Source organism: Vicia villosa, linkage group LG2, assembly GCF_029867415.1.
Source record: "Vicia villosa cultivar HV-30 ecotype Madison, WI linkage group LG2, Vvil1.0, whole genome shotgun sequence".
NCBI classification, from domain to species: Eukaryota; Viridiplantae; Streptophyta; class Magnoliopsida; order Fabales; family Fabaceae; genus Vicia; species Vicia villosa.
Genome location: NC_081181.1, coordinates 230,244,043 through 230,316,131, shown reverse-complemented (window position 1 = coordinate 230,316,131; position 72,089 = coordinate 230,244,043). Strand labels below are relative to the sequence as shown.

Genomic DNA, 72,089 nt, shown 5'->3' with positions numbered 1-72,089 from the left:
GTCCTCTTTCTTTTTTCATATATGATTATTTTGAATCTTATTCCACTACCGTGTACTCCATGACTTTACTGGTACTCCATGACTTTACTGGTAGTGGAGTACTTGTTGTAACTAATAATAATTATTGATTATCAGTGTATTTTAAAATGAAAACAAATGAATATTCAATAATCTCACATAAAGAGTTATATTCATTAACTTAATAAAAAAAAAAGTTAAAAATGATAAAGTGTCACATGGATAAGTGTGACGTTTTCAAGTCTTATGCCACTTGCCACCCCGTTGTTGGTGGCGTCAATGCTCATGTTGCCGGTACTCTCTCTCAATTATGATTGTCCCGTCCCATTTTCTTACATACTTTTGTGGTGTGAGTCTAAACGGGACGAACATGTCTGTTTGTCACTCCTAAATATATGTGTGCGGTTTAATGGTAAAAATTTAGGTCTTGAGAGTGTACTCATCTCAAAATCTTACATTGAAATCCTATTATATGCAAATTGCTTATTTTACCATGTCAGCTTCATTTGCTACTTGTGTGTTTGGAAGGGTATATTGATAAGATAAGAAGTAAGAAGATTGAGTATTAGAAAAACCGTGGGTGTGAATAGCAGCTCCTTCTCGTTGGGCTAATTATGCACCAAATTCATACTAAACCAACTCAAATACGAGCCTCTTTAAGTATTGAGAAGTTCTTTTTCCAACCCCATAACTCTTAAAAATTACTATTATCCGAACTTACCTATTTAAATGGAGAAAACATATATACTTCCTCCGTTCCTTTTTAAATATCGTTCTAGAAGAATTTTTTTGTTCCTATTTAAGTGTCGTTTTATAATTTAATATTATAATTTGTCATTTATACCCTTATTTTCTCAATAACTCCACTTCAAATTTTTCAATCAGTTATTAAAAAAAGAAAGTGTATGATTGAATTTATTAGGAAAAAGAAAAATAAATAAGGATATAATAGAAAAAATAACTCTAATAATCCACTATCTTGGTTGAAGAATTTTTTGCTAAAACGACACTTAAAAAAGAACGGAGAAAGTATATTTTTATCTATATTTATTCATCTAGATATGAAAAATATTTTCTTTTTCCATCTAAATTTATAAATCTAGAGATGTGTGAATTTTATTGCATCTATCGATTCCTACGGTTAGTCTCTTATTTTTAAAATCCTTATTTTGGAAATATGCAAACCCAGGTTAATCATCTAATATAAAATTAATAGCTATTTTAGGCAAAGTAGAGATAGGGGTGGCAAAACGGGCCGTCCGCCCCACCGCCCGCCAAAAAACGAGCGGGGCGAACATGCCCGCCAAGTAAAATGGACATCAAAATCATGCCCGCCCCGCCAAGATGGCGGGTTGGCGGGCGGCGGGCTTACCCGCCTATTTTTATTTATATTTTTTTAATAGATTAATATGCTTTTTTTACCTTTTAATTAAACTTTTCACTTATTTTTTAAAACAATTTTTTTAAAAGTAATTTTTTAACAAATTTACTCTAAAAAATATTACATATATTTATAAATAAATGTATAAAATAAATCATCAAGAATTGCAATTACTAGAATTAACTAAAAAAAGAGTGAGTTTTGGAGGAGGAGCGGGTTTTGGCGAGCGGCGGACTTTGGCGGGACGGGTATGGCGGGCGGCGGGTTTTGGCGGGGCGGATTTTGACGATCGGCGAGCCTAAAATCTCAACCCAACCCGCCAATTTTTGGCGGGTGCGCGGGCGGCCCGGCAGGCCCCGGCCCGTTTTGCCACCCCTAAGTAGAGATATCAAACTTCCTAACAATTTTCTTCCAAATACCAACGGCAAAAAGACACTAACAAAATATGTGAGTGGTTGTCTCTACTTGATCATTACAGAGACCACTCATCAATACTATTTTGGGCTAGCCAAAGGCCCGAATCGAGTGAAATTCAAATGAGTTTTTCTTTGTAGACCCTCCCTATGGGGAGAACCCCCGCTGAAAAATAAAAAATACCCTTATTTTGGAGATGCATCTACGAAGTATTTTTTTTTTAGATTTTTTCAGATTTCGGAGATGCATCTCCGAAAAAACCCCCTAAAAAATGGTCAGAGATTTTTTCGAATATGTATATTCGAATTAATTAAAATTCCAAAAATTAAAAATTTTAGTATATTGATTAATTCAAATATCATAAAATTAATATAATTTATAAGTTATGAATAGTAATAATGATAATTATACGGTTGTATTTCTTTTCTAATTTCAATTAAAAATTTTAAAAAACTCATAAAAATCATTTTTTGATAAATTTAATATTAATAATTACTAAAATTATAACTAATACAATATAATTATAATTATATAAAAAATAAATATATTAATAATTATTCAATAAAAATTTAAAATAAAAGAGATCAAGTTAGAATAAAATTATTTACTACTTTATTCTTATTTTAATATAAATTTCGAATTATATTAGTTTTTCAAATGATTTATTTATGTATCATAAAAAAAATAGTAAATAAGGTGTTAATTTAAATATTTATTAGGCTAATATTATTATTATTATATCTTGATTATAATTGTATATATACTTAATAATATATTTTAATTAATACAATTAATTATACTATTAATTGTATTGATTCACCTTGATTTTAATATTTTTATAATTATTGAATTTTTTCGGATATGCATATCCAAAATATTCTAAGACCAAAAATTAAAATATTTCGTATATGCATCTCCGAAGACACCTCACTCCAAAAAAAAGAAGTTGATTTCGGAAATGCATCTCCGAAAACACCACATTTCGGAAATGTATCTCCGAAAACACATTTTTTTTGGTGTTTTGAAGTGGACTTCCGAAATCATTTTTTTTCCAAATAAAAATGTGACTTCGGAGATGCATCTCCGAAATATAGAGGCATTTTGTTATTTTCGCCGCGGGTGTCCAAGAAGGTTGGGAGGTCCATGAAGAAATTCTCAATCCAAATATCTATTCTAACAATACAAAGTCCAATCAAAATTAACCAACATATATAATTAACACACGTGAGGCTTAAGATACATTTGTCTGATCTCATAATTTCACTTCACTAATCTTAAACTCTGTAACTAACTTGGACATTGGAGTACTAACTTTGCGACTCCATCTCATGTCTCTGTATCGAAGATCAACATTACCGCATAAAGAGTCCATCATCACGAATCAATCACAATTTTGGTTTCAGTACAAAATATATACTATATTACAACCCTTTTGCTAAGGTTTTTATCACGAGATATCTTTCCTTAAACGTGTCTTCAAACTGTGAACGAAGAGATGATAGTTTAAAAGTTTTTAGATAAGTATTTTTTCCTTCAAAAATATTCGGCTCCTTAGAAACTAGTAACAAACCCGTGTATACGCACGAGTTCTGTTCGGTTAAGCGAATTTGGATATATCATTTATTTTAAATAAAAATATTAAAAAAATAATAATTGATTATTTCGTATATAAAAATAATTAGATCAATAATAGATTTTTTTCCGTATACTATTTTTGGATCAAAAATATTTAATCATAAATATCATTTCTCGTACATAAAAATATTTAGGTCAATAATAAATTTTTTTCCGTATACAGATTTCATTTTTGTTTAGGTATCATTTACAAAAATATGAGGATCAATAGTAAATTTCGTATATAAAAATATTTACATCAATAATATATTTTTTCCCGTATATCATTTTTGAATAAAAAATATTTGGATCATAAATAACATTTTTCGTAAATAATAATACAAATATTATTTTTATTTAGGTATCATTTACAAAAATATTTGGATCAATATTAAATTTTTGTATAAAAAAATATTTAGATCAATAATAGATTTTGTTATTTCCAAAAAAAAAATACCATTTCTCGTATATAAAGAAGTGAGAAAGTGATGAAAGAGAAAAAAAATAGAGAATGGAGAGAGATTTGATAAGTTTGATAAAATATAAGAGTTGTATTATTTTAATAATAAAATTAAGAACTTTATGGTACAAAGATAAAAAAACCACATTTTTAATGTGGTGCCAAAAAATCAAATAAGGGTATTTTTGACTTTTCCATAACCATTAATTTTCTTATATTATAGATAATAACAAACCCGTGCATACACACGGGTTCTGTTCGGTTACACGAATTTGAATACATCATTTATTTTAAATAAAAATATTTAAAAAAATTGATTATTTCGTATATAAAAATATTTAGATCAATAATAGATTTTTTCCCGTATACCATTTTTGGATTAAAAATATTTAATCATAAATACCATTTATCGTATATAAAAATATTTAGATCAATGAATTTTTTTCCATATGCAGACTTCATTTTTGTTTAGGTATCATTTACAAAAATATTTGGATCAATAGTAAATTTCGTATATAAAAATATTTAGATCAATAGTAATTTTTTTCCCGTATACCATTTTTGAATAAAAAATATTTGTGTCATACATACCATTTTTCGTAAATAATAGATTTTTTTCCGTATACAAATATTATTTTTGTTTAGGTATCATTTACAAAAATATTTGGATCAATATTAAATTTTCGTATATTAAAATATTTAGATCAATAATATATTTTTTCCCGTATACTATTTTTTGAATAAAAAATATTTGATCATAAATATCATTTCTCGTATATAAAAATATTTATGTCAATAATAGATTTTTTTTCCGTATACAGATTTTATTTTTGTTTACGTATCATTTACAAAAATATTTGGATCAATAGTAAATTTCGTATATAAAAATATTTACATCAATAGTAGATTTTTTTCCGTATACCATTTTTGAATAAAAAATATTTGGATCATAAATAACATTTTCTGTAAATAATAATACAAATATTATTTTTATTTAGGTATCATTTACGAAAATATTTGGATAAATATTAAATTTTCGTATAAAAAATATTTATATCAATAATAGATTTTTTTCCTTATACCATTTTTGGATCAAAATATTTGATCATAAATATCATTCCTCGTATGTAAAAATATTTAGATCAATAATAGATTTTTTCCCGTATACAGACCTTATTTTTGTTTAGGTATTATTTACAAAAATATTTGGATCAATAGTAAATTTCGTATATAAAAATATTTAGATCAATAGTAGATTATTTCCCCGTATACCATTTTGGAATAAAAATATTTGGATCATAAATACCATTTTTCGTAAATAATAATTTTTTTCCATATAAAAATATTATTATTGTTTAGGTGTCATTTACAAAAATATTTGGATAAATATCAAATTTTCGTATATAAAAATATTTAAATTAATAATAGATTTTTTGGCCTATTCCATTTTTGAATAAAAAATATTTGGATCATAAATAATATTTTTCGTATATAAAAATATTTAGATCAATAATAAATTTTTTTCCGTATACAAACTTCATTTTTGTTTAGGTATCATTTACAAAAATATTTGGATCAATAGTAAATTTCGTATATAAAAATACTTACATCAATAGTAGATTTTTTCACGTATATCATTTTTGAATAAAAAATATTTGGATCTAAAATATCACTTTTCTTAAATAATAGATTTTTTCCATATACAAATATTATTTTTATTTAGGTATCATTTACAAAAATATTTGAATCAATATTAAATTTTCGTTTAAAAAAATATTTAGATGAATCATAGATTTTTTGAGTAAATTTTTCTTGTATATCATTTTTGAATAAAAATTATTTCGATCATAAATACCATTTTTCGTATATAAAAAAATATATATTAATAATAATTTTTTTTTGTGGAAGAAAGAAGTGAGAAAGTGATGAAAGAGAAAAAAATAAAGAATGTAGAGAGATTTGATAAGTTTGATAAAATATAAGAGTTGTATTATTTTAATAATAAAATTAAGAATTTTATGGTGCAAAGACCAAAAAAACATAATTTTAATGTGGTGACAAAAAATCAAATAAGGGTATTTTTGACTTTTCCACAACCATTAATTTTCTTATATTAATGGTTGGGAGGTCCATGAAGAAATTCTCAATCCAAATATCTATTCTAACAATACAAAGTCCAATCAAAATTAACCAACATATATAATTAACGTACGTGAGGCTTAAGATACATTTGTCTGATCTCATAATTTCACTTCACTAATCTTAAACTCTGTAACTAACTTGGGCATTGGAATACTAACTTTGCGAGTCCATCTCATGTCTCCGTATCGAAGATCAACATTATCGCATAAAGAGTCCATCATCACGAATCAATCACAATTTTAGTTTCAGTACAAAATATATATTATACTACAACCCTTATGCTAAGGTTTTTATCACGAGATATCTTTCCTTAAACGTGTCTTCAAACTGTGAACGAAGAAGATGATAGTTTAAAGTTTTTAGATAAGTGTTTTTTTTCCTTCAAAAAATATTCGGTTCCTTAGAAATGCAATCATGCACGTCCTTTAATGTTAATTGACCATTTCTCAAATGAGTATACACTAACTTGTCCACATGGTGGCCATTTGGAAGTGGAATAAATTACTTTTTAAAGTTATCTTTGGAAATAGTTCTGATATTAATTGCATAATAATTCAAATACCCATCAAAAAGGATGTTAAGAAAGTCACTAAGAGGTTGCCCCAACCAATTCTCATTCCATTAATCAATATTTTCCCATGTGTCAATAGTTCATGTATATATGAAATGAAAAAGTCAACATAGCATGAATGATATATTTTATGGTTTTTCCTTTAGCCACCTCCCTATGGGGTCACCCCCAGCGAAAAATCCAAATTACCCCTGCTTCGGAAGTTCATTTCCGAAGCACTTTTTTTTTTAAAAAAAATTTCTACAATTCGGAAGTGCATCTCTGAAAACACCTCATTGGGGTGTTTTCGGAGATGAACTTCCGAAAACACCTTTGTTCAGATTTTGGGGGGTTTCGGAAATGAACTTCCGAATTATGCAGAAACTGTTTTTTTTTAATGTTTTTCACAGTCTCGTATTTTTAATTAAAGGAAACCGGGAAATAAAATAAATGACATATAAACAGAAAAAACTAATATGATAAAAAAAGTAATATATATAAGCCGATCCAAATCCAAATAAAAATAGTGTGCTAAAGATACAATCCGAAAACAAAAAATAAATAAACCCGACCACTACTGGATGTGCCTAACCCTCTCACCCTGGGCCCTCCTCTGCCGCCTGTATGCCGCCGCACGGCCCGCATCAGTGACAATCATCTCCATCACGGCGACTGCCTCTGGACCGCCCTGATGAACGACACCTCGATCCAACGCGTCCCGCCCAAGCATCTCTATCCGCTGGCAGATCGGCAGGAGATCAATGGCGTGGTCATCCTCGGCCTGCTGGTTCTCCAGGATCTCCTCGTGTGCTGGCCTAGGAGCGCCGGGAGCGTCGGGTGTCAGTAGAGGATGAGACACCCGGTAGAACCATGTGACGTACCCCTCCACACTGTGCCAGTCCTGGGTGACCCGCATGAGACGGTACTCCTCCGGTACCACATGATACTCCCAATCGTCCCACATGGCAGTGAGCTGCACTCTGGTCACTGTGTCGGGAGCAGCCTCGAAGGGTGACCTGGGTATCATCTGCACGAATCCGAACTGCCGCATGCACCGCTCAGGGAGATACCGGACCATGATGGTAGTCCCGCATGCCAACCAGCCAGAATATAGAGATATGCCGTCAAAGGGGACAATCTGAGTGTAGTCGCTGAACGGCCTCCAGGTGATGTCGTCGTGCATCGTGCGGTCCAGGTACCCACGGTATGGTCCCACCGGATTGTTCCCCCTCTGGAGATTGTATCTGGAGGCCCTGGGCATGGCGTCAACGTACGCAGGATCGATATGGAAACCGTGGATGCGGGAGAAGTAGGAGATGATCCAGCTCTGAAACATAAATAAATACGAAACATAAGTAAATATGAAACACAAATACGAAACATAAATAAATATGAAACAATTAAAATGAAACGTACCGTGAGTAGTGTGCAGGATCCAACCAACTGCCTCGTCCTCCAGTTGGAGGCCTCATTCAGCTTCTGGTAGAGGTATGCCAGAGTAGCTGCCCCCCAGTTCCACTGGTGAACGGTATCCAGGTCCATGAAGTAGCGGAGGTAGGTCACGTCGACGTACCTTGCACTCTTGTCCACAAAGCATGCAGCGCCTACCACATGCATGTACCAGCACCGGAGAGCGCAGCCGCGATGATACTGTGTGAATAGATCGTCACCCGCCTCCTCAGCCTCGGCTGCCGCGTCCAAGTGGTGCTCGAAATAAGCGCTCAGTGTGGTGAACCGGATATGAGGCCCAGATGTCGTGATGCACTCATAGTCAGCAGCTTCGAGCTCCATGCCCAAATAGAGCGCCATCCACTGACTGGCGTCGACCCTCTGGATCCGGGTGTGGGCCAACAGCGGACCCCTGATCGGCAGGTGGAGAAGACACTGCACGTCATGCAAGGTGATCGTCATTTCCCCAACCGGCAAGTGGAAAGAAGACGTGTCCTTGTGCCAGTGCTCCACAAAAGCCCCCTGCATGCCGTGGCTGATGGTGGTGTACCCCGTCATGCAGAGCCCGCTAAGCCCTGAACCTCGCACCGCGTCGTTAAACCACTCAGCTGCTGGTTTAAACAGACTGAAAATCTTCCGGGCGTGGTTCACCATTTTCAAAGGATCTCTCTCCTGTTACAAAAAAAACAAATAAAAGCATATGTTAAATAGACCGTTAAGAAAATATCGAATAAACGTCTAAATTATAAACGGTTAAATTAAAAAAAATACCTCTCCCCCCAGATACGATGAGCGACGTGATCGCGGTAAGATATCAGCACGGAAGTGTCAAAGGGACCTCCCGGGTAGCCGTCCTCCTGCTCATCCTCCTCCTCGGATGGAGGGTCAACATCCGGTACCCCCTCCGGCTCGTGGTATGCCACTGCCACCTCCTCCTCCTCCTCTCGCTGGCGGGAAGAAGATACCCGAGCCAGCCGACTCCTAGATCCAGATGAAGAGGTACCCTCTCCCACGTCCACGGGAACTCGCACACGGCGTCCCCGGCCCTGCCCCCGTCCCTGGGTCGACGCCAGCTGCGCAGCCGCCCGCTCGCGTCTAGCCGGCACAGTCTGGGACTCTCTACCCTGTCTGATGCGTGCTGGTTGGTTGCCTGACATGTTCCTGTAAACAATTGAAATCGATTAATATGCGAGACAAAAGAAAAAACAAAAAAAATTGCACTTCTGATACAGTTCGGAAGTTCATTTCCGAAAACTGGGATGAAGGTGTTTTCGGAAATGAACTTCCGAAACACCCCTGGGCAGAACTTCTCTGCAACCTCCAATGGCAGACCCCAAAATCAAACTTCAAAACTACTTTTATGCCTACTAAACAACCTAATATCAGTACCAACCTATCTTAATGTATATTTTTCAATTTCTAAACACCATAATAGAGTTTATTCAAATGGATCTAAAAATTGAAATAAAATGCTAAACTTACCAATTAGTGTTTGAGATTATTTAGGTTGAGATTGGAAGAAGACTTGTGCAATCTATTTGACTTCACACTTGCTTGTTGCAGAAATTTTGAAAGAGGATGATTTTGGAAGAAGATTAGGGTAAATGAATGGGGGAGGGGGGCTGTTTTGCTTAATCTGCAAAACGCGCAGTATTTCGGAAATGAACTTTTGAAATGCTGTTTTCGGAAATGAACTTCCGAAATAAGACAATTTTTTCAAAACAAAAGGCGCTTTCGAAGATGCATCTCCGAAAACACCTTTTCCTTGCATTTCGGAGATTCATTTCCGAAGTCAGGGGTAGTTTGGGTTTTTCACCAGAGGTGGGCTAGAAAGTTGGGAGGTGGCCAAAGAAATTTCCTATTTTATTTGGCGGATTCCAATCATAATAGATAAAAAAACCCAACTTTCATGATGCTAATTTGGTTATGATTTTATGAGCTATTATCCAAAAATAAAACCCGACCAATTTTGTATGCTACCTTCCTTCTAAGTGATCCTGAGGCTCGAATAGAATTTTGTCAAAGGACTCCGTGTGTTTTTTTTTGAAAATTTTAAGGACCATATTTATGGAGCCTTAACAAAAAAAAATCATGATATCATCAACATAAAACATATGAGTCGGGATTCAGACTTCACTTGTTAGCATCATAAGTTTGATTTTACTACCCTGAAGAGTTGAGAATTGTGCTTCACTAAGGACGTCTTATGCAATGAGGATAAAATAAAGGAGAAAGTGAGCCCCCTTGTTTCACCTCTATTTTGAAATTAAAAAATCCAATAGCTTTTCCACCGACTAGGATAAATAGTTTCGCCAAAAGTAAAGTCTCTCTGATCTAATCCAAGAAAATGTCATTGAACCCAAACACTTCTAAGACTTTCAAGATAAAGCTCAATTCTAGGGTGTCGAAAGCCTTTTTGATATCTATCTTCAAAATCACATTTCCACCCCTATTTTTTTTTATCTTATCACATTGAGAGCATCTAATGCTATTATAACAAAATTCCCATAATGTCTATCTTGTATAAAATCTCTTTGATTTGAAGAAATGACTTTGATAGCTATGATTAATAACCATCTCCCAGAATTTGGTGATGATTTTGAACAAGAAATCTGCAAGCCCAATTTGATGACATGATATAATTAAAGAGTTAAATATACAAAACTCCCCCTGTAATGTTAGTAATTTTTTTTAGATTCTCCATTGTAATCTTAAGATTCCATGTCTTTAGCTCCTCAGTTGATCAAGTGGCATAGAATCTTCAATTTTGCTTACGTGACATGTCAATGTGGATTTTATTTTACTTTTTATTTATTTTTTAAAATCTACGTAGAATTTTTTACTTTATTTTATTTTTTGAAATGTTTATATTTTGATTTTTTTTATTATGAAGAGGGGTAAATTAAAATTCGCTAATATTGCAAGGGGTAAAATACATTTTTTGTTTTGATAATTTTTACTATTTTTTTTCACGTGAAATTTTTATATATAATCTCTCTAAGGTCTTCCTTGTTTGGTGACTTTGTCATAAGAAAATACCTAATGATGATAATCTAAGATTGAGAGACATGAATTGGAGCCCACAATGTAATTCAAGCTGCAATTGTCTCTATTACCGACATTATCTGGTACTCTCGTAATCAAGCCAAATTAAATAAGCATTTTGATCTTTACGAGCAGAACAGGTGGCCAACAACTGTGAGGCTTGAACTTCTGGACGGTTGAGAGAAAAAAGGTGGTTGTACCTGCAAGGCACTCCGATGCCAAAGTAAGTGTTTGGACAACAAGGTACAATAGAAAAATGATAGATTTGGTTTGAAAAAGTGATTACCTTGCCCTCTGGGGTCAGAGGGCTATTTATGGGAGAGTTCTGTAACGGTCAAGTCCACTTTTTTGGGGATCCACGCGTGAATAGCGGCCAGAAGACACGAGAAGCTAGCCGTCGCCGAGCAATTGACTTCAGCGTGCTCGGCCCTAACTTGTTGTATGCTCGGAACGTACCGGGAGCTTGCTGCCGCGTGTTTGGGCCAGGACGCGTTGGACCAATAGAGTGGATTGGGCCAATTTCGAACAATTGGGCTGGTCCGAAACACATTTGTTTCATTGGAAGAAAATTTTAAATTTGATTCATGTTAAGATCTCATTTATAGGAAATATTACTAAAATATTTTCTAACTCCTCCATCAATAACTTCACCATCATCAAGAACTTCAATGTCAAAATTCAGCATCTTAAATGCAACATTAACGACTCTTTCTCTATGCAGTTGGCTTCTTCTATGGATTAGTCATGGACTTCAAAGAAGATTTTTTCTATGGTTTTGCTGAGTTGGTGGACTACAATTCCTTTTTTCTAGCCTTATTCTTTAGAAAACTCTCATTTCTTTCTTTGCCCCATTACTCATTTACAACAAGCTAGGAATGCCAAGCTTTAGATTTGTTAACCATTGAAAGGGTCAGGTTGGGTTCTGTCGTTTCCTTTGTTTTTCTCTTTCTTGAATTATGAGGTTCTTGGCTTAAAAAAATGACAATTAGTTACATTATAACTTAATTACATACTAATAAATAAGAATGACATGACTTAGACTCCTTATTATTATTTTTTATTGCAAAATTATTTATTGAGTATATATTAATATTCATTGTTTATTATTAGACTTCTTGTGTTCCTATTATCTATTAAATGTTATTATACACTATATTAATATTAGAGTTGTGATACTTGTCTGTTAATTATTTTTAAGTTACAATATTCATATGTAAATGAAATAGAACTAAAATAAAAATCGTAAAAAGTTATAATAATTATATAAAGGGAAGCGCTATTATCATGACACTTAAGTTAAATGAAAGCATCCTTTTTAATGTTCAAATTATAAATTATGTTAATTTTTATTGAACATTAGAAAAATTAAATAGATAATTGAGATTATATAAAAAAATTAGTAGAAAACTCACATGGACTAAAAAATTAGTAAAAATTATCAAAACAAAAAAAAGTATTTTACCCCATGCAATGTTAGCGAATTTTAGTTTATCCCCCTCATAATAAAAAAAATTTTCAAAAATGAAAAAGTTCCACGTGGATTTTAATAAATAAATAAAAATTGAAAAAAATCCACGTGGACATGCCACGTAAGTAAAATTTAAGATTCCATGCCAATTTGTCAACTGAGGGGCTAAAAACATGGAATCTTAACATTACAAGAGAGGAATCCAAAGTATTTTTTTATAGGGGGTAAACCGAATCTCAAAAATATTACAGGAGAATTTCGTACCTGATCAGGATGGATCGTCTTGGCCTGCAACTTGATGTACTTCTGGGAAAATGGGGGGAGGGGGTGTACCTGCAGGTACTCCGATGCCAAAGTAAGTTAGAGGGAAAACAGAGCGCTAGTAGAAAGACTAAGAGTGGGAATGAATGAGTATATGACCCTCTTGTGAAAAAGTATATTTATAGCCCCTAAAGTCTCCATACTAGGCCTCTAGTGCAGACCCAAAAGGGAGATTTCCAGTGTCTACGGGCGTAGTGGAGACCGGTACGTGGTTTCTAACTGGTTCAACTGCCCCCAAATACTTGGAATTGGGAGACGCAGTCTTTTTGGGGTAGGATGATTCCGTAGGGTCCGGAGAGACGTTGATGACAAACCCTACGAGGAGGGGTTATCGTCGACACGTGCGAGGAAGGTAGCTGCTAGGGAGACACGAGTGGGCATCCTTGTGTGACACCTACCACCCGGCCGTGCCACTGTCCATGTCTGTCAGGCAGGTGTCTTTCGGGCCTTTCCCTCAGCAGCCTTGGATTGGGCGTTGGACTATGCATTGGACGAAGAGTCGGTCCAGTCCAGAACAAATTGAAAACAAATCAAATATGAAAACAATTTATATATAAAAAAGACATTTTGCATAGAAATGGAATCGAAAATATTGTTGAGAGTGACAAAATGTAACACTCAATCATGGTTGAGAAGGAAATGTCAGTTTGGTTAGGTGACTTTCCTTCTTAAGGAGAAACTTAAGATGTTTAACAGGCATTTTATATTTTAAAAAAAGAGGTATTTTGGAATTCTTATCTTAGGATTGAGTCCTTGGTTGAGGTCATTAAAGATTTTGACGAGAAGCCAAAAGTTAATTCACTCATTTTGGAGGACGTGGTTGTTATGAGTAAGACTTTTTCTGATCTCTGAGGGTTTTTGAGGTGTAAATACTCTCAAATCTTTGAAATTTCTAGATCGAGGTGGGTGAAAGAAGGGGATCTCAATATTGGTTATTTCGACTCAAGTGTTAGGGGGATACTCAATATCGACTTTTCGCATAAGGAGTATATGGCCTTAAAATGTGGCAGAGATTCACACAAATATTGTCGTCTACTTAACTAACAAATTATTGAGATTTTTTGGGATTAACCAACTATGGATGACATTCATCCTTATCCTTGGCCGATCAGGTGTTTTTGAAGTATTCTTTTCTTCTTCATAAGATTAATGTTGCAGTTGGTGAGATGGACAATAATAAGAGTTCGGATCCTGATGGTCTCAACTTCTCTTTTATTAACAAATGTTGTTGTAGAGGATGCTGTGCTGCAAAACTAGACAGAGCCTCAAGATGTTGCTATAGATTATGTTGTGGTGCAAAACCAGCATCCGATTCAAGATGTTGCTGAAGAGGGTGATGTGTCTAGACTAATGTGAGCTCTCAGGGTGAGGAGAAGAAGAATAAGAATAAGAAGAAGGTTGAGGCAAATAATTAATTTTTTCTATTCTGATGATGATGAGGCCGACTATGGTTAGTCTAATTTTATCTCATCGAGAGGGTTTAGATATGATTTATTATGGTTTTTGATTATGTAATGAAGTTTTAATCTTTCTGTTTAACTGTCTTAAGGTTATCAACTTAAAGTATCAGCTGAAACTATCAACTTAAACTACCAGCTTAAACTATCAACTTAAACTATCAGCTTAAACTAAAAATTAGATAAACTAACAAACAAATAATTGTAATTGAAAATCCAACAATTTGCGATGAACTTACTCATAAGAAACCGTCTTTTAGTTGCATTCCTGTCAAGTTCATTACAGCTTCAACTATTACATTTCATAACAAAGTAAATATTAAACATAAAGCAGATAAGAATCAGTGTAAAATTTTCAAATTTCAAACCCTACTTCAACTATTACATTTCATAACAAAGTAAATATTAAACATGAAGGAGATAAGAAAACAAAACAACTTCAATTTTTCAGAATATCTCTCTGACTTCAGTTTGTTCTTCAAATTCTTGTTCTTCTTTTTTGAATCTTCATACATAACCTTCAAATAGCTCACATCTTCCAACTCTGACTTCATATTACTCTCATATTCATTTCCCAATTTTTCTCTCATGCATTCATCCCATATGAACAAATTACATGTTTCACCACTCCTCTAAAATGGACATCTCCAAAAAAGTCTTCCTTTATTATGTCCCTTCTTAGATTGGTACAAAACCATACAACTATCATAACCACATAAAATCCCAGATCTAGATTTTACAATGGAAGAAGACATAGTAAAGCCTTTGGACGAGTTTGCCTTGAAATGCGACATTTGAAATGAAACTGAACAACAACAATGAATATAGGTGTTCTTGTCTTCTTCCCGACGATGTCGACGACGTTGGTGTTAGGGTTTGTTTCTTTTTTCAATGGTAAAATGGATACTTAGTGTTTAACATATATAAAGAAGTGCCAATGTGTAACAACGATTTTATAAAGGAGTTGTAGCAATATACATATTATTTTTTAATTTATACATAAAATTGAATAGGCGCGCATTAATGTAAAATGTATTAACTATTTGAGGAATCTGAGGATCGAACCCACAAAAGCTGGGTTATATCACCACGGTTAGGTAATTAACCATAATTATAATCTTAAAATTTTTAATAAAAAAAATAATTGTTAGCTCATGAGTTTAGAAATGTAACCACAGTTTTGGGGCGAACCGTGATGATTTCGTCGTTGTTATTTTCACGTTTTATAGTAGTGTCTCTTTAATGATCCTAAAGTATTAGGTGTCCGTTGGTGCTTTCGCCTCTTTCGATCTCCCCAACACTGGATCCTATATATAATACAAATATATGTAGCTGCAAGCTGCAATATTATATAAATACTAGTAGAAGACCCGTGCGTCCGCACGGGTAATTCATATCTTAATATGAATAATGTATTACAAACGCAAAAAGAAGAAGTATAAAAATTCGAATGAGGAATGTTAAAAAAATAAAATGAATTTATATATAATAGCTATGTAAAAAAGAACATGGAAATGCAATAGTCATTCATATCTTAAGTAATTTGATAAGGCTAGATTGTTCGTGATATACAATTGTTATTATTAAATCACTAATAACATGAAATATTTAAAAAGAAATATTTTTCAAATCACCAACATGATAAATGTAATATGTCTAATAAATATAAATATTTATAAATATGACTAATAACTATAAATATTTACAATTATCACTGATGATTATAAATATTTATAAGATTTTGTTGTTTAAATAAAAAATATATTGTGGTGATAGTGTCCCGTGAAAAATAGTGAGTTTATGCTAGTTATAAATACTTATAATATTTTGTTGATTAAATTAAAACAGATATTGTGGTGATATTGTCCCGTGAAAACTTCTTAGATAAATAGTTTTCAATTTTAATTTGTATATAATTTATTTAAATACAATTACAAAATATGCAATTATATAATTTAATAACAAATATCACTAATAACTATAAATATTTATAAATATTTACAAATTTTGGTTAGTTAAAATAAATAAATAAAGGTATTGTGGTGATAGTGACCCGTGAGATAAATAAATTTTTAATTACATAAAATCATGATATAAATTTTTAATTCGATATAAATTTATAATATACAAACATTTTTAAGGAATGCTAAAATATACAAAATTAAATAAATAAATATAATAAGTCATCGTTGTTAATTTTTACTATTATTATCAATTATATCATTATCAATATGGTAGAGTTGCCTTCAAAATTCACACTTGAAAAACTTTGTTTTAAAAGTTGGATAACCTTCCATTGAACAAACAACATTAAATGTTCATAAGCAAAAGAGAAATGAAACTATCAAAACTAAGTTAAAAAATATTCCAATAGAATGGTTGAAACATGATATTGTTTTTCTCAAGATTGGATAAAATCATAACAGCGTATCTTTTAGATAGCCGTGCAAGATTACCTGCTTTTTGCCTCTGTGTAGCTGTAATTTTGAAAAGGCAGTTTATGAGAGCATCATAAAAAATTGAAAGCACACAGGTTTCAAAGGCAGGCTAGGACATAATACACTTTATAATTTGCACAAAAATTGAGGAAAGATAAGAAGAGTAAGTGAGTTTTTCAATACCCTGCATAATTAAATGCAGCAGAGACAATTGATCAATTGATGTACATATACAGTGACCGGGTAATAGTTAATTGTTTTTTTTTGAATAAGCCAAATGCATTAAATAAAATAGCACATGAAGAAATGCAGAGTACATATTTACAATAAACCAAGATCAAAAAGCAGAAGATGCTGCATAGTGCATAGCACCAGAGTAGAAACAAATAGAGTAGTATTTGTAGGATTATTGATAGTATAATAGTAATAAGTGTCAGATTAAGACTGTAAAGCAGAAATGAAAAGTTATCCTTGGTACATACAATGGTGCTTAATGATGATAATCTTAAAAGCAGGTATATTGATTCTTTTTATGAAATGTGATATTTATGGTGATGAAATGCAGCAATGGTACATAGATATCAGTTTGAAAAATCTAGAAAGTTGAAAGTAAATGTTTGGACTTTATACTATATAGACTTTTCGTGGAGATATTTAATTCAGCTGAGTGTGGATACGGGGATTGTTATTCTTAACATGAACACTTTTCAAAAAATATGATACTTTTAATGGTTCCATATAAATTCATTAGAATTGTATTTTATAAAAATTATGATTACTATAATGATACTTTTAATGCTTATAATGATACTTTACTATATAAATCATTGCCTACTTAAAAGCAGTATAATACTTCTAATGGTTTCACATTGCACATGGAAAATATATAAGGTTGCAAATGAAAAACTTAGTTAAGGGTGAAACCATACACCATTAGTTGTTACAAATACATATTTGATAATTGTCTGAAGATTAGTTAAATGGAAACTACAACATTGTTCCAAACAGAAGTTGACATAAAAGTATTGTTCAACAAAGACATTACAAAGACAAAATAGATGTTACTAATGTAGATCCCAAAAAAAAAAGTTGTGTCCATAATGTTTTGCATGTTGATCACAAAAAACTCAACATTTCATTTTTAGTACTATGTTCACTTGTTCTTGGTGTTCCTTCCAGTCTTGGTCCTTGCCAATTTGGTTGAGGATAGCTTTGGTGTTAAGAGATCAGGGCCCTCTCGATCTAGAGCAGAATCAGATGGATTCTCCCTCTTTGAAGGGGTGTTGTTAATGTTGGCTTCTGGGCTCCAATTCTGAGCTGCAGTAGTAGTCTGAAACATATGCCGCAATGTATGTTTATTTGAAAGTATAGTAACCGTATAAGGAGGTATCATTAGACTAAACACGGATTCCACAATTACTTACTTTGGAATGAGTAACATTAGGTTGTGTGTTGACAAATTTGTTTTCTTCAAGGCAGAGTACAACCTTTCCCTTATCACATTCACAACCTTTCCCTTATCACATTCTTCCTTACTGGTGATGGTTAGACGAAATCAGTATAAATGTGATTAACAAAATCAGTATCCCTAAAAAGTAAATATTAAAATCAGTCTAAAGGATATCACAACTTCACAACTTTATAAAAATCAAAACTTTATCAAGCTTTATGAAAATCACTAAAGATACCACTTTAAAAACCAGAACTTTTTCCAAATCATTATACAAAATCCAGAAGTTTTTCCCAAAACACTTTAAAAACCGGAACTTTACATGACAACTTTATGAATCATTATAAACTTCTGTATAAATATACTTGTAAAATTGACAACTTTATAAATACTTCAGAATCAATGTCAACTTCAGTATAAATGTTCAATATAAACTTCAGTATAAAAATTACAAGTTCACAACTTTATAAAAATGTAAACTTTATAAAAGAAAAATGTTTACTTTATAAAAACCAGTATAAAAACCAAATCTTTTCATCTTTACAGATGAAAATCAGTATAACCATAATCGATAATCAGCGAAGAACCAGAAGAAATGTCAACTTCAGTTTAAATGTTCAATATAAACTTCAGTATAAAAATTACAAGTCACAACTTTATAAAAATGTAAACTTTATAAAAGACAAATGATTACTTTATAAAAACCAGTATAAAAACCAAATCTTTTCATCTTTACAGATGAAAATCATTATAACCAGAATAGATAATCAATGAAGAACCAGAGGAAAACCCTAAAATCGCGTGAAGAACACCCAAATGGCAATAAACATGAAAAATGGAATGATGAAGAACACAAGAACCACAATAACATTCAAAATGAATGCAAAACATGATGAAGAACAGAGAAGGGAGAAACGCTATATGTTATAAAAATCAAAATGAGAAGAAAACATGAAGAAGAAGAAGATAGAAGGGAGAAACGATTTTGTTTTACCAGTGAAAATCAGAGGAGCTTGAAGAAATTTCGCAGGCTCGGTGTGGAGAGAGAAAGGAGGAAGTAGAATGAATGTAAAAGTGAGAGGGAAATAAAAATGAAAAATTATATTGAAATGTGTATGGTTATGTCTACCGGGTCTTTGGCAATTTCAAACAATATAATTACACAATGGTTAATTTTGTGAATGGAAAGAACCAATAGAAAATATGAGAAAAGTGTGACACTTGGACTAATGGTGAAATATGATTGGAGTAAGTGAACTTTGAATTAGTAAATTACCAAAAAGGGCATATGTTAGTGCAAAATAAAAATCACAAAAGGGTAATTAAAGGTGTTAATAGGTATGTTATATTCTTAGTTAGGTAGTTGATTACTGGCTTGCTATAATAACTTCAATAATTAATATGTTTTCACCCAATAAAAGAAACCTGAATAATTAAAACGAAATTGTTACTTTTGTCCTCCTCCTACATCACTTACTTTATATAAAGGCATCGTCATACAATACTAAGTCACTTCCACACATTAGTCCAATTTCGTGTAAGAAAGCAATGAGACATATTACAAAAAATGGGACAACATAAAGGCAAGCACTTTGAAATAATAATGATCAAGTAATTGATTTACTTCTATTCCTAATCTTTAATATGACATTGTACTATTTTCTTTTCTTGCTTTAATTATTTCTTTTTCTTAGGTTAGATCCAACCATATTCGCATTATGTAGAAAGACAAGAAAAAGTGGGTTTAGTGCATGTCACACAATGCAAATATATAAGGCAAAGTCATGATGTGTTTGCATGGATGATATGGATGTGCACGTAATGTTTCATAATTCAATTCAATAAGCATGACTACGTACGGTTAAAACCACACTCAACCAAGCTCAATTTTTATTATTATGAGAAAGCATAGAAGATGACAAATTAAAGATAATGGACAGGGCATGATGAGAAAAAGTTTGATAATTGTGTGTTTTTTAAGCTAAACATTGACCATAATTCCAACCACCCTTTTTGCGAGACACATTAACGATTTTTAACTTAATGTATCTTTAGAGGTATAGATGTGTGGTTTGATCTGATCGGTCTTCACATATAATTGTGTGGGATGAGATTGAGAGTGTCTTCCAAACTCAATGTATCTTTAGAGGTAAAGACATGTAATGAAATGGCCTGGTCGGTTATCACATATAAATACAATGGATTAGTACATATAAATGAGATGGTTTGGACGTGTCTTTGTAATATTACTATGTGTCTTTATAATATTACAATATGCAGATTGTAACATATTTATTAAACTCTGATTTTTTTTTTTTTAAATTATTTATTTTTCTCCATTTAGATATTATTATCTGAACAAGCATATGTGCGCAAAATAATTTTCTTTTCTAAATAACAACATATTTTTTTAAAAAATTCTTAAATAACTACATTTTCATCATAAATATCAAACTAGTCATTTTTCAAACTAAAAAAATTCATCACACAAAGAAGACGCTACATTGGGTGGCACATGCACAGTAAAAATACAAGGAGGCGTCACACTGCATGACGCATGCTCATCTGTCATGCCACGCAATGTGGCACATGCATTATAGTTTTAGGTGCATGTGTCATGGAGTGTGACTACTCAGTTGTTTTTCTTTTAAAAAATATTTATTTTAACAAAAAAAGGATAAATACAAAGATTAATATTTATTAATAATATATAAAAATTACACAACAATAGGAGATATTTTTATTGACCTAAATGTCCGCCAATTTCATAGTTTGGTTCCTGGATTTGCCTTCGAGATCTCAATTGATTTTTCTGAGGATTTTCCTGAGGTGTTTGGGGTCTCCTAGTATTCGTATGAGGCAAATGTGGTTGGTTTGATGGTCCTGGGTTATCAGTTATCACACATCTCGTCGATCATATCTCCCTAGTCCTAGATACCAAAGAGTTTGGTGCCAATGTTGTCGTAGTTGGGTCGTGTTGATTGGGTTACGTGTGGGCGGGGTGGTTGGTTGAATTGGTTTTATAGGAACGTTGAATCGTTTTGGAAAAAAATCAATGGTTCTTGTGGTGTTTGAAAGACATGTGTTGGTTGAGTGCTTTGGCGATGTGATGTTTGTACATTGGTTGGGTGCTATGGTAAGATGTGGTGGTATCATATGTGTCATCGATGCTATGGTAAGATGTGGTGGTAGCATATGGTTGGTGGCGGTATAGGTCATGCTCTTTGTTTTGTGTTTGGGTGTGGCATGAATTGGTTGCGGGTTTTGGTGGATGTGGTTTCATAAGGTTGTTATGTTTGGGCAGGGTGACAATGTTGTTAGGTTTGTTACTGTTGTGGGGTTGGTTGTTGGGCGTATCATGAAGCTCTTTGGCGAGGGTTGATCAAGTATGTCGGCTGAGACATAAACAAATTGGTTGAAATCGATGTATATCAATTCATATAATGACGAGTTGGTCTAACATTCTCCTGCATGATTGGTTCGTTTATGACCAATTCATGTCGATGCCTCCATTAAAGAAATGCATCCCTAGTAAAATCTGTAAAATATCTAAATCTCCATTGGTCATCAACTCTTAATTAATGTCATTCTACTAAACACGTCAGTGGATCTGGGTTACCTTTCTGCATGCCGAACTGCGCGCAGTTTCACACGGTCACTCTGGTGTATCTCAACTGTAGAGAACCTCACAATTGCTATTTTTGCAGTCCAAACTGCAGCATTCTCGAGATTAAACTCATGGTCGAGACCCATATACGACTTCCTAACAAACTATAGAGGAAAAATAAATGAATATCATGGTAATATTAAACTAAATTAACGAGATGTATAGTTGTAATACCTCGTTGGGTCCAATATGATCCAGAAGATTTCGATATACTACTATAGTGTTTCTAGGAGTTTTGTTGTAGTTCATCTCTGGAATGGACCACCTATACCCAAAATAGTGAAAATAAATTAATTATTGTTGTTTATAGTATAAAGTAAGTAAACTCAATAATGATATAAACTTACTTTGTCGCGTAGGGAAATGTGAATGGCTTCTCGTTGACGGGGGACAGTGTCAGTATTCTCGACCAAACTCATGCTTGGGGCAAAAAATCGCAGGAATAAAACAAATAAATATTATTCAATGCATTTTTACACAAAGAACTATATAGATGGGACACAACAACTGAACCCCATTAACAACCTTACCATTGATAGATGTGTTGTCTTAATTAACTCGACCATTAACAACCTTACCATTGATAGGTAGACCTAATAACATGTACACATCCTCTAGGATGACATTACATTCACCACATGGAAGATGAAACATGTGTGTTTTGGGTCTCCATCTTTCCACCAAGGCGAGAATAAATTTATAATCAACATGGTAATTGAATATGTTGAGTACATGACCAAAATCGACATGTCGTAAATACGGTTCTATATGTTCGTCGCGTGGGACATATGTGTGTACATGACAACGAAATCAATTAACTTCCTATAAAAAAATTAATGAGGAAAATGTAATATAAGAAGAAATAATTAAGGAAACAAAATTTATAAATATATCCTTATTGTAAAGAAAAATAAAAACTTACAAAGGAAGCAATGTTCTTGACAACTCCTCTATGTTGTTCACCCATGGTCAAGAAAGCCATTCTTTTTGAAGGGTCCTTGTGTGATTGTTGATGATAACAAACAAAAAATGTGTACGTTCTGATTGTTGATGATGAAATTGTGATGAGTGTTATAGGTATTTATAGGAGGAAAAAGGATTCACGTGAAGCAATTTCTGCATGCAAGACAACACGCGTGCGCCTAAGACTATGGCGCATTATGGCACATGCTCTTCTTTTTACTCTAATGTGCCATTCAAAGCAGCGTGTCCTTTATGCATGCATGCAATGGTAAGGTGGAAGGCTAGGTAAGATAGGATTCAGAAGACATGCATGCACCATGGCAGCTCACGTGACAAGAAGGGTAATGACACCTTGGTACAATTTATAAAGGAGACGCCATACACGATGGCACATATGTTCATTATGGACCATGCTTTGTGCAGTCTATTTAAGTGAATGTATACGTTTTTAAGATAATTCACACCACTATCTGTCCAAAATACACTCCAATTGAACTAATATCCAATTGAACCAATCTTACACAAAACGGATCATACACAACATTATACAATTAATGCTCATACAAACGGTGAGAGGTTCGACTGTGACTAGTTTGGGTTTAATTTTCGTAATACCGATCTTACTCAGTTTAGAATAAACAGAAGATCAAGTTTTGCACATTTCAAAAAGAGACTAGAGTTAAAATCGCAGCCTGGTCCAATTTACCAAATTATTTATAAGTTTCCATTCATATTTGACAATAACAAAGTCAGATATTTTCAATGAAGGGTCCAGGATGTTGATGATGTTCAAAATATGTTTTGAACTCATGAACATTCCAGGTTTAACGAAATTGAGTTATATGTTTTACTACAACAACCTCAACTGTCTCAGGTCGTTGATTTGTCGCAAGTTTTTGAAGAAACTGATGACGACCACACTGAAGTCGATGTCATCGACGAAGAAAAAGAAGAAGATAAGACACTTATTGATTTTATGGTGAATGACGACTCTGCATACCAAGAGCATGATCAATTACCTACGAGCCATGTGTATGTTCCTCCAGTTCACATGATAAATTTGAACTTGGAAGAAGACGGACCAACCTCAAATATCTTTCACAACCCGTATATGCAGACTGAGTGGGTGTTAAAAGTTGGAGACATATTTCGTACAAAAGAAGAATGCGTGAGAACTATACAAAAGTTTCACATGGAAACCTCACCAGCTTTCAGTATAGATCGCACAAATTCAGGGAGGCACATCATTCTATGTCGTCAAAATACGATGTGCATATTTCAACTATCAGCATCTCATAGGAAGAGAAGTGATTCGTGGGAAATAGGTTCTATTGATCCACCTCACACTTGCATCACCACTAATCCGATGTAAGATCATCAAAAATTTAGCTCTTAATTAATATTCTAGGAAATCTTGCCTCTCATTAGCAATGATCCATCATTGAAGGTGAGTACAATTATTTCTCATATCGTTACACGATTCATTTATACTCCCTCTTACATGAAGGCATGGATCACGTGGACTAAAGATGTTGAACTAGTATATGGTAACTGGGAGGATTCGTACAAAGAACTTCCCAAAATTTTGGTGGCACTCAAATATTATGCTCCGGGAACTGTTGCAATTTTGGGGACTCTCCCAGCATTTACCCCAGACAAAACTTGTCTGAATGGAAATAGAAAATTTCATCTAATGTTATGGGCGCATGAACCATGCATTAAATATTTTGCATTCTGTAAACCTATTATAAAAATTGATGGAAGATGGTTGTACGGAAAATATAAATTGACTTTTAGTTCAACTAATTTTAATTAGATCTGTATTACGTTAGTTTATTTAGGATCTTGTTATATAGGTTAATCCTATTTTTTGGTTATAAAAATACAAGAATTTTTTTTAAATTAATATTAAAAGAAAAAACACTCTATTTTTATTCTACTTAGTTTAGCCTTTCAAATTAATAATAAAAAACACCAAAAATATTGCAAATAATTATTTCTTGTAAATAATGTAAATTATTTTGTCTCTCTTGTAAATAAATTTCCCTTTACATACTTCTAATAAAAAAAACAAAACCTTTAACACATACTTGTACATAATTCATTCAAAAATCAAAAAGATAAAAACATTAATTTAAGACACTAAAATCCACATCAGTCACCAAATTCTTCCTTCTCACCTTGTGCGATAATCAAGTTCTTTTTGCTTTATGCGATCAAATCACTTATGCCCCTGTGCATCTAATTCTAGACCAAGACATTTTTCATAAATTAAAATCAACCAACAAACTTTGAGTCGAACTACGATGACTTTGATTTCTCTCATCCTCTAATGAGAGATACGTAGGCACAAGGTCGAGAAACCAAGGCGTGCTCACTAACAAAAGACTAACTATTTTCTTGTTTAATCATTTTGTAAATAATTCTCCATCAAATAAATAAATAAAAGAAAGCAAGACATAAATAACTAGCTAGGTAAACATCCCTTAGAGAAACGCACTTACCCTAGGCTAAAGAAGGTTCCCCTTGAGTTCTAGAGAAGTGAGGGGTGCTTAACACGTTCCCCTACTTAACTGACTCCCGAACCCTTTATTTGGTTGGAATGGCCGTCTTATCCTATTTGAGGGTTTATCACTATTTCTACCATTCCTTAGGAATGAAGAAAAAGTGGCGGAGACTATGTGTTTTTTTGTCGGCCGCGACATTATGTGTGCAGTCTCAAGTCCCATAATGACAACTTTAATAAATTAGGTGAACAACGCCAACAACGGAAACGAGCGAAGAGACCGGAGAGGAGAATATATATTAGGGTTCTATAGGAGGAAACGATCGTGGTCTTATTGCTGAAAATTCAAGTTCTGAAGAAGAAGAAGAACCTGAAGACAAAGAGATAATTGATCATGGGAATCGATAGTATAACCATGACTATCAAGTGAAGGCTTATATTACATTGTTTTACGAAAGGATGAGAGTGGAAAAGTTTCTAGATTGGTAGATCGATGTTGATATATACTTGGACGCCATGGAAGTCCTTAAGAACAGGCAAGTTAAAATGGTGGCAATTAGGCTAAAGAGTATTGTTGTTGTCTGGGGGGATATGCTTGTTGTTTAGTGGCAAACACAAAAGAAAGGGCCAGTCAGAACTTGGCGAAGAATGAACATATTCTTTATAAGTTGCATATTGAGTGTGTTTAGGAAAAGAGAACTATAATAGAATACACACTTGAGTTATTGCGTTTTTTGGAGCACAATGAACTGGACGAATCAGAGAAGCATAAGGGATCTTTGTAGGATAATATGGGTTTATAGATTGTATGAACCATGGATAAGGCATCCAGTCTAGCTTTGAAGGCACAGTTGACAGATAAATTCCTTTGAAATTTCTCATATTTTGAAGATATATTCACCCTAGAATAACTTTAAATCAGCAGGAGAATTGGAAAATAGTGCACCAACCAAATATTCCAACCTTGGAAATAAGGGGGATAAATTACCAGTCTAGAGGAAGAATAAAATTTATATGTTAACCTCACTAGAGACTATTGTTATCATTGTAATGGAAGAAGTGAGAGATCAAATGTTTGTCCAATAAAGAGAGTTGTTGCTGTTGTGAAAGAAAGGGAATATGAGGAGGAAATAGAAGGATTTGCAATTGAGAACGATGAATATGTAGAGGTTGAGTTTTTAGAGGGAGAATCTGATGAACAGGTAATTTTTTTTTGCGGAGTTTTACTAGAATCCAAAGATGAAGGAAATTCAAGAATTTGTATAAACCTCATAGTTTTATCAAGAACAAAGTGTGTAATTTGATTGTGGATAATGTTAGCACGGGGAATAAGGTGTCGTAGAAATTGGTAAAATATTTGAAGTTATCCACAAAACCTCATGAGAATCCATACAATTTCGGTTGAGTAAGCAAGGGTTCCCAAGTTTGAGTAACACTAGCCTGTAGAGTTTGTATCTCCATGAGAAAGAATTACATAGAAGAAGTACTCTGTGATGTTCTTGATGTGGATCTTTGTCATATTTTACTTGATAAATCTTGGCAGTTTGATAATGATTTCACTCATTGAGGATAGAATAAAATGATTATGTTTACATGGGGCACACATCAAACTACTATGGCTCCTGTTTTGCACTTTGATAAGAATATAGGAGGAAAGAAGTCTAGTTTCTTGGACAAGAAGCTGAGTGAATAGGAGCTTGATGAGGTTGTTAAAGAAACCAAATGTTTGTATCTAGTGGTGATTAAAAGGTTGATAAGTGTTGTAAATGAAAAAAAATTCTAGAATAAATGCTAGGGATCCTAGAGGATTTCAAAGAGTTGATCGCAGATGAACTACCAAACAATTTGCCTCCTATGCAACATATTCAACATCAGATTGACCTAATTATGGGGTTTAGGTTATCAAACCTTCCTCACTATCGTATGATCCCTAAGGGGAATGATATTTTAAGGGCGCAATTAAGGATTTATTAAAGAAAGGATTCATTTGTGAGAGCATGAGTCCATATGCAGTATCAGTCCTTCTAGTCCCTAAGAAAGGAAATTAGTGGCAGCTGTGTGTTGACAACAAAACTATCAATAAGATAACTATCAATATCGTTTCCTAATTCCACGTTTGGATGACATGCTTGATGAGTTGGCAGGGTCTAAGGTGTTTCCGAATATAGATCTACGTAGTTGATACCATCAGATTAGAATAATACTTGGAGATGAATAAAAATAGATTTCAAGAGCAAAGATAGACTGCATTAGTGAAGTGTAATGGTTCCTTTGAGAGATATAAAACTTGTCTTGTAGGTAATAGTGCAAATCAACAATCTGGTATTGATTGTGGTGAAATGTTTAGCCCTGCTGTCAAACCATCCACTACTCACATGGTACTAAGTATTGCATTGATTTCTTATCAACTAGATGTCAAAAATAAAATTTTGCATGTAAATCATGATGAATCGTGTATATGCATCAACATTCTAGATTCCACAATCGACAACACCCTGAGCATGTGTGTATAGTCAAGAAGTCTCTCTATAGTCTCAAACAAGCACCTCATGTCTGGTACCAAAGATTCACTAACTATGTTGCCAAATTAGGTTTCTCTCACTACATTTCTGATCACATCATTATTACCACTTTTTTTTTATCGTCACGATACTGATATTGTTTATATTCTTCTATATGTCGATGACATCATGCTTACCACTTTTTCTGATGCTCTTATGTGAATCCATTATATCTGAACTTAGTTATGAATTTTCCATGAAGGATTTGAGTCCTCTTATTTTCTAGGATTATCTATCACTAAACATGAAAGTGGTCATTTTTATCTCAAAATAAACATGCAAAGAAAATTATAGAATGAGCAGGTAGGCCGTCTCGCAAGTCATCGCCTACACCAGTGGACACCAAGGCAAGTGGCTCTTCTTGGAATCCTTATCATGAACTATCAAAATATCAGTGTCTTTTTTGGTGCATTGTAATAAGATCTGATATTTCTTAAGTAATCAAAAAATTATGCCTATTAATGCATTACCTTAAAATGCAACATATGTCTGCTTTGAAGCGTATCATTTATTATATTCATGACACTCTTGATTTTAGCCTTTACTTATATCCTTACTCAGTCAACAAACTAGTATATTACATTGATGTAGACTGGGATGACTATGCAGAAACCAGTCGATCCACCTCTGACTACTATGTATATCTGGGTGATAATTTGATTTCGTGGCCTGCAAAACTACAACACGGTGTATCCCAGTCCAGTGTGGAAGCCGAGTATCATGGAGTATCTAATGTAATATCCGAATCTTGTTGGATCAAAAACTCTCTTAGAACTATATTGTCGAGTTACAACAACTACTTTAGTGTATTGTGATAATGTGAGTGCAGTTTATCTATCTTGTAACTCAGTTCAATATCAACACACCAAACACATCGAGATGAATATATATTTTAAGCGTGACAAGGTTGCTCGCATCCAAGTACGAGTTTTATGTGTTCCTTCACGTTATCAAATTGTTGACATATTTACCAAAGGACCTCCGGTGTAACTCATTGATGATTTTGTGATAGTCTCAACATTCAGCAACCTCTAGTTTCGACTACGGGAATGTATTAGACTATTATATGCATATATCTATGTTTAGAATAACAATGATTGTAATTGATTACTCATGAGTGTATAGAAAACTATTATGAAAACTTTCATTATATGAATGAAAATGACAAGACCTATTACTTCTATAATATAATTTATTTTGGGTGTAAAAATCCTCACAACTTTATTCTTTCGAAAAAACAACTCATTGAATTGAAGTATTTTAGTATTGTATAGTGTTGAGCCCAAAATGGGTTGAGCACGGATCATCTCCAGGTGAATGCCTTCGGCCAATCATTCAGCCCTTAATTAATGGCTTAAAAGTTTTGAAATAATATAATAAAAGTAAATATATTATTTTCAAAAAAAATAAATGATGTAGATTGTGTCAGTACCAAGAGCATGAGAGAAACGGGTGGAGAGAATCTAGATCCGAATATTTCATTATGGTTTAATTTTAAGTCTTTCGTGATAAGTCTCGAGAATCGTTTCAAAACCACTTGGCTAAAGATGCGCAGTGCCTTAATTCAAAGTCTTAATGATAAGGTATTGAGGAAAGTTTCAAAGCTTAACAAAAGGCACAAACAAATGCTACAAAATGCACTTTTGACCTAGTGCCTCTAGTAACAACAGAACAATATTTTATTGACGAAAACACAACATGATCCTAACTACTTAAAAAGGGATGCTATCATTTTCATGATTAGATAACTTTTACAATAAACATATTATACACAAATACATATGATATGACAAAGACCAATTCTATTTAATTTTAATTTTATTCAATACAATACATATATATATTTTTTAAGTAATGGTGAAGAAATAGAAAATTATTTGAACTCGCATTGATACATTTGATATCTCTACATAACTATTAATTGACGTGCTTGAACGAGACTTAATACATCACATTTTATTCATTCTTTATTTGCACATAAATTTTAGTTACTAATTAAAGAGGAATTGAGATAGCTTCTGGAAATGGTTTAAGAGCATCAGTTGAAATTGTCCCCATCTTGCAATCAAGTGACATAATTTTTGGACCAACAACATTGTTTCCTTTATCAATATTAGTTTTGATGATACGAAGCAGCACATTCTCAAGCTCTTCCCCATCTCTCCATTCATGTACATGTGCCTTTATGTCATTAGAATTTTTGGATACTAAATCACACAATGCAAAGTTGATTCTAGGCATCAAATAATCACTTTCTTTGAGCTTTAGACTAGGACAAAAGTCTCCACTTCCATCTCCTAAGTAGATAATTTTCTTATTTTTTCCTTCATCATCAAGTAAGCTTTGGAACCTCTCTATCACCAACCCCTGCATGTCATTAGAAGAGAGAAGTATGTGTTTAGAAATTAATTTTTAAACATTTTAATATTTTTAACATGCATGCAATTAAATTATATTAAGTAAATATTTATAGATTTATTTTAGAAATTTATATAAAAAAAGTGGTATTGTAATGTAATTTAAATGTATACATAGGGTTAGAAAAACACAGTCACTATATACAATTTTTATTTTAAAAAAGGTTTTAAATGGATGAGCTTTTTAATAATTAATATTGATAAAATTAATTATAATTTTTTCTAGCCCTACCTATCATGAAAAATGGTTTTGCCTTTTTGGTAGTCAAAGAAGTCCTTTGATTATGACATATATCATATATAAAAGAAAAGTATATAGCCTTATATGTAAAGACAAGACAATACTATTCAATTATCATCAAAATCAAATATTAAAATAATAGTAATTATTTATTTTAATATTTGAAAAAAAAACTTTAAAACAGAGTTTGATCTAAGAAAAAATTTTAAACCCAATAATTAGTAAAAAATAATTTGATCCTTAACAATAGTTAAAATAAGACAATTTGATCCCTAAATAAATTTATCTTTTAATAATTGCTAGTTTTATTCTTTTTCTTCTTAAAAATAGAAGTAACTAATTAAATATAGATCTATAAATAACTTATAAAAAAAATATAATAATAAGTAAATAAATTTGGAGGTAGAGTCATTGCCTTGCACATATTTGGTGGACAAAGGTTACATCCATGAGAAGATTTTAAATAATCATGGTAGGGACAAATTATGAGCCTCCCTTCTTCATTAACATAACTTGGGTTTGCAGTGATCTTTGAGAAACAATTCAACACTCCATGATGTTTCAAAATTGTTTCTATAAAGAAAATATTTGCATCACTCACAATCCTCAACTCACACCTGTATACAAATATTTCATCTTAATTAGACATTAGCATCTTCATTAAAGAATACAAAAATATATACTATAAAGTGGGTGAATATTATAATTAATTATATTTATACCCAAGAGAATAAGCAGCTTCAATGGCAGGTACAATGCGAGGATGAATAGGAGTTTTCTTAACAACTTCTATAATTTCTTCAATTGTTTTTCCTTGTGAATGAAGTTCATTCATCATTTTGTTCTATAAAAGTTATACAAGAATTATTTCATTAACTAGGAAAAATATGTTTAATGAGTTATAACATCATTGTGTTAGAAGAAAGAAAATTAAGGAAAGTAAAACAAACCATGAGAGGATTCCAAAGCGTGTTAGGAAGAAGCTGATAGAATTTTTCAGTTAAACCAAAGTGATCAAGAACCCAATTATCACTATCAATCTCAATTATTGTTGAGTCAAAGTCAAAAATCACTATGACACCAGCCATTATAAATGAACAAAAGATAATTTTGAGATAATTATGTATGTCTATGTGAAGGTGATACAAGGGCCAACGAAGGGTATTTATAGGCAAAGAAAGTACAAGCTTTGCACATTAGCAAATTATTTAGGACCTCCTTAAAAAAGTTAGAGCCTTTTTCTTTTTATAAAAGATAGTTAGGATCTTGGGATTCCAACGAATATACCAATGCTAATTGGATCAGTATATTATACTTTTATTTTGTATATGTGATATCCTTTATTAATATTAAAAAAAAAGTACAATATGTCAAAAATAATAATAGTAAAACATCCGCACTGATAAATTTATTTAATATATTAAAAAATATATTTGAATAAATATGTTAAATGAACTCTAATGGCAATAATTTAAATTATAAATAAATAATAATTATATAAATTTAATTGTATTAACTGATCATACAAATAGAAAAAAAATGACTCGTGAGACGGAGAAAGAAAAAAATTGACATTATGAATTAAAGAGTTAATCTCTCAAATAAAAAAAATTATTATTTAAAAAGATATTATACTGATAGTGATAAGTGAGATGAAAAATTAATTGTCTGCATGAGAAATGCTAAAAACACTCTCTTTTCAACGCTCTCTCAAACACCCACTCTCTTATTATTATTAGTTGAAACATGTGTGAGTCCTAACACTTTATGTGGGACCTATTTCCGAAGTGAGAGACTCACACATGTTTCAACCAATAAAAAAGTGAGTGTTTGAGAGAGTGTAGAAAAGAGAGTGTTGTTAGCACTCATCTGTCTACATTTTTATTGAGTATTATTTAATTTGATACAAAATATATTTAGACAAACATGTAAATTTGAAATGAGTTATTTTATTATAAAGTGCATAATAATCATAAACACTCAATTGTAATAGACAATCATATAAAAAGAAAAAGAAAAAAAGGGATCCGTTAGTTCGAGAAAGGAAAATAAGAAAGAAAATGTTAGACATTTGAGATTGAAGATTTAACTCAATTGTTATAGATAATCATGTAAAAAAGAAAAAGAAAAAAAGGGACCGTGAGTTCGAGAAAGGGAAAAAAAGAAAATTTTGACATTTGAAATTGAAGATTTTGCTTCTAAAATAAATGCAATTGTTCATTAAAATAAAATAAATATGTTTTGGTAATAATTAATGAGATAGAAAGTTAGTTGTTTGCACCGCTAATAAGTATTATCCAATTTGATACGATATAATATATATTTAGATATACATATAAATTTGAAATGAGTTAGTAAAGTTTAAAATGAAAGAACTTGTTAAGAAATTTCCCCTCGAGAATATTCTAGTTGGTCATAATATGAAGTCAAGATACCATTTTTTTGCTTTATCGATCAAGGAGTGGGGGAATAATCTCAAAAACACAAGTTCCTCTTCATCTTCAGATGCTCCGAGTGTACCAGCAAGCTCATAGAACTTAGTGAGATGAGTATATGGATCTTAATAGTCAAGTCTGACAAAAGGATTTACATAGATGAGTTGAAGCGATCCAATCCTTACCTTTACTTGTCTGGTATTGATTGGAGATAGGAAATATGAGCCAAACATCTTGGACTGTTATGGAACGATATTCCACCAATTTCATGATTGTTGTTGTTGTTGCTATTGATTACTGGTTCACCCTGAGGAAGATTTAAGTCAATCATACTTTCTAGTTTAGGAGATGTTTAAGAATTTGAAGTAAAAGTTCCCTCTTGTTGCTTCTTTTTCTTAGCTAGTTGTTTGCGTTTTCTGGTCTTGCTATTGCTTCTTTGAGCGATTCTCTTGATCTCTTGATCAAAAAGCATTTGATCTGCCGGTGTTTTACCTCACATAAACAATCAACAGCCTAACCAACACAAATGAGCAACAAGATGGGTATACACACACACAATATTAACAAATGTAAAATTGCTTAAAACAATAAAAACTGTTGCGATGCTTGTAATATCTAAACGTCAGTCCCCGACAACGACGCCATTTTGATGTTCAGTATTAAAAGTAAGTATTTTTTATACCTACCCATAGGAAATATTGTGATATTAATGTCTTTCAATAGTTAATATAATTTTAAACTGATTATATAGAGATATTTGTTAGACGCTGGCCTGAGGATCTAGAGGGGGGTGAATAGATCTCACAGAGTTTTTCGGAATTATTTCGAACTAAAGCGAAAGCGGTTCTGAATCGACTTGCGTCTATTCCGGACCGTTATTGCAAGGGTCGTATATGTGACAAAACCACAAGATAATTGAGATTAACGATGAAGTGATATGTTATCGAATCAATACGTTTCACAGCTGAAAATCAATTAACTTCTAAATTGACAAACTTTGGTTTGCAATGCAGTAATAATGGAATAAGCAAAAGGACAAACACTTGGTGATAATGTTCAAATTGATGATGATTCAAGATGTGAAAAGATTTTCTTATTTGAGGCCAAAAGTTTGAAAGCTTCAATTGCATCTCTATGTAATTCTTCAAAAGCAAGTTTTAGTTGAGAATGAGATACCTTATCTATGAGTTCAGGTTTAAGATGACTTACAGCTTTCTTTTTCTTGTGTTGATGAGCCATAAGGCATAAGTTTGCTGATTCTTCTTCATCGCTTGATGAGCTTTCACTAGATGAATCACTTTCCCATGCTATGTAGGCTCTTTTAGATTTGTTATGACCTTTGCTTTGGTTCTTCTCTTTTTCCTTCTTAAGATATGGACAATCCGGGTTGTAGTGACCGGCTTTCCCACAATTAAAGCAGGGGCCTTTGATTTTTCCTTTGTTGTTGTCATCTTGTTTGAACTTGTTTGATTGCTTTCTATAGTTGATCAAGCCTTTGTCAGAATGCTTTGCTCCATTTTTCTTTAGATATTTGTTGTATCTTCGCACAAACAGTCCCATTTCCTCATCATCGGAGTCTTCGTCATCACTTGTATCACTATCCTCTAGCTCTTGTCTTGAGGTCTTGGAGCTTGAAGCCTTTAGAGCTATTTACTTCTTCTCTACCTCTTTCTCCATGTTCTTTTCTTTCTTTGCCCTTTTCTCATGCATGTCAAGGCATTTAAGGTGTTGTTCATGTTCCTCTAGTTTACCAAAGAGAGTGGTAATGTCTAAGGTGTTTAGATCATTTGCTTCCTTTATTGCTGTAACCTTGGGTTGCCATTCCCTGTTCAAGCATCTTAAGATTTTGTTAGTAGCAACTGCATTGGAAACAGGTCTATCAAGAGAATTTAACCGATTTTTCAGGTGAACGAATCTCTTCTGCATGTTTTCGATGTATTCACCATCTTCCATGTGGAACAGTTCGAACTCTTGAGTTAACGTATTGATCCTAGCTAGTTTGACATCATCCGTTCCCTCGTGGGCAACTTGCAATGTGTCCCACATAGCTTTAGCGGATCTACAATGGGAAACGCGATAGTATTCATCAACTCCTAGAGCTGAGATTAGAATGTTTTTCGCTTTCCAATCGTATGCATATCTCTTTTCATCTTCAGCATCCCAAGTATTTTCTGGTTTTGGAACAACTGCACCAGCTGCATTTGTCATGGTCATCTGAAAAGGACCATTGACAATAGCTGTCCAGATGTTCCTATCAATTGCATTGATGTGGACACACATACAATCCTTCCAATAGCCATAGTTTTCACCGTTGAAAACTGGAGCTCTATTGTGAGCCCCTTTAGGTCCGGAAGCCATCTTTCCAATAAGTGTTTCACGTAGCACGGAATAAACCAGAGCTCTTGATGCCACTTGTTAGACGCTGGCCTGAGGATCTAGAGGGGGGGTGAATAGATCTCACAGAGTTTTTCGGAATTATTTCGAACTAAAGCGAAAGCGGTTCTGAATCGACTTGCGTCTATTCCGGACCGTTATTGCAAGGGTCGTATATGTGACAAAACCACAAGATAATTGAGATTAACGATGAAGTGATATGTTATCGAGTCAATACGTTTCACAGCTGAAAATCAATTAACTTCTAAATTGACAAACTTTGGTTTGCAATGCAGTAATAATGGAATAAGCAAAAAGACAAACACTTGGTGATAATGTTCAAATTGATGATGATTCAAGATGTGGTGAATTGTGATGTTTATGCAGAACCTTAATTCACAGTTTTAACACTTGAATCGTTAATCAATTTTGCAATTATGGCCAAATATGAACAGAACGTAAATGAAAAGATAAAAGCGACAAGAACACGATATTTGTTCAGGCAGTTCGTCGATCGTCCTCGCTACGACTACGTCTGCCCCCAATTCCAAATTGAAATTGGGAAATCTTCCATTAATGTTGAAAGCAGTTTATACAAAGAAGAAAACAAAGCGATAAACAATAAACCGAATTTGTCGATCCTTTGAATCTTCTTCCCCCTTAATCTTGAGCCAGATCAAGGTGATCCAAGAGCTTCACTTGATCCCTTTTCTGCAGTGTCTTGAATTGCCTTGAACCCTTGTTCTTCAATCTTCACACTCAGATGGATCCTCGATGAAACCTCTTGATAAAAACCCCCAAGAAACACCTATCTTGGAGGACAAAACCCTCGGATTTTATTCACCAAAAACCCCACAAATCTTCACCCACTAGGAATCTTCAATTCCGTTCCATGGACGTTATCGAACTCGATCACTAACCCTTAACGCAAGAATGATTATGTGTAATTGTGTTGGAGATGACGAAGAACGAAGATGAGAAGACTTTGTGTATCTTTCAGTCGTTGGTGTTCTATTGCAATAATTGAACCTTGGACAATATATATGAGAGCTTATTAGTTGGAGCAGAGAAAACCAGAAATTTTGGCAATTTTGATCAGATAGGTCGACCTCTTGTGGTGCTTAGGTCGACCTAACAGAGCTGCATATCCTTTTTGATCAGATAGGTCGACCTCTTGTGGTGCTTAGGTCGACCTAACAGAGCTGCATATCCTTTGGATGTCATTTGTTCCCAGTTAGGTCGACCTGTTAAAGAAGTAGGTCGACCAGAATCCACTTCAGATGCGTTTTGGGGACATTTCCTCAGATTAGGTCGACCTAGTTGTTGTGTAGGTCGACCTAGCAGAATGATATGTAAATTTCTTCATTTTAGGTCGACCTGTGTTGGGAGTAGGTCGACCTGACTGCTGTTTTTCTGAGTTCCTCTTATTTTGCTTGTGTTGAGTCGACCTGTATGCATAGTAGGTCGACCTGCTCTGTTATGAGTGACCAATGCTTGCTTTTCTTTGAGTTCTTCTGCTTGTACCTTGTTGCTTGTATGCTTGTTGAGTTTGCCATGAATCAAAAACATCTTTGAGTGTGATCTTGTATTCACAATATTTAATTGTGTAAGTAACAGAAAGTAAAACAGATAAATAATAAATAAAGTTTCAGAGATATAAGAATTTAATTGGATTGAATTTCATCCACCAATTGCGTAGTTTACTGATCAGTTATACAAAACCTAGATAATAATCATTACCATCACGTATCGCTCACAAACAATGTTTATGTCTAAACACCTGATGAGAGTTCAAATGTATTGTTTAATCGATAATTTTTCAACCTATTAAGCAATAAGGTAGCAATAAGAATTGATAATTTTCTATGAATGTTAAACCTAAATCTATATCTAGAATTTAGAATCTAACACATGGTTATCTTATATCAAGATTTGAACCGTATTTCTCAAATATCAATTCCAATCTATAAAGTTAAATAGTGAAACAAAGATAACATCAATATTAATTCATAAATAGATTACATATAACGCCATGATCAATAAACATACATACTTTTATGGTGAACTACATCCAATCCCAACAAGAAAAAGATTTAGCTAGTCATGGTAGCTTGGTACAAGTGAGAAGAATAAAGATGAATGAGCATCAATTATGATTTCCCCACAATTGATGCGTATCCAACTTCAATTCTTCAAGATCCACTATTTCCTATTGTTGTTGTGTTCCTCTCTTAAGTCAAAAGTTGAGTCCCTTTCTGTTTCTAACTGAAGCCTATTTATAGATTTTTGACCCCTTTCTGTTTTGAATCCCTTTATGATTTCTTCATCCCCTCTAACAAAAAACCTGAGAAAAACTCTTCTCCTCTCAATACTCTCCCTCAATTTATTCTCTACTTTTCTCATTATGCATTTTTCATCACATGGTTCAAAATTCAAGCAAACAAACAATTGATCAACCCCAAAAAAAATGAACTAATACTCACCTTCAACCTGCCAAAATGGATATGCACCATCGGTCAGTTGGGTGGGAGATTTGCAGCGTGGGTGATGCGGGATTCACGACTGAGATGGTGATGTGGCAAGTTTAGAAGCTCGTCGCTAGTGAACGGGGACGGCGCGGAGTTGGATTGGAGGGGTCGGTGGTGCGTATGGGCTTCTGGGAGGAGGATGTGGGAGGTGTTCTGGTCACGTGGAAGGGAGGGCTGCTCGATGCAGCAGTATGCTTGGTCGGCCAGACAATGCCGTGAGGCAGGTTGAGCTATTGTCGGCGACTGTACCGCGTCGTAAATGGTACATGGTGGTGAGAGGAATCGCGATTGGCATAGGTGCCATCGTCGTTGGAGTTTTCCATCTACTATTCGCATATTTTCCTCCTTCTTACGTTTTTTCTTTTTTCGATTCAAGTCTCTAAGCTTTGTTCTGTTTACTTCTTCTCTTCTTTTGGCTTTCCTTTCTTTTGTTTTTCGATGGTATTGTTTGGATAGTGCTTTTGATTTGCTGATGGATTTTCAATGGTTTTTGATCGTGCTATGAAAAATGTTGTTTTGATTTGTGGAGTGATTTTGATGTGGTTAATGTGTATCTCAAGAAAATATATACAATATGAACTTCCCATATGTGAATTTCGAACATGATTTAAAAACACACACCGAGCTATTGACATCTCAATAGTTCATTTATCTTAAGAGATGTTGACTTCTTTTAAAAAATTGGAATATAGAAAAAGATCCCAAGTATAAAAGGGATAAGATCAAAATTAACAGGTTAGATTTTCAAATTATGAAATTTAAATCATCTTATTTTTGACATTATTTATTCATTATAGATATTTTTAAAAATTAAATATTTTTATTTAGAAAATAGTCTTAGAGGTTATTGTCTATTTGTTTGAAATTAAAAAAAAAATTGTAAATGGAAAAGTGCAAGAAGGAATACATTTTTTCAATAAAAGAATGAAAGCGAATTAGAAAATATATGACATAATTAAAAGTCTATAAAATAAAATTCACTAAAAGATATGAAGGAACTAAAAATTAAAAAAGAAAAGAGAAGGAAATAAAACTACTAAAAATATTAAGAAAATGAAAAGAGAGAAAAAAAATATGAAAATGAAAAGTAGATAAAAACTGAGAAAAAGTTTCTTTTATCTATCGAATTTATTTAGTAAAATACTAAATTAAAAAGTATTCAATTATGTTCAAGTTATATAGTATTTGTTGGGACGATTCTATACAGTAAATTAAATATTTAATGGGTTAAATACGTTTTTAGTCCCTATAAATAAGCGACCATACAATTTTAGTCCTCCTAAAATTTTTCTTCAATAAATGGTCCTGGCAAACTTTTCTGTCCCCAATATTGGCCCCTTCCGTTAATTTCCACTAACGGAGGCTGACGTGATACGTCACATGGAAGACACTTGACAAAAATTTGAAAACGTTTGAAATTGGGGGGTTTTAGACCTCTTCTAAACTAACCCAGAAAAAAACAAAAAAATGATTCTAGATTTTTATCAAACACCTTGCAAGCAAAATATAACAACAATAAGGTACATTGAAGAAACACATCGAAGGAGTAACTCACATTTCAAGTAGGCATCAAAGAGATTCCCTGTCACTCCTTCAATAGTATCATCCACAGGAAGAATGTGAACTCTCTTCCCATATTTGACATCAGCACATTGATGCACAGAAATAACATCTCCAAGCCTAACCCTATGATTGTTCCTTACAACCCTGTTCATTCTTATTTTCGGTTCCTCGCATGTGTCATCAGCAAGTGCAATACAAATGATATCCTTCCTTTTCTTACCCTACAAACTAAAAGCAACAAAAGAAAATCCCGATAATTAATTAATAAACAATCCCCTAATCAAATATAATACCACTATAATGAAAATCCAAAGCAATTCACATAAACATTAACCAAAACACCATAAAGTTTAAACGAATATAATATCACAATAAGGAAATTCACAATAATTAACCGCAACACCATAAAGTTTTAACACAATATGTTTCATGGTTAAAACAGGTTTGTCAACAACCAAGTGATTAGGAGCTTTTTTGCCGTTCCAAAATGGCAGTGCTAAAATCCCTCTTTGTTCCCTTAATGAAAATTACAGATAAAGAAAAACATTTGTTCGTATCGGGCAGAACAGATGGTCAGTTATAGTAGGCTTGATCTTTGGTGATGGTTGAGAAAAAATGGGGTTGTACCTGCGAGGTACTCCGATGTCAAAGTAAGTAAGAGAATAACAAGGTACAACAGAAAGTATGAGATTTTGGGCAAAGTTTGGATTACCTTTCCCTCTAGAGGTAGAGGGCTATTTATAATGCTCTTGTTGGAGTGGAGTGGATCTCCTATCTTCTTGGGCCTAGGCGTGATTTCCGACCCAGAATATAGGGGGTTGTTTGACCAGGTCTTGAATAGTCGTGTACGGGATACTAGACGTTGTCCAGGACGAAGTTCCAGCGTACCCGGTTAACTCCCGGTCATGCTCGGTCAATGGGGAGACGTCTTCTCCATCAACTCTAGTGAGTTGGGACAACGCTTATTGGGTCGGTTAATGTCAAAGAGTGGATTGGGCCAATTGGAACAATTGAGATAGTCCAGAACAATGATTGAATTCATCCAAATTAGAACAAGAAAATAAGAGGAATTGAAACGAAAGGAGATTGAAACTTACGTGTCAGAGGATTCAGGTTGATTGGCCATGACAGAACGATCAGGTGGTTGAGTTTTGTTTCTAAATTTTTAGAGGAAAAAGAAGTTTATAGATTTGGGGTGTGCGGGTTTGGTTTCAGAATGTTTGGAAGATATGTTTAAAGTGGGTTTGCTTCTTTTCGTGTTATTGAAGAAAATAATAATGCATTTTCAATTGGTATGATATGGTACAGCTTTTGGCTTGCATAGTTTCTTCAATGTACCTTATTTTTGTCTTCTTTTGCTTGCAAGGTGTTTGAGAAAAGTCCATAATCATTTTTTTTTATTTTTTTCTTAGGTTAGTTTATAAGAGGTTTAAAACCCCTGCAATTTTAAACGTTTTTCAAATTTTTGTCAAGTTGTCTTCCACGTGGCCTGTTACGTCAGCCTCTGTTAGTGGAAACTAACGGGGGGACCAATATTGAGGACGTAAAAGTTTGCGAGGACTATTTACATAGAAAAAAATTAAAGAGACTAAAATTGCATAGTCACATATTTATAAGGACTAAAAATGTATTTAACCCATATTTAATTATGATGAAATTATATAAGTGATATAGGCAAATTTTATTCTGACAAATTAAATATTAAAAATTAATAAATTGTTTATGCCGACTCTAATAATTATAGCATACAAAAATTTGACTCATAGTGTGGACTTAACTCACACACACTACATGGGGACAATAGTGTCGGTGTTGGAGGATGTTAAAATAAAATAAAAACTTAAAATGTCATTTTCTAGTAGTGTTAGAGATCATATCATTAGTATGAATTTGATAGTTCAAATATATATATATATATATATATATATATATATATATATATATATATATATATATATATATATATATATATATATATATATATATATATATATATATATATATATATATATATATATATATATATATATATATAAAACGACTCAACTGAGAACACTTGGTTATTATGAAAAATGAGAACAATGAATCACGACCATTAAATTTTAATTTGTTAATTTTAATGAACTAGATTAGTGTTCTCACTTGAGTCGTCCATATATGATTTGTTCCTCTCATCTCTCATTATAAAATGTTCTCACTTGATATGCTCATATATATATATATATATATATATATATATATATATATATATATATATATATATATATATATATATATATATATATATATATATATATATATATATATGAGCATATCAAGTGAGAACATTTTATAATGAGAGATGAGAGGGACAAATATCAATCATTGGATTCATCAAGAAAGAGAAATTAATAGCTACATTAATGTATTAACATTCTCTCTCTTGATGAATCGAATGATTGATATTTATTCCTCTCATCTCTCATATATAAAATGCTCTCACTTGATATGCTCTCATATATATATATATATATATATATATATATATATATATATATATATATATATATATATATATATATATATATATATATATATATATGAGAATGACATTTTTATATGAGAACATGATAATGAATCTGAATCATTAGATTTTAAAATAAATTGTAGAGATTATTTGTCAATCTTTTCTCTCTCTCCTCCATTATTAAAATAGATGATCGAGGAGAGAGAAAAAACAATGACACATAATCTCCACTATTTATCTTAAAATCTAATGGTTCAAATTCATTCTCACATAACTTACCTATTCTCATAATATATATATATATGAGGAGGGATATATTTACTCCAAGAGTAAGTGTAGAAGACTTACTCTAAATCTTGACCATTGATTATCATTAATCTAACAGTTTTAATTGATCATTTAATCTAATTATTTTTGAAAATATTTTTGTATATAAAAAATTAATTAAAGCCGTTAGATTAATGATAATCAATGGTTAAGATTTGAAGTAAGTCTTCAACACTTACTCTTGGAGTAAATATCTCTCTCTCCATATATATATATATATATATATATATATATATATATATATATATATATATATATATATATATATATATATATATATATATATATATATATATATATATATATATATATAACATATCATATTGAAGATTAGTAAGTTATATGATAATCTAAGAATTTAAATTAATGGTTGTGATTAAAATATATTTAGTGATTTTTTCTTCTTAAATGCATCTGATTTTTTGGATTTTAGGCACATAATTTAGAGAAAGTTACGGTTTAATCTCAATCTTTCCTTTTAAATCTGATGATTCTTATTCATTATCCTTTTATGCACATAAGAGTATTTAAGTAATCAAGTAATGTTTACCTTTTTCAATTTCTCTTAAAATGTACATATGGAACAAGGTCTGATGGTGTGCTTTACTCTCACAGTACTAATTTCATGTTGAATTATTTTTTCAATATAAATTGGGATAGTAGTGTTGATGGATGTCTCTCCTTGAGAAACAATATGATTTCCTGGTTCAATAAGAAGCAAATGTGCTTCTTGGTGTAATGCTGAAGATGAATGTGGTGAAACAAGAAGAAGTTGCTTTCAACTAGTGTGGATGAAACAGATTGTTAAGGAATATAATGTCAAGCAGGATGTCATGACATTACATTATGAAGATTTAATTGAGATCAAATATTTCATTCAACATAGCTAGAACAAGAACTTTGATAGTCATAATCACCTCATTAGGAATCTTGTAGAAGGTGATATGATTACTCTAGAGCATGTGGACACTAAGGAACGACTTACTTTTATGTTCACTAAAGCCTTATATGCAAATCAAATTAAGAACATAAGAATTGGGATAGGAACTTGCACTATTAAGGAGTTGTAACAATTACAGGTATGGAGGAATGCAACAGATACTACAATCTTCCCGTAAGTTCTAGTGCATGATAAGCCTAAGCAAGTTGTTGTTGTTAAAGGATGAAACAAAATATCTCTACATGATCAAATGGTTGGCTTGAAGAGGACTCGTTCTAAGGTGGTGGTAAGGGAGTTGAGTGTCAACACTCCTAAAACATGTGACAACAGCAAAAAATCCAGAAGAATTTTTTACAGGGGTAAAAGGTGGAAGACCACCTGAAGATGATCAAGAAATTTGTGTGTTTCCACAAATGTATGTGTCAAGTTTTGGCTAAAAAGGGTGAGTAAAGTGTTATTATGTTAGCTTGAGCTTGGGAGCTTGTTTGTCTTGATGTCATGTCAAATGTCTTGACATTTTTATTGACATTGTGGTAGGACTGTACTATTTCTTAGGAAAAGTAGTTGTTGTTGTTTGCTATGTATGCAAGTATTTAGGGGGAGCATGACTGTTTGTCATGCTTGATCTGTGTTATGCTTAGGGGAATTATTTCTACTGCTAGTGTTGATGTGTGTGTGCATGATGTTAAACCAATTGTCCTGAAATCTTGCCTGAAGTGTTTTGTGAGGCTTATTTTTCTTTTGTTGCATGTGCCTCTGATGTGTGAACTTGGACAATTCATGTTTATTTGGATATTCCCTTGAGGTGGAGTATTGGTTATGTGTGACAAGGGAAACAATGATGCTAAGCTCTTTTGTTGTGTTGATTGTGATGTCAGATCACATGTCTTGACATCTGGTCTTTGGAAATTTCTAGAGTTTAAAGGAGTTGTGATATCTGGTGGTATAATTATTTTAATCATTCAATCATGCATGTCATATAATTATTTTAATCATTCAATCATGCATGTCATATAATTATTTTAAAAATAAAAGCGTGATTGGGATTATATGTCCCTCATTATTTGACAGGACAAAGTATTTCATATATATATATATATATATATCCAAAAATAATTAGATTAAATGATAAATTAAAACTGTTAGATTAATGAAAATTAATGGTCAAGATTTGGAGTAATTGTTCAACATTTACTCTTGGAGTAAATATCTCTCTCTCTTCTCTCTCTCTCTCTCTCTCTCTCTCTCTCTCTCTCTCTCTCTCTCTCTCTCTCTCTCTCTCTCTCTCTCTCTCTCCTCACTCTCTCTCTCTCTCTCTCTCTCTCTCTCTCTCCTCTCTCTCTCTCTCTCTCTCTCTCTCTCTCTCTCTCTCTCATCTCTCTCTCTCTCTCTCTCTCTCTCTCTCTCTCTCTCTCTCTCTCTCTCTCTCTCTCTCTCTATATATATATATATATATATATATATATATATATATATATATATATATATATATATATATATATATATATATATATATATATATATATATATATATATATATATATATATATATATATATATTATATATATATATATATATATATCATCACTTAACTAAGGTTTGTTCCTAACACTCTTTTTATACAAATCACTCTACTTTATGTAGGATCTATTTTAAAAATTATAAAATACAGCCGAATTTTGACCAATAAAATTTAAATGTTATACAAAATGTCAACGAAAGCGTACATGTTAGAAACATTGTTGAAAAATGATTTATTTTTTCTTTAAGATCTTCAATTTGACTATTAACTTAATTGAAGTTCAGCCTTCAAATTCAAAACAAAACACTACAAGTTACGGCATTGAAAAAAAGCTACATCCACATTTATTGTTACACCCACTAGTTCTTTGTCCTGAACATAACAAACTCTATATATATGCTTACTACATTCATGATCATTCCAATAACAAAAACCTATCTCACTCTCACATACATATTTCTCAATACTTCTCTCTTGTATCTTTCGCTGCAATGGCAACAAATTCTCTGAAGTTTACTTTGATGACTATCTTCATCTTTGCTTTGGCTCTCTCTCCCACTTTACCATGTGATGCTGCACGTGATCTTACTAGGCCACCTATATGTCCTGCTTGTGTGTGTTGCACTAAACCAACTGCAGGCTCTTGCTGCAAGTGTTGTGCTTCTCCTACTCCTCCATCTGTAAATGAGTGATCCATTAGGGTATCTCCATAATATGGATGCTACGTGGGTATATTATAACACCATATATAGTTATTAATTATATATCCATTAGGGTATTTACTTATTCGAATAAAACGAGTCTCTAAAGTCTCTTATATGTAATTTTATATGTGTAAGAATCATTATCATGATATTATCAAACAAGTATTATATCTAATAGTGATTTGTATCATCTCCAATAAAATGTTTCTACATTTCTCTCTCGCACGCTATTTTTTAATCTATCTTTTTATATCGAACTAAGTTACACCGAAAATAAAAAGAAGTTGCAAGATAACTGCTTCTCACTTTAAAGCCTGAGCTTGTCTTCCCCTATAAAAATACTCATTCACAAAACTCGCCAACTCTCTACTGACAATAAAAAAAACTCTTCTTTATCCACGTGAAATTGTGACGTGATTATCATGTGGCTAAAGAAAACCGTTGCGACGTGATAATCACGTCACTATTTTTTTAATTAATAAAATAATAAAAATAACGTTACATTTGTTGGCTGTCAAAATTTTAAAAAGAATAAAATTTGTGAAGCGGAAAACACGTCACTAATTTTTTTTTTAAAAACATATATTTTATTCATTCGGACACAAATTATGTCGCCATCGCTAAGTTATATCATTTTTTTGTTTTCCTAATATATGTGAAAGGTTCTTCAAGCATACTTTTGTCTTCCATAGATAAGAAATTAAATTGCACTCCTTTTAATTGTGGTCTTCTATATTAACATTCTTTAAACCAATGCTCAAAATGATGATTGACTTTCCCTTTAATCTCTCCAACTCGATCAATCCTCCCCCTTAAAGTATTAAGCGACATTTTTACCTTTCTTTTATATTTTCTTTTTATTGAATCATGAAAAAACTTGGAATTCTAATCCTCCTCCTTAATCCATTTACATCTTGATTTTTGTCTTAAGATGCTCTCTCTAGGCTGTATTTTTTTTCACACTTTACTGGATGCTAAAGCTCTATCTTCAATGCTTTTCATATCAACATCTCCTAATCCTTATGCTGCTAGTGTAACCAACTCATTTAGCTCCTTTGCAGCGACTTCAACCTCCAAATCCAAAATTCCAAAGACCTTTCTGTTCCATTCTCTCAGTAGTTTCACTTTGAGTAATTACAGCGTTTCTTGAACCACATATGATGATCTTGCCTCTATACCAATTGACTGCCAAAAATATTTGACAAACAAAATGAGGTATGGGTGTTCGAACCAACAGTTACAAAATTTAAATGACTTTGGACCTCAATTGATGTAATGTTTTTAATTCGAATTGCGTTAAAATCACCAACCACACACCACTCTCCTCCATTAGATTTTTCTTTTACATAACCAAGTTCTTTCCACAACAACCTCTTCAAACTCATAATGCAGGAAGAATAAATGTTAACTATATGAATCTCCAACTCGCTCCATATTGTGAAAAAATGACTTCATCATAAAAGGGGATGAGTTTTGATATTTAAAATTTGTGATTGATTTAATGGTTTTCATTATAATACTTGAAATTTTGTTAGTAATTTTCTTTTAAATAAGAGTTCATAGTATAGCAGAAATAAAACCAGTAAAATAAATAGCTTAATTTAAAGGGTTTAAGGATTAAAGAGATTGCACCCGAGGTTTGTCCAAGTTTGACAGAACGTTGGCCTAGTCATATCCCTAAGAAATCTTTTTGAGATTTGACTATAAAATTTGAGCTTTTATAGATTATGCCCATGAAGCTTAATACAATTTGATCTTGATATTTTTATAGGCTTATCTCCAACCAAAAATATTTTTTACCACATGTTAAGCTAACAACCTTAAGAGATTTTCAGGCTTATCTCAATAACCAAAACAGAACTTTTCTGAGGAAGTACTAGAAACCAAAACATAGATTTTATGACCAGTTTATCTAAAGAACTAAACTCAATCTCGCATGAGTATCACACACTCAAGAATTAAACAACCAGCACGATCACTTACAATTTCTTCATCACAAGTAAAGTTACACTCAAAAGCATTGAAGCAACTTTAAGTGATGATAACTGGTTTTCACACTATTTTTGTTAGTTCTCTTATTTTGTTATTTTATAATTTTTTGTCAAATTTACTTTTGTTTTATCATGTTTTATGCTTGGCTACGTGTTTCTAACATTTTCAGGCCTTAATAAGTGTCCCGGATGAAAGAGGAACTAAAAGGAGAAGAATAAATATTGAATAAAGAAAGAAAATGGTGGAAACTGACAGACTGTTAGGTGCACCGACAAGGAGATGGCGTTTAGCGTGGCTCCAAAAGATCTCTTCCAATATGCAATTGTAGATGCTCTTGCAACGGACGATAAGGAATTGTGAATTTACGGTTCAGATGTTCTCCGCAACGCCTACAGAGACTATCAACTCCACATATCCCCAAGGACGAGTAGTTGTTCCATTTGAATGCCTGGAGAGCGGAGCCTTCGTAATTCGTATGGCCACAAGCTACCCCTGTCGAGGCCTATCTTCTCGAAGAACTCTGAGTATATTATGTTGTAGGAACTGCCACCATCGATGAGGATCTGGGAGACATCAAACTGCCCTACCGTGGAGGTGATAACCAAGGAAATTTTTTTGTTGGGGACACCTCTGATCCTCTTAGAGTCTTGGAACCCCAACATGAGTCGATAAGGAATCTTTGTTGACGTGCTTGCATCCTTTTTGTAGACAGTCGTCATCTCGAGCGTGCCTCTATTGATGGCGGTGATGTACGGGCTCTTTACTTTGTTAGGTTGCTCGCTTTTGTCTTTGGTCTCGACATTTGAGGTTTGCTCAAAGCATTTCTCTAATGATGGCGGTGACATAAATAAGAGACAATCATACAAAGTCAGCCGATAATCAACATTAACCAGCTAAGATACTGAAGAAGCTATAAATAGTAAATACAACCAACTAATATACAAAGTTCAACTTACTATTTTCACTCGCATTGAATGGGAAATAACATTATTGCAAGAAAGTTTCATTTTCCATTTGAAAGTTTAAACAGGGCCGGCCCGATACATATCGAGGCCTAAGGCGAATTTTAAGTGAAATTTATTATAAAATTTTTAAATTAATTTTTTAAGAGAAAAAAGAAAATGCATTAACAAAAAATATAAAATTTTTAAATTAATTTTTACACTAACTAATGAGGAACATGCGTCACAATAAATCTCAATTTTATTTTTAAAATACCAAAATAACATGGAAAATGTAAAAGTTTTTATTAGTCGTATGTGTAAAATTGTTTTACACTCACATACAGTCCATTATTTTTAAACTCTTTTTCTAACTTTTAAAACTTTAAATTATTTATTAAATTCTTTTAATCGACTTTATTTAAGAGTTAAAAGGTAGTGCACTGACAGTGTAAAATAGTTTTACACTGTCATCCAATAGAAAATCATAAATGTGCCATGTCATTAAGTTTTTTTTAAATAAAAAAATGATTTAATTGGATACATGGGTGGTGATTGGTTGACAGTGTAAAAATATTTTACACTGTCAGTGCATCACCCCTTTTCTTTTTATTTAATATGTTTTTTATAGATAGTAAAAAAACTCCATTCAATATTTATTTATACGAGTTCATAATAAAACTAATTAATTTTAATGCAATAATGATTATTATTATCATTGATATTTATTATTATTATTATTATTATTATTATTATTATTATTAATAATGAGCGTTTATGACATAAAATGATAAAATAAAAATAATTAAATATTTTTACAGCTAAAAGTATATTTATATTATGTAAAAATATATATATTAAATTTACAAATAGTATTATTGTTATTAATAATATTTAAAAAAATATGTGTGTATTTATGTCGGTTTTGTGGCAGTTGTTATTACTATTCATTGCAGGATTTTTTATTGTTTCCCTTTCCAAATTAAATGCAATACTGAAATAATTTAAGCTATCAATGTAATACTAACCCAGTACTGATACTAATGCACATAAAGAAAAAATTAGAGGCCCAAGGCAGTGGCCTAGGTGGCCTACCCCTTGGGCCGGGCCTGAGTTTAAACACTTTTTTTGACTTATCACCACCGATATAGTCCGGTTCGAGGTCAGTTCTTGCATCAAGTGGGTCCAGCCCCCTTCTGATTGGAGTTACGGAAATCGAACCGTAATCTTTCGTACCGAGTCCAACACCAATCACCACTTAACCAACTAATGATCAATAAAGTTGAAACACTTTTAATGTCACAAAAATCATACAAAAACCCCTGATGCTATTAAACAATCCTATAGTATATATCAAATGTTAATATTTTTTATAGGAACTTGGATTTCTTTCATGTTTCAAGCAGTGGCGGAGCCACGTTTAAAGTTTAAACCAAGGGATGCAACTGCACCCCCTCAACTTTTAAATTCTACACGTAATTCTATATATAATCTATACTTTGCGCCCCCTGAAAAATATACTTTGCACCCATAAATTATCCAACAATCCAACCTTCTCTCTTAAGTTAAAACTGTCCAATCCTCTCTCTCCTTTGCACTATGAAAATCTGCAATCAATAGTTAAAGTAGTCATACTCTTTCTTTTTAATTAAGACCACCATTGTGCACAATTGACAATGGTAGTATGTAATAACTAATGAGTAATAAATAATTGTATTTTTGTTATTTAATCATTTCAATTTAAATTAAATTAAATCAATTACAATAATTGAAATGTACCAAAAATTTAAGTAGTTTACAATCAAATCAATAAATACATCGGACAGTAATTCTAGGAAGGAAAAATATATGTATTTAAATTACTAATAAATTGCATTTTGAATCCCTAAAATATTTCTTTAGCTTAAAATGCCCAAATCAGATTTATTTTACTTATTATAATTATAATTTTATTCTTTCTTATATATATATATATATATATATATATATATATATATATATATATATATATATATATATATATATATATATATATATATATATATATATATATATATATATATATATATATATATAATTTTAAAAATTAAATATTAAAAATATTTAATAAAATACAAAAATATGTTTTCAAAAAATATCTTGCACCCCCTAACTCGGGATCCTGGCTCCGCCACTGGTTTCAAGCAATCAATCAATTAATAAACACCATAAGACTAGCCAATAATCTCCCAGAAGCAACCTTAACAACACGAGACTCACCACTGCCCAACCTTATATTACTATTTACTCCAATCATCATTTTTATGCAAATACCGCCAAAACAAGTTTGCATCAATACGAAGACTCCTTTCCTGATCATAAGTTGTAATTCACCTTTTATTATTGCAAAATTAGTTTAATTTGCACGAGTCAACAGAAGCATATCATTAAGAAATACTATATAATAATTTTTATTGGCAAACATCATATCCATCTCCTCTCCTCTTTTCATTCATCTTTTATTAGTAAAAGTTTGAGTGAGTTGGGTCAAGACACTCGCTCCTTACACAGAATGTTTTAGTTTTCCAGTGTCCTCAAATTTTCCACATAATATCTTGGTTAAAAGCTACTCACCCATACTCATTAATTGCATTCCTCATTGGTTAATAATTATTCAAATTCTACAAGTCAGGTAAGCACAATATTAGACTGTGGCCTAATATTAGACTGTGGCCTTACCCTCTTATACCCAAAGCAGAGATTTTGTTCTGATATGACAGTTATTTCTAGCAAATGATCAATTGTATTGACTTCTCGCATAGGAAATCAAATAGATACTTGGACAGAGTGGACTAAGACTAACCATAAACTAAAAATGTGTCTTTAGATTGAAATGGTGTGAATAAAACTGCCAAAATTTGAAAAACAAGTGAACCATGCCGTTCTAGTTAAGTTCAAAATCCGCACAATACTAATTAGCATGAATTTTTTCAACCAAAGCCTGACCATGTAATAAAATGCAGACATATAGAACCAGTGATGCACAATACTAATTGCACTCAACAACGTAGAAACATCCACATCTGAAATAAAGCGAGTCATTCAACAAACAAAATGTTCAAGTTGAATCAAAGGGAGGCATACGACACACAAAACCACCAACGCATATCCTAAAATTCACAAACACCATCATTTATCCCTTACTAATTTCATTCTACCAGTAAATAAAATCCAGTTTGTTGTGACACATAAATACCACTGATCAAGGTCAATACTTTATGCCTACATAGACAAGTCAATGAATTAGACTTGAAATACCATCCCCCAATGATAATGATTTTATAGGAACTTGTATTTCTTTGAAAATATAGATTGACTCTCTCCAGAAGAGGAAAAATCTTGTAAGTCCTCTAAAAGCTAAGTTAAAAACAGAAAAGAAAAGTTGGAAAGGGAAGAGTTTCCATAGACCTGTAGAAATGCATGCACATGCTTCCTTCCCTTCTTATGCTTAACTCATCTTACATAAACACTAAAAAATCGTCCATGGCTTACCTAAAAGGTAAAATTTAATAGGCACATTAAATGTTCATATACGCAGAAAACACACCAATAGCCAACCAAGAAAATCAAACATTTTCTAGTTTCGAGCAATAAACTAACAATCAAAATATATTTTAGTTATAGATTTTCGAGTATTCATAAAATTAGCAACCGGATTACACCACACAATAAAATAAATAAAAAGTACTTTGATTACGTGAATTGGTCTCTCAAAGAAAAAGTATATGATATTACTTCTGGAAATTTCTTTTATGACAAACCATAACATTCTTCAAAAAGAACCACGACGAAACAATCATCATCAACCAAAAATAAGTTTACAATTTGTAGAGCTCCTTGTGCATGAAGATAACTTTATAAGCATTTGTTCCTTTTCAAGGCAGGTACTCAGGGTACTCTTCCTGACAGACATAGTCTCTAATACTTTGGAATGATGCATGATATATTTCACAAAGTTGAACTCGCATTCTCTCCCTGTGTACCCTTTAATGCTAAATGATTTAAGCTGTGACAAAAGACATTCTGGAGCAATGGTGGGATTGGGTGGAACCATTAAACATTCAGAACAAATTATTTTACCCGGAAAATTTGAAAATTTAAACCAAATCTCAAAATATTGAAGATTGGGAAAATGTGGGAGTATTTCTACTAACGACCTGCAGTCCCTCCTCTCCCGTGATGAGCTATGAAAAGAATCAAGTAACATGTGTGTCAAATTGTGAAACAAGGGAAGTGTTTTCCAAGTCATCCCATGTATCTGCGTGAGTTGCATACGATAGAACATTAGAAATGTATACTCTATATTCCATATCTTATGTGCATATTGATCAAAAAATTACTATATATTTGTACACTAAATCAAAAAAGAATGAAAATACAATAAAAATATAGTAAGAATACAAATTTCAATTATATCTTAAATTTCTAAAACACTTACTCAGGAGCATAATATTCATACCTGACTTATATGCAAAATCTTTGCCTTACAAACCAGAGTCATCAGATTATCCATATCATAATAAGTCCTTACTTTAACCAAATTAGGTAAAGCATTCAAGTTCTCCAAAACAAGTGATTCCTGATAGATATGAGATGTTGCATTCAATTCTTCTAGAATAGGGCAGCCATATAGAAACTTGACAAAATATTTAGGAGATGTGAAATCAACGCTATCAAGATGAAGAATTTTGAGACAAGGAAAATTCACTTGATCAAAATCCCACATTTTTATGTTGACCAACTTAATAATTTGAAGAGTCTTACAACTAAGAATGCGAGGAGGTAATTTGATATAACAATGTCTACCAAACATGTCAAAGTTAAGATTCTTGACTCCTCTTTGCATCACAAATTTAAGAATTCTATTCAATTCTCTTTGTTGGAAGCGACAAGAGGAGCCTAGTTTTAAGGTAAAGGATTGGATTGAAGTGTTTTTATCTCGCAAGGAGAACATGGTTGAATAAACAAACTTGCGAAACGTGGCAAAGTTATTGAATGCTTTGTCATCGAAGTTGAGAATAAGGACATACAGCCATACCAGTTTCCATCTCTTAGAGAGAATGCATGTGGTTGCAGCGAATTTGATTGGAAGGAAGGAGATAATGTGAGAGATGATTGAGTCCGGCAAGTCGCTGATTCTATTGACGGTTGGAATTGAACGGCCAGAAGCCATGATCTCTAACTGTGAATGGGGCAAGGAAGCAAGAGTAGAGGATTATCATCATTGCTGCAGCAATATATAGGATTATTAGAAAACCTAATTAGGGTTTGGGTAAGAGTTTTAGTAACGGCGGGCGTTGGAGTTTCAGAGGCCGAGCGAACTCGTTCCGGGTACAGGCGGCGTATCTGCACATTCGTTTTCGCGAACAAGAGAACGAGAGATGTCGTTCCATTCATGTTCTGTTTTTTTATTATTCTGCATCACTAATTTAAAGTACTCATGTAAGTTAAGCTTACATATGACAAAAATAAACAATATTAAATATTATGGACATACATAAATGTAATTTTTATTATTTAAACTTTTAAAGTACTAGTATAATTGTGACGTGAATTTAGTTAACTAACTATACTTAAAGTTTTATTTTTAAAATTTTTTTTTTTTAGCAAATTGGTATATGTTCATGCTTGGAAGGAAGTTTAAGAAAATTAAGTACCTGTTGTCACCGATTTGAAGGTTGTTCTTTGATTTGACTCAATAAAAAAAAAATACAATACTAAGAGATATTTTGACATCCAATTCCACAAATACGGTGAATAGTGACATATATTATTTTGACATTTATTTTATATTTTATTTTCTTTCTCCAAAACAACTCTGGCTAATAGGGTATAAAAATTTGGTTAATATAGTTTGTAGTTTGGTTAATAGATATCCTGACAATAAAAAGTAGTCTTGACTAGGAAATACAAGTTTGTTAATTGAGTGTTATAACTTGGTTAATACAATTCAAAGTTTGGTTAATGTATATTCTCACTTAAAAAGATAATCTTACGTGATAAATTAACTTTGATTAATACTATGTGTAAAATTGGTTAATATTGTTTATAAACTGGTTAATTAATTCTCAAACATAAAATTATTAAATAGTAAAATAAAGTTGGTTAATGAAGTATAAAAATTGGTTAATATATTTATAAATTAGTGTCGAATATGGTTAATAGCATATATTTTATTGGTTAATGAAATAGTGAAATTGGTTAATAAATTATAAATAAAATAGTTGGTTAATAACATACATTTTTATGGTTAATTCAATTGTGAAGTTGATTATGATACAATCATATATTTGTGTTATAAAATAAATTTTAAATTTTTTTTAAAAAAAAAAATTAAAATATTATTAACATTTTATTAAAAAATTGTGTTCACCGTATAATACGGTGAACAGTGTATACGGTGTAACAAATGGGGGTAGGAAATGGTGTTGTACCAATAATCCCCATATTAAATTAATAATAGTAAACTAATGATAATAAAATAATAGTAATAATAATAACTAAAAAAACAATGATAATAGCAATAATGAAAATGATAACTTGTACACTTGGGAGATAAAAGACACATAATTTTAACATTTCAATGAGGGAATTCAAATAATTTATATTACAGGGGGATAAAGCGAATTTCGTCTATATTACAGGGAGTATCGTATATTTAACCCTAATAATAATAACTAATAATAATAGTAATACAAAAATAATACAAAAACAATTACAGTAAAATAGAAAGAAAGTAACTAGTAAAAAAATGCACTAACAATGGGAAAGGCAAGATTCGAGTTTGAGCACTTGCATGCGTAAGTCCTTGAACACTTTTTTCGCTAATAAATGAGTTCATTCACATATTTGAAAGAAAATGTGACAAAAATCAATATGATAATAAAAAAGTGGTCAAATTTTAGGATATGACAAGTTTTTTCTCTTGCACTTCATGCTTTTCTAATTTACATAACAATGATCAGAAGAAATACATACGATTATGGTTAATTACATCCAGTCCCGACAAAAGAGATTTAGCTACACATCATCATAATAACTTGATTCACAAGAAAAGAAAAGAGATAAATATGCATCAAGGTTGATTAATCGACGATGGTTGCGTATTTAACTTTGATTCTCCTGTTTCTCCTTCAATTGTTGTATTTCTCCTTCAAAAAATGCGTCCAACCCTAAATTTCTCAATTGAAAAAGTACTTATAGCATGCTTGAACAATCATTCGCGCTCAACCCAGCTTTCCTGCACTCAACGCAACTACCAGACAAAGGACTTAACCTGCCCTAAATGGAACTCAGCACAAGAATTTGGCGCTCAATTCCCTCGAGCTGCCAACTCGTGCTCACCGCAAAACTCTCTGTTTTTCTACTTCCCTTTGCGCTTCAACTTGTGCTTAACCCAGACTTGCAAGCATGCTTTGATCCATAAGTGCATGGTTAAGCCATTTTTCTGTCTTTTGATGACCACAACTCTTCTTATACATATATACCTACAAAATGAGTTGGATTTAAGTAAACTAAACAATACTTACTTGATAACTTACTAAAGCTAGTATTTACATTAAAGTTGAGAATCAAGCTAATAAGTGCAACTTTTTCATGCAAAAACCCACCGTAATTTGGCCCTTATCAGCGAATTACCATATTTAAATTGAGAGCTAGATCCTTTTATATAAGTCTTAGACGATGATGAAAACATTCGGACCATCGCTGAAAGAGTCGTCACCGCCAATTTTCTCGATCGGCCTCGACATCGACCCATCTACCCCAAAATCACCGGAGCTAGGTCATAAAGAAAAAAAAACTTTAATATGACTTTAATTATTTTATTTTATATAAACATTCATAATTCTCCTTTCAGTTATTCATTAAAGCAATAAAATAAAAAATGTGAAAAATATAAAATACATGATTATTTCAAAAAAATTGATTAGAAGTTTTTTAAGAAAAGTTATACAAAGTGTATAAGAATGTGGATTTAAAAAAGGAAAGTTATTTTTTTGGCTACCCATTTGTTAATTATTTGGTTTATTTAAATATTTTATTTTACATTAACATTATAATTTGTATTCTAATAAAAATATAATAAATGTATAATTTCCTCTTATACATATGTAATTTTTTTTTATTTTTACTTCTTAAACAATATTTAAGTACACTTGTCATATTTTTATTGAAAAATATTATACACACATCTAAGAAATTATGGGTAAATTTTTTCCTTCCAATTATTCATTAAAAACTATAAAATAATACAAATATATAAAAGAGTGAAGTCCCATTTTAGTCCCTCACAAAAATTGTAGAGGTCAGATTAGTCCCTGAGAAAAAAAAAAGTCCCTATTAAATCCCTTACAAAATTTGACCGAGCCATGTTAATCCCTCAACTAACATTTTTTTAAAATCGGGTTTTTTCTTACTTTTTGAACCGTAACTAGACTGCTAATAAAGACTCATTTTAGTCCCTCACAAAAAAGGAAGAGTTCAATTTAGTCCCTAAGAAAAAAAGTCTATACTTAATCCCTTAAAAAATTTAATCAAGTCATGTTAGTCCATCTTTTAGTATTTTTTTCAACTCAATTTTTTTTAAATTGTGACTGGACTCCTATTTTACGACTGTTGAATTGAAATTATTTATGAAGGGATTGTAGATAAATCATTGCGATACCACGACGTTCTTTTTTTTATTTGGTTTATTATCAGGCTTATGGGTGGGTGACTATGGTTTTTGTTGTTATGTATTCTTGTGTATTAGGTGTCGTTATTGTTTTAGTTGTTAATGATCTTTTAGGAAGGTTTAGTTTTGTTACTAAGGTGATTTAGGATAATTTCTTTCTTTTGTAAATAATACACATGGTATGTTGGAAGAAAATTGGTTTATACCATATCACTTAGGTTTTGATGATAAGTATTTAATGAACAATTAGGTACACTAACATATATTCAAGTGTGCATGATCATTAGTCAAAGAATTTACCGGACTCTGACTTTGACTCTGACCATGTGCAAAGGAACTCAACCTCTGACCCGTACACAATTTCTGAAAGTAGGTCTATCTTGTCAAGTCTAGTCATAGTTTAAAAATACGAAAAAAATCGTTTGAAAAAAATATTAAAAGACGGACTAACATGACTTAGTTAAATTTTGTAAGGGATTAAATAGAGACTTTTTTTTCTCAGGGACTAATTTGGACTTTCCCTTTTTTGTGAGGGACTAAAATGGATCTTCACTGGCGGTCCAGTCACGGTTCAAAAGTAAAAAAAAATCGGTTTGAAAAAAATATTAGTAGAGGGACTAACATGGCTCGGTTAAATTTTGTAAGGGATTTAATAGGGACTTTTTATTTCTCAGGGACTAATATGACCTTTACAGTTTTTATGAGGGACTAAAATGGGACTTCACTCTATATAAAATATATGATTATTTAAAAAAGAAATTGATTATTATACACTGACAGTATAAATTATTTTGAGAATTTATTTATTGACCCCCCTATGGGGGTGACCCCCAACGAAATTCCCAACTTGCCCCTGCTTCGGAGATGTTTCTCCGAAGTATTTTTTTTTATAGATTTTTTCAGACTTCGGAAATGCATCTCCGAAATCTCCAAAAAATTGGTGTTTTCAGAGATGCATTTCCGAAATGCATGAAATTTCAAAAAATATGTTGGTTTTAACAGTCAGCTATTGTTTTGGAAGCACATTTCCGAAATAATGTGTTCATATACCATTTTCCCTCCTTCACTATTTCATCATTTTTCTCCAAAACAAACTCAAACCCTCTCCAAAACATCCATCAATATCAATCCATTTTTCGTCTCAAAATCAAGTTTCAAACCGTTGATCACGTTAAAGGGAGCATAGAAAGCTACAATTTGAGGTAAACATCTCTCATTTCATCCCCTATTTCACTACATTGTTGGTGATTTCTGTGATGAAAACTCCGTCAGTTTGGAAGTTCATTTCCGAAATAAGTCACCCAACAGATTTCGGAAATTTACTTCCGAAATAATGCCTGGCAGTATTAAAAAAACAATTTTGACCATTTTTGCTAATTTTTGCATATGTTAGGTATGGTGCATCCGGACAACATTGTCGTCGATGACGTAGTAGTTCCTGAAGATGTTAACGTTAATAACGATCCGATTAACGATGTTAAATCCATGATCGATGCGGTGGATGTACGACAACAATTTACAAATGATCGGAGCTTCGCTTGTCGTGAACAATTGCTTGATTGGGTTCGTAGTGAAGCTAGTAAATTTGAATTTGGCATTGTTATTTTAATGTTCGACAATGGAAATAGTGGACGGAAAGCTTTTTTCGTTTTGAGTTGCGAGAGGGGTGGAGGTATGTACCAACAAACCGGGTGTTAAAACACGAAGACACAGGAAGTGTGGGTGTCCGTTTAAGTTGCACGTGACTCGGAGGATTGATGATTTGTGGCGTTTAAGCGTCATTTATGGAATTCATAACCATGCCTTGGATGATATATGTTCATCAACATTACTACTCAAATATATTTGGTTATTATCGACTTGCTATCCAGGATTGTTGGAAGCAAGGGTTTTTGATTAGTGAGAGGATTGTTCTCATAATCAAGTTAGTAAATCTAAGAGGATTATTCTTAGTGGTTGAAATCTTGTTGTCCAGGATTGTTGGGAACAAGTGAGTCATTAAGGGAGGATTGTTCTCTTAAGGTACTTAGTGAAAATCCAAGAGGATTGTTCTTGGTGTTTGGTGTGTCTTGTGTAAGTCACAAACAATAGTAAAATCTCTTTCATGTTGAAAGGGGACTGGAGTACTCTCGGATTGTGAGGGGAACCAGTATACATCATTGTGTTCTTTACTTTTCCGTATTTACCGCTTTCACAAATCATAACCAGAAAAGAAAGTAACACATTTCTAAACTCTTGCACCAAACCAGAAAAATAAGAACAACAAGTATTCAAAAACCGATAAAATTTTAAAGTGAAGTCAAGACTCTTCATCTATTATGTTTTGATGAAGACAAAATGATAAACAAATGAATGGAAAAAGAATGGAAAAAGAATGGAAAAAGCTTCAAGTTTAATTGTAACATCAAGTGATCAAGATTCGTCATAATGAAAGCTAGCAACAAATATTTCAAGAATTCTACTTTGAAGACTAACATTGGTCTTAAATTATTGAGCAAGCATAAAATATCAAAAACTCTTAATCCTCGATCAAGGGAAAGCATTGATCAAGGGGGAGTTATCATTGTTAGGGGGAGTATAATCCATCAAGCTTTCAATGGTTTGTCATCATCAAAAAGGGGGAGAATATGAAGTCAAGACTCTCCATCTATTATGTTTTGATGAAGACAAAATGATAAACAAATGAATGGAAAAAAAATGGAAAAAGCTTCAAGTTTAATTGTAACATCAAGTGATCAAGATTCGTCATAATGAAAGCTAGCAACAAATATTTCAAGACTAACATTGGTCTTAAATTATTGAGGTACAAGCATGCAATTATATTGATAATTTTAGTGCTCAAATTATTGTCCAAAAAATCACTTGCATGCATTGTTCATTTGTGTTCAAAATTACTTTCAAATATATTTTTTTTTAATCATATTTGAACCATGTTAAATCACTTTTAAATATAATTTTTTATCATGTTTGAACCATGTTAAATCTCTTTCAAATATAATATATTTACTTGGATAAATCAATAGATGTTGTATAAAGTTGGTTCAAATATTTAGATAATTTTTTAAAATTTTCAATTTTTAAAACATGCAGAATCTGGTAAATTATGGCAGTTTTAGCCGTCATAACAGCACTGGAAACCGCCATAATTTACACCGGTCTGAAACAGTATTTTATTTAAATTTTGAAATTTGCTGCCAACTTTTTAAGTCAGGTAACCGTTGGAACCGACTTAAAAACTACTGTACAAATTTAATAAAAAACAGCAACTTTTTAACACATTTTCATGCACTCTTCATGAAACCTTTTCATTTTAAATTGACATTTTTTCATGATATTTTTTCATGACTTCACCATGGTTCATAAAGGTGTTATGCTCTTATAAATACATTAAATTTCAAATTACAATTCACCTCTTCCATTGCAATTTAACATCATATCTTTTTACTCAAATTTTCGAATAAGTGTTTTTGTTCTTAATATTTCATAAAGAATTTTCTACATGTATGTTCATAACCTTCTAGAAAATTCATATAATTCTCATAAACACTTGAGCACTATATTTTCATCATAAATTGCTTGTTTGGGAGAGAAGATCAATCCTAGTGATTGATGTATGTTCATCAACATTACTACTCAAATATATTTGGTTATTATCGACTTGCTATCCAGGATTGTTGGAAGCAAGGGTTTTTGATTAGTGAGGGGATTGTTCTCATAATCAGGTTAGTAAATCTAAGAGGATTGTTCTTAGTGGTTGAAATCTTGTTGTTCAGGATTGTTGGAAACAAGTGAGTAATTAAGGGAGGATTGTTCTCTTAATGTACTTAGTAAAAATCCAAGAGGATTGTTCTTGGTGTTTGGTGTGTCTTGTGTAAGTCACAAACAATAGTAAAATCTCTTTCATGTTGAAAGGGGACTGCAGTACTCTCGGATTGTGAGGGGAACCAGTATACATCATTGTGTTCTTTACTTTTCCGCATTTACCGCTTTCACAAATCATAACCAGAAAAGAAAGTAACACATTTCTAAATCTTGCACCAAACCAGAAAAATAAGAACAACAAGTATTCAAAAACCGATAAAATTTTAAAGTACCTAATTCACCCCCCCCCCCTCTTAGGCGCACTCTTGAACTTACACTTAGTTGATTGAGACAATAGATGTGTTATTATTTATTGTTGTAAATTCACAAAATGGATATACACTTTGCTAATTTCTTGTTCTAAATTCACAAAACGGATCTCTGTAAAAATAGGCATGCTTCAATACACTTTGCTAATGATTTCAAATTTTCATGTAACATATGCTTTTGGAAATCTGATACAACACGCATTCCTTGCCAATAGAAGTCATAAAAGTGGATGGAAATAATCCTTTTTGTACAGGTCAATTAACACAAAAAAAAATAGAAGAGAAATAATCGAGAAACCGACGAAAGCATTACATCGAACATTTTGTAACAATTACTCATACCTGCACACAACTTATCAAAGAGAAATAAAATACCTACAGAACATAATAATCAAAGAACATAGTTATCAAAGATAATTAAAAACAAACTTCCATAACAACTTACAATGGTCTTTTCCAAAATTTACTCTCTTTTTCATTTTCAATGAAGCAACACCTTTAGAGAAGGACATTAAAGTCAATATTTAATGAAATTAAAAGAAAATCAAACAAATACAAAAATAATGTTATTAAGTTAATAAAAAGTTACTGACATTAAACAATACTCTTCTCATTTTTTAGAGGAACACTTATTTTAGAGTTGACTTTACATAGGGATCTTTACACCCGACTTTATGAGAATAAAGATAACTTTGATAAAATTCACGATGCCCTTGTTCCATCTCTTACCGCTCACGCACCAGTTTCAAAGTAGATGTCTTTCCTTGGGATGAATCATCTTATAACAAGTGTGTATGATCGGGTGTGTACCGATCTGACGAGATTTGGATTCAGACATTTTTCTCACTTCATAGTCACCCACCTGTAGACCCGTACGGCCGCATCATTTGTATTGGGTATATAAGATCGTGCCACTTTGTACAAGTTTTTTTTTTAAACTAGGGTGTCCTATTCCGACTACGGCATGTCAGTGGACGACACATCATACAAAAGAGGAGGACACTTGGCTGGATCTTTTTTTTGAAAGGATGGTGAAGTTCGAAGAAATGATGAAGCAAGAGAGGGAAGCAAATAGGGAGAAGTCGAAGAATTTACCGGTTTTAGAATTAAACGGCGACAATTCGTTCGGTACATTTTAGGATGTCATCAAATATTTTTTGTATGTATTATCGTGAAGAATGTAAAACCAATACGATTCAATACATATATAGTATATCTATATTTAATGTAATCAACATTTATTCTTACCGATTTAATTGTTTTATATATTGATTAAGTTGTATTGATGTTGATTCTACCATAACAGAATTGTATCATTTAGGATTCTGTTTCTACGTTATTCGGAAATTCTTATTCAAAATTTTAAAGCATCAAAGCTTATTTCGAAAGTATATATCCGAAATATGCACTAATAGCAATATAAGATTTCTTGGGTCCATATTACTACAAAAAGTCTATAAATATGGTCTCTGTACATTTTCATTAACATCACAAGCCACAATCAGAAATGACTCAAACCTACCCTCACCTTGCTTTTGTCTACTTCAGCAGTGGTTACTCGATGCCACCTCAATTTAGGTTCTCGCACGACACACCTTTTGCCGAGCTGATTCCGACACTGAACTCTCTCTTGTAATATCCAAAAAATCAGAAGGTGATCAAGCTTGAGTATCGTTCACCTTCACTTGACGCCGAAGGAAAAGTAAAGTTCACCTCATTTGAGCTCAAGAACGACGACGATTTATAGGTTATATGGACAATTTTTCAACAATATTCTTCAAAGGGTCTAGTCGAGTTGGATGCGAAACTTGAAAGATCGGAAGAAGATGTTATCAAAATGTTGCCCCATCCTCAACTACCCATTTATAACAATATGTAACGTTAAATTTATGTTGAACTATCTATGTAATTTTGATTATTTATGATAAATTTATGCTTTGTTGCTTTGTTGATATGGATTCTGTCTCAGCCATATTTTCAAATATGCATATTCAGATTCACATTTTTTCTAAAAAAAATGTGATTTCGGAGATGCAAATGTGAAGTCGCATTTTTTTCAAAAAAAAAAAGTGACTTAGGAGATGCATATGTGAAATAACTTTTTTTCCAAAAAAAAAATATATATATATGACTTCGGAATTGTATATTCAAAGTTACTTTTTCTAAAAAATGTAACTTATTCAAAATATAAGAATATAAATATAAGAATATTTTAGAGTTTTCACCGAGGTCCTGAAAAATTATATGAATGCATAAAGTGATTCTATACTTTAGTGATTTGCTAATTATAATAAGGGTCATGCTAACATGTGCCCTTAGGACACATGTTAAGGATACTATAATTAGAAAAAGTTAGATATAATTAAATGCAATAAAGTCATATTTAAAGTTTCGATATATTGAATGTACGCATTTCAAAAAGAAATTTTTATAAATGTCTTATTAACTTGTGCCCCTGTGAGCCAATTAAATTAAATTGTGCATGTCAATCTTTCACCTTTTCCTTAGATAGAAGAAGAAAAGTCATAAAGGGAAATCGCAATCAATTATTTCTTTTTTAAAATTAATTATTATGACAATGAATGAAGTCTAGTCTTGATAGAAAAGAAAACTTTTTTCTTGTATTCGGTATCCATCAATTCTTGTTTTAAAATTTAATTGCTACATGTTTTACTCATGTTGTAGTTAGAAATAGAATGGCTTAGAAAATTAGTATATAATTTGGATTTATTACATTTCTTTTATTATTATTAAATTTTTTTTACTTAGTCTTTAAACAATTATTTTTGTAAATATTTGTATGATGTTCTATTTATCATCATATATGATAGATATCAAACTTATAAGTTTAAATATATAGAAGAAGATGAAAGGTGCCTATCAAATAAACCTATTATTTTATTAAAAAATATAATTTATTTATTAATTTAAAAATAAATAAATAAATAAATAAATAATATGAAATCTATAAAATGCTAATAGAGAAAATGGGTCATGCCCTGAAGTGTAAAATATTTTTATACTGTCAACCAATCAACATCATGTATTCAATTAAATTATTCTTTTATTTTAAAAAAATTTTAATGACATGACATATTGATTCTCTATTAGATGACGGTGTAAAACTATTTTACACTGTCAATGCACTACCTTTTAACTCATGCTAATAACGGTAATTTTGTTCGATTTTAACAACAGCACCAGGCCTCAAATTTTAGGGGCTCAATTTTTGTTTATAATTAGATAAAAATATTTAAAATAAATAAAAATATTAAAAACATAAAATTTAAATAAATTATTTATAATTTAAATAATATTTTAATTTTTTTAGTGTAATATACAATTGTATATTTAATGTGTTATTTTTAATTATTTTAAAATTAATTTTATTTTTGAAAAAATTTAGATTCATTTCTTAAATTAAAACAGGACCACATAATTGATTGGATCGCCCAGAATAATAATATTAGAACTATAAATTTTTAATTAATAATACTAATATTTAACATGAGTCAAGTCATGAAGTAATTCTCTTAAATTAAAAAATTGTAACTCAAATAAAAGTTAAAAGTTATTAAATTTTATTTATTTTAATATTAAAAAAATCTTAAATAAAAATCTAATATATCAAAAAAATTAATAAAAAAATCAATACATTAAAAAAAAGAGATTCGTTTATTTTAATTTAATTATAATTAATATATAATTATATTTTGATGTGTATTTTGATTTATTATAATTATATTTTTTAATTTAAATTTCATTTTTATATTATAACATCACCTTCGAATTAATTGGACCGACTATTCATCTAAACATAATTTATTTTTTTAAAATTATCATGACCTTTTTACATAATTATTTATATCTGACCAAAAATTTTGGAACCAGATAAATACTCGTATGAACGCACAAAAATTTCACTAGTTAAATAGACGAGGGTTAGACGTTATTTATCAAAGGAATCTAATTATTAAAGTAAGGACATCATAAAAGACTCGTATGAACGCACAAATGCTTTCTATCAGAGGTACTGTTGCATCTCCATTTATTTATCTTAGAATTTACACCCTTAAACAAGCATCATAACAACAAAATTGTTCTCGTGATTATGTTATCATCTAGAAAAAAATTGATAAACAAAATGATACTATAAATCTATAATAATAAAGAGGAGTATATGAGGTACTTCGATTCTTACACACTTTTCAACCGGTAAAATAAGAAAGTCACATGATAGGATTTATTACACCAAACCTTTTAAAATTTCGATTTAAAACTTAAATTCTATAGATTTTACGTTTTTAGCTCAATATTGCGTGTGAAATCGCAAGTAAAAATCTTTCTATGTAAAATCGTATTTCAGAATGATTTTAAGTGATTTAAATCTTTCTGAAATCGATGAAATTGTATAAAATCATGTAAAATCGTTGGATTTTACTCTTTAACCTGATTTTACTTTTCTTTTCTTTTTTTGTCAAAATTTATAAATTACATTGTATATTTTGACCTATAAAATTTTCTCTATGGATTTTTAATTTTATTCACATTCATATCTAGGTTATAATATTAAAGAATCTTTAACATTTGGAGATGGATTTAATCAAAGTCAAATATGAATGTTCTAATGAAGATAATGTTGTAGAAGGATTGAACTTTTGATTAAGTCAATGATGAAAATAAAAAGATTTATTTTTTTGAACTTGAAAAACTTATGAGACTATTATTTTTTTATAATATTTTGGATGTTACATTATATGATTTGGTGGACAATTTATATAATTTGATACAAGTTTGTGAATATTACACTTTATTATGAATGATATAGTATATTTTTGCTTTATAATTAAGTTAAAATTTTAAATAATTAATGCATTAATTTAAAATATTTTATATATATATATATATATATATATATATATATATATATATATATATATATATATATATATATATATATATAATATGAGATAAACTTTATGATTTTACGTTTCGATTTTACCTAGGTAAAACGAGTCAAGGTAAAAACTCGATTCTGACAACTTTGCTCCCAACAAAAACATCTACATGATTCTTGCTTAATAAGACTAATTAGGGGTGTTAAAATATATAATTAATTAAATTATATATTTGAACTAAATCGCTTAAATGATTAATGAGTTGAACAATTTAATTTAAATAATTCAAGTTTAGTTTAAAATTATTTTAGAATTAGTTTCCTTTCTATAAACTGGTTTCTCATCAAAAATAAAAAAAATCAATTGAGTAAAAAAATAACATTTTTTTTCAAAAGTTTAAAATAAAAACATTTTTTCTCAAAATAATAAAAATTAAAAAAAAAAAAATTTGATGGATCCAACTAAAAAATTGAAAGAATAAGAGAATATAAGATGAATTTGATGGATCTTTGATTTTGAATTTTTCTTTACCCACCTTCCTATGGGGGAAACCCCCAGCGAAATCCCAAAACTGCCCCTGCTTCGGAGATGCATATCCGAAGTTATTTTTTTTTGTTTTTTTTTTAGTTCGGAAATGAATCTCCGAAAACATCAAAAATTTGATGTTTTCGGAGATTCATTTCCGAACTAAAAAAAATTCAAAATCCGTGCATATTTTCGGAAGTTCATTTCCGAAACTGTTGCTGCATATACAAATTTCCCTCCTTCACTTTTTCATCATTTTTCTCCAAAAACTTATCAAAACCCTCTCTAAACCCTATCAATCTCTATCAATTTTTCGCCCTAAAAGCAAGTTTCAAACCGTTGATCACGTTAAAGGGGGCATAGAAAGCTACAATTTCAGGTAAACATCTCTCATTTCATCCCCTATTTCACTACATTGATTCAAGGAGCGCGAGCAAGGAGCGCGAGCAAAATAGAGAGCGTTCGAAGAACGTGCCTATTTTGGACTTAGGATCCACCGATTGGTTCGGTGAATTTTAGTTCGTTCCGGGTCGTTTTTTGTTTGTAACGATCATTTTTGGTATGTATTGTTGTTTATCATGTAAAATCGGACCGATTCAATACATATATAATATAAGTATGTTTTATGTCATCAATGTCTAATTTATGTCTATTTTGAATTCCTTTGGTATTGTTTACACAAAACACTAAGCAATCAACAAAATGCAAAATTTAAGTCTGTTTTCTGCATAATTCGGAAATGAACTTCCGAAATATACATGTCTGGAGCCTATTTTCGGAAGTTCATTTCCGAAATGTCCCCTGAGGCAGGATAAGGTTTGTTGGGCCATCAATGCTCCAATAAGTCTATAAATACCACACACTCTTCTTCATCCTCTTCACACCACAAAACACAAATGACACAAACCTACCCTCACCTAGCATTCGTCTACTTTGAAACCGGCTACCCGATGCCGTTCCAATTTCGCTTCTCGCGCGACACGCCGTTTGCGGAATTGATACCGTCGCTCAACACGCTTTTGCGCTATCCCGAGAATCGAAAGGTTGTCAAGCTCGAGTACCGCTCTCCATCGCTTAACGACGAGGGAGACATTAAGTTCACACCTTTTGAGATCAAGAACGACGAAGACTTAGCGGTTATGTGGACAACGTTCGACCGATTTTCTTCGAAAGGCCCGATCGAGTTGGACGCCAAACTTCAAAGATCGGCGGACGACGTTATCAAAATGTTGACTCATCCCCACCTACCCGTGTTCAACAATATGTAACTTTGATTTTCAGTAATATTATCGTTGTAATCTTCACCCGATTAAATAAAGCGAATCGTTGTTATTTTTCATTTTGCTTCTGTCCAGACATAACTTCGGAAGTGCATTTCCGAATTCCATCATGGGGGGTGCGCTCGGAGATGAACTTCCGAAACACCACATTTTCTGAAAATTTAACATTATTTCGGAGATGCATCTCCGAAATCAATTTTTTATATTAAAAAAAACACTTTTTCGGAAGTTCATTTCCGAAAACACCTTTTTTGCAAAAAAAAATACCGTTTCGGAAATGAACTTCCGAAACAAGGGGTAGTGTGGTAAATTCACTAGGGGTGGGCAAGAAGGTTAGGAGGTGGCTAAAGAAATTCTCTTGATTTTATTGGAGTTGAAGAAATTGAGACAAAGAGAATTAATGGAAGAAGATGATGAAGTTTGAAGACAAAAAATAAAAAGAGGAAGAACATTTGAGAAAAAATAGAGAGAAGGAAAGGGAGAACATGAAATATATAGAAAATTGAAAGTAATTGAGAATTAGAAAGGGAAATAGAAATGGATATATTATTTCGCCTTTAAAAAATATATGTAATATGTATAGACTTAAATACTAACAATTAATTAAATTTAAAATTGAAGGATTGGAAAAAAAATTAAAATTGAATTGAAATAATTGATTTTTATTTTATAATTTTTGATAAAAATCAAATAGTATCCAAATTTTAAAATAAAATACGAATAAATAATCAAATAATTTATAAATGAATATCACTTTAATTATATTCGAACTCTTAAAATAGATTTTGGTCTAGTTATGAATCTAATTCCTTAAATTTTTAATTTTACATAGAAACCATTATTAAAAACTTTTAATAATATGTCTTTTTTTTAGTTTTTATTGTTGAATGTGTAAAATAACTTTACACTATCAATGTATGAATATTATTCTCAATAAAATATTAATAAACATGTGAAAACCAATTATTTCAAATACACATTTGCTAAAGAGATTCGTAAATCTATAAAACTTTGTATTTAATTAAAAAATACAATTTATCATAAACAAATTCCAAACCACCGGAAATAAAATATTAATAAATATTTTTATAAATACATCAAATTAAACTAGTTTATTATAGCATAACAGGTAGAGCTTTAGGCAAAGCTTCATGACCAGAGAAGGATGGAGTCATCATCTTGAATTGACCACTTTCTTCCATTGAAATTTTGTTGATTAATTGATGCAAAATCCTTTCTTGTTCTTCCCAATCACTCCATTCATAAATTTGAGCTCTCACAAGAGAAGGATCTTTGCAAATCAAATCCCATATAGGAAAATTCTTCCTTGGCATCACAAAATCTTTTTCTTTTAGATTCAAGCTTGGACAATAATCTCCACTACCATCACCAAGATAGATAAATCTTTTATTCTCTTCGCATGAAAAAGAATCTTGGATTCTATTTATTATTAGACCCTGAAAATAATGTTAATTAAAATTTAATTAATTAATTAATTAATTAATATTATTTTTTAAGTTAATAGTTAATACCGTAATTTTAGTTAAAAGGCTCATAAAAAATAACAAAAAAATAATTACAACATAAATGTTAGATACAAACCTTGCACATGTTTGTAGGGCAGAGATTACATCTATGAGGAGGTTTGTTGATATCATGATATGGCAAAACTCTTAATCTTCCTTCTTCATCAACATAACCTGGATTAGTGTTAATCTCAGAGAAACATTCTCTAATTCCAAAGTTCTTTAGAATTGTCTCTATGAAAAATGTGTTTGCATCACTAACAATCCTAAGATCACACCCTAAAGCATGGGCTGCTTTAATGGTAGGGATCATTCTAGGGTGTATAGGAATTCTCTTCAAAACTTGAACAATGTCTTCAATTGTTTTTCCATTAGAATGAAGCTCCATCATCATCCTATCCTATAAATTAAAAAAAAAAAAAAAAATTAGAGTTAATTATTTATATAATATAAACATAATTATTATTGGATGAAATGAAAAGGTTACATACCATGAGATTGTTGAATGGCATGGTAGGAAAGAGTTGATTGAACAAATCATTGAAACCTAACTCATCAACAACCCAATTATCACTGTCACAATTGATTATGGTTTTATCAAAGTCGAAAACCACAACAATATTACTATTAGCCATACTGAAGACAAAGAGAATGAGAAAGATAAACAATAACAAAAGAAGAACAAATTTCTAGGAATTTGATTCTTAATAGGGATTTGAAACTGCTATGAAAATTGTTTTTTTTTTACTTGTGTTATAACTTGAGAATTGAAAGGGTATTTATAGTGAATAATTCTAGGCTTGAATGTGAAGGTTAGCCTTAAAAAAATAACAAAAAAAGATCAAATTAAATTACAACCGTTGGATGTGAGAAAGCTTAGGTTGATCACAAAACTGATGGCTGAGATGTCATAAAAAAAAGGAATATTCTTGAGGAACTAATTAGTGTAGTTGGCCACATATGAAATCCACTATATGTCTATATTGTCTACAAGAATATTCCACTTACATTCTAATTTCATATTTAAATTTAATCACTATACCATATTATTCATATAATCTCGCAACATCGAAATAGATTGAATTTACCAAAAAGGTTATTTTAAAATTTATTTATATACTGTTAAAATTTATTTCTATTATTAGGTGAAATATGTGGGTTCTTAGTAAACACGATTCTAAATTGATTTATAATGCAACAATTTTAAAACATCGAAAAAGAACTTTGCCAACTATGTATTTTTATATAACACGAATCATTTACTACTATATGTATCTAACAAAACAAATTGCTAACAAAAACTTTATTTTAGCCTTTCTCCATTTATTGATATCTAATCAAAATAGAGAAAAATATTTTTTTATCATAAAAAGTTATCTTTTTTTTTTTCTTTCCATCATTTATATTTTTATCTTTTAATATTAGTTTATCATATTTATTCTTGTGAGATATTGGATCGAACTCTAGTATTGTCGAAGGGTAGCTTCTTGGTTCGACAGTCCGACAGAGTTAAGCATGAAGTCGAAGGGTTGCTCACATGCTGGTGTCGAAGTGTGCATGCTGTAGTCGAAGATGCTAGGGTTGTTAGCATGTTAAATTAGGTTTTAGTGTTTAAACCCTAATTTGTTAAGTTAGCTTGTTTATTAAGTTGGCTTGTGTAATGGGCCTTGCTGAAAAAGCCCATTAGTTAGTATGTTAGGTTTTATTATAAATAACATACTAGTCTCTCATCATTGCTAAGCTGCAAATCCTAATTTAGGGTGAGAGAGGTTATTTGTTATTCTTGTAAACTTGTAATCTTGTTTTAAGAGAAAGTAAAAGAATAGCAGTTATAACCAATTATTGTGTTCCTCTTCTTCCGTGTCCTTTATTCATCCCTTATTTTATACTTTGTTCGTGGCATTGAATTCACAACAAATTGGTGCGGTGAGCGTGGAGAAGATGCCTTCAACAAAGTATGAGATTGAAAAGTTCACCGGAGTGAATGATTTCGGTCTGTGGCGCTTGAAGATGAAAGCCCTACTGGTTCAGCAGGGTTGTTTGGAAGCGTTGAAGGGAGAGGCAGCCATGAATGCTGAATTGACGGCAGCGGAGAAGACGAATATGATCGAGAAAGCACACAGCGCAATTTTGTTGAGCCTTGGTGATAAGGTTCTCCGGCAGGTATCAAAGGAGACGACGACATCAGGGTTATGGGTGAAACTTGAAAGTTTGTACATGACCAAATCGCTGGTAAATCGACTCTACCTGAAGCAAGCTTTGTATTCATTCAAGATGATTGAAGACAAAGTATTGGCTGAGCAGTTGGATATGTTCAACAAGCTGATTCTTGATCTTGAAAATATTGATGTGAAAATCGATGATGAAGATCAAGCGCTGTTACTATTGTGTTCTTTGCCTCGATCACATGCTCACTTCAAAGAAACTCTCTTGTATGGAAGAGAGTCCCTGACGTTTGAAGAAGTTCAATCAGCCTTGTACTCTAAGGACTTGAATGAACGAAAGGAGCATAAACCTTCGACTGTTGGCGAAGGTTTGGCCGTTAAAGGAAAACTCTTACGAAAGGATGGTAAGTTCGACAAGAAGAAAGGCAAAAGCCAGTCGAAGACTTACAGTGGCGAAG

At 31.8% G+C, this 72,089-nt stretch overlaps 3 protein-coding genes across 3 annotated transcripts; all 3 read right to left on the bottom strand.

The window, feature by feature from the left end:
- Positions 1 to 29,762: 29,762 nt before the first annotated feature.
- LOC131648453 (inorganic pyrophosphatase 2-like) lies at positions 29,763 to 31,705 on the bottom strand. The gene is made up of 4 exons (XM_058918209.1): positions 31,513 to 31,705; positions 31,285 to 31,406; positions 30,978 to 31,179; positions 29,763 to 30,271 (listed from the first exon to the last, which is right to left on the bottom strand). Exons 1-4 carry the CDS (start codon positions 31,648 to 31,650, stop codon positions 29,900 to 29,902), a joined length of 834 nt encoding a protein of 277 aa, XP_058774192.1. The 5' UTR covers positions 31,651 to 31,705; the 3' UTR covers positions 29,763 to 29,899.
- Positions 31,706 to 52,071: 20,366 nt separating this feature from the next.
- Positions 52,072 to 53,822, bottom strand: LOC131648452 (F-box/FBD/LRR-repeat protein At4g26340-like). The gene is made up of 2 exons (XM_058918208.1): positions 52,893 to 53,822; positions 52,072 to 52,691 (listed from the first exon to the last, which is right to left on the bottom strand). The coding sequence occupies exons 1-2, from the start codon at positions 53,604 to 53,606 to the stop codon at positions 52,236 to 52,238; spliced, it is 1,170 nt and encodes a 389-aa protein (XP_058774191.1). The 5' UTR covers positions 53,607 to 53,822; the 3' UTR covers positions 52,072 to 52,235.
- A 15,110-nt stretch (positions 53,823 to 68,932) lies between these two features.
- On the bottom strand, positions 68,933 to 70,204 carry LOC131648451 (inorganic pyrophosphatase 2-like). Its single transcript, XM_058918207.1, has 3 exons — positions 69,958 to 70,204; positions 69,543 to 69,866; positions 68,933 to 69,397 (listed from the first exon to the last, which is right to left on the bottom strand). Exons 1-3 carry the CDS (start codon positions 70,099 to 70,101, stop codon positions 69,056 to 69,058), a joined length of 810 nt encoding a protein of 269 aa, XP_058774190.1. The 5' UTR covers positions 70,102 to 70,204; the 3' UTR covers positions 68,933 to 69,055.
- Positions 70,205 to 72,089: the final 1,885 nt, after the last annotated feature.

What these genes read in the sequence shown, in the direction of transcription:
- LOC131648453 (XM_058918209.1), bottom strand. Translation starts at nt 31,650, where the DNA reads ATGGCTGGTGTCATAGTGATTTTTGACTTTGACTCAACAATAATTGAG. An exon ending in GAAGCTGCTTATTCTCTTGG is followed by an intron (nt 31,180 to 31,284) that starts GTATAAATATAA and finishes ATTTGTATACAG; the next exon opens with GTGTGAGTTGAGGATTGTGA. An exon ending in GTCCACCAAATATGTGCAAG is followed by an intron (nt 30,272 to 30,977) that starts GCAATGACTCTA and finishes AATGACATGCAG; the next exon opens with GGGTTGGTGATAGAGAGGTT.
- LOC131648452 (XM_058918208.1), bottom strand. Translation starts at nt 53,606, where the DNA reads ATGGCTTCTGGCCGTTCAATTCCAACCGTCAATAGAATCAGCGACTTG. An exon ending in AGATTTTGCATATAAGTCAG is followed by an intron (nt 52,692 to 52,892) that starts GTATGAATATTA and finishes CAACTCACGCAG; the next exon opens with ATACATGGGATGACTTGGAA.
- LOC131648451 (XM_058918207.1), bottom strand. Translation starts at nt 70,101, where the DNA reads ATGGCTAATAGTAATATTGTTGTGGTTTTCGACTTTGATAAAACCATA. An exon ending in TGCCATTCAACAATCTCATG is followed by an intron (nt 69,867 to 69,957) that starts GTATGTAACCTT and finishes TTTAATTTATAG; the next exon opens with GATAGGATGATGATGGAGCT. An exon ending in GCCCTACAAACATGTGCAAG is followed by an intron (nt 69,398 to 69,542) that starts GTTTGTATCTAA and finishes CATTATTTTCAG; the next exon opens with GGTCTAATAATAAATAGAAT.